Source organism: Balaenoptera borealis (genome assembly GCF_965194805.1).
Source record: "Balaenoptera borealis genome assembly, chromosome: 1".
Lineage (NCBI taxonomy): Eukaryota > Metazoa > Chordata > Mammalia > Artiodactyla > Balaenopteridae > Balaenoptera > Balaenoptera borealis.
The window spans coordinates 12,969,631-13,041,719 of NC_138860.1; the positions used below are offsets into that span (position 1 = coordinate 12,969,631).

At 34.8% G+C, this 72,089-nt stretch overlaps 2 pseudogenes across 2 annotated transcripts; both read right to left on the reverse strand.

Annotated features, from left to right (window-relative positions):
• Nucleotides 1–16,113: 16,113 nt before the first annotated feature.
• Nucleotides 16,114–31,813, reverse strand: LOC309606281 (metalloreductase STEAP2 pseudogene; annotated as a pseudogene). The gene is made up of 3 exons: nucleotides 31,716–31,813; nucleotides 29,770–30,358; nucleotides 16,114–29,522 (listed from the first exon to the last, which is right to left on the reverse strand). The product of its transcript is annotated as a metalloreductase STEAP2 pseudogene (transcript).
• Nucleotides 29,527–47,938, reverse strand: LOC309609865 (poly(A) polymerase alpha pseudogene; annotated as a pseudogene). Its single transcript has one exon. The product of its transcript is annotated as a poly(A) polymerase alpha pseudogene (transcript).
• Between the last annotated feature and the right edge of the window lie 24,151 nt (nucleotides 47,939–72,089).

Here is a 72,089-nt window from a genome sequence, read left to right on the forward strand (position 1 = left end):
TACTGTCATGATGAGATTTGCAATGAAGGTTGAATACAGTTATTCTCCATTGGACAAATCAAATCAACTCAGAAATAAATCACCAATCTAGTCTATTACTCTTCAGATGAAAAAAAATACAAAAGATTACTAAATCTAAGAAATTTTGACATTATCTAATCACATTCTAGATATCAGCAATTTGTTATAAATGTTGGAAGTATATCCCATTAGAGTTTATTATTTAAAATATATCTCCCTACATTTATGTGATATAAGAAACTATACATGTTTATACAATCACGTTATTTGTCCTTGGTTTTGGTTTTTTCTTTGCATAAAAATGAGTTTCTTTATACATTTATATAAACATTCATTCCTGTTACAATTTTGTAGCTTAATAACATTTAAATATTTGATCCAGATGGAATATATTTTAGTGTGAGTGATGAGGTTGTGTATTGCTTTTCTCTTAATTGCACTACAGGTATTAGGTAATCTATAACCCTATTGGTTTGAAATTACACTTTATTATGGGCTAAATTTCCATGTATTCCTGAATATGGTTTGAATTTCTTTTTACTATGACTTGTCATTCTATTTCTGCAAATGTACAGCATGCAGGACATTATGTGTAAATATCTGGTAGGAAAATGTCACTCTGTCACTTTGAAGTATTTGTCCAATCTCTTCTTACCTTTTCATTGTCTAGATGAATTGTGGTCATATTTTCCTCAACTTTCAAAGATCCCATAATAGTTTTTTTTTTTTTTTTTTTAATTATTAGTACCTTTAATTAATTAATTAATTATTTATTTATTTGTCTGTGTTGGGTCTTTGTTTCTGTGCGAGGGCTTCCTTTAGTTGCGGCAAGCGGGGGCCAGTCTTCATCGCGGTGCACGGGCCTCTCACTGTCGCGGCCTCTCTTGTTGCGGAGCACAGGCTCCAGACGCGCAGGCTCAGTAATTGTGGCTCACGGGCCCAGTTGCTCCGCGGCATGTGGGATCTTCCCAGACCAAGGCTCGAACCCGTGTGCCCTGCATTGGCAGGCAGATTCTCAACCACTGCGCCACCAGGGAAGCCCCCATAATAGTTTTAAGTAAAGAATTTTTGAATTTATAGGTTAATTTAGGGAGATGAAATCTTTATGAATCAGTTTTCCAATCCCAAATGATTCTGCTTTCCTTCTATTTAAGTAGTTTCAAATCTTGAAATAGAATTTTATAATTGTTCAAACACGGGTCCTGAAAATTTAGCTATTTTATATTTATTCCTAGGTTCTTCTTTTATTGTCTACAGAAACTTATTTTCTGACATGTTAGATTTTTCTGTTAAGACCTGTAATTAGAATGCTTTGGAAATGTAGTTAAATTTAGTACGGACTTGTTAGTGAAATCACTGAATCTTGAATACTGATTGTAATTTTCTTTCCTTACATTTCTCAGCCGGCATTGATGTTAACAACTTCTTCAGACCTCAGCACTCTTTCTAAGATCCCGAAAGGCTTTCTAAATTGAATTATGACTTTAAATGCTTTAAATTAAATAATGGGTTTATGGATGCTACTTTTGGAATCACTATCTTAGTGAGAGTGAATAACACCAATTTTATGACCTATTCGTAACCAAATCTTTCATTCCCTTGCCATTACCATTGACATTTTCTTATTTGTTTTCCATTTTATTACTTTTGAGCTATTTCTAGCCAGTTTCGAGAAGGGAGCAGATAATCTATGAGCTCTCAGCACTGAAGAGAAATTATATTAAAAATATTATTTGTTCTTACATAATTATTCCTGTGTTCATATACTAAGTTACTTCACAAGCTTTAATGACACTTTCAGAAATTTCGTAAAAATATTGTCTGTTGAGATCAAGATGCTGAAACTCACTGATATTGACTAAGACTAATGTTGGACTAAAACCCAACATACACGCACAAAATACTTCTTAGTTTTCCATTTGTAATATGCAGACTGATTGATTGTTGGTGTGGTAGGCTGAATAATGCTCCGACCTCCACACACCAACTGCCACAAACATGTCCATGTCCTAATCCTTGGTTTTGTGAACCTAAATGTTACCTTTCACGGCAAAAGGGACTTTTTATGTGTAATTATAGTTCTTTGGATGGGTTACCTAGAATTATCCTGGATTATCGGGGTGGGCTGATATAATCACAGCAATCTTTATAAAGAGGACTCAAGAGGAGTCAGAGCCAGAAGACAAGCTGATGTGATGACGGAACCAGAGATTAGAGTGATGTACTTTTAAGATGGAGGACGGAGCCATAAGACAATGGAATGCATGTGGCCTCTAGGAGGTGGAAAAGGCAAGGAAATACATTTTCCCTATAGAGTTCCAGGGGAAACCAACCTGCCAACACCTTGATTTTAGCCTGGTGGATGATTTCTGGCTTCTGGCTTCCGAAACTGTAAAAGAATAAATTTATGTTATTTTAAGTCACAAATTTTGTGGCAATTGTTAACTGCAGCGATAAGACACTAATATAGTTTGATAAGATGAATGTAGTTTCTAATTGTGTAAAGATGACATAAACATTGCTGAAGTCATCAAGTATTTTGGTTCTAGAAATTACAGAACCACAATTTGAGTCTAGTGTCGCCAACTATCCTATATATTTTTTGTTCTGCTTGACCACTAAACTCTCCCTTTTTTAGATACATACAGCAGTACTATTACATAATACAATTTCTTTTCCTATAGAATTTATTTTTAGGCTTCTTAAAATTTCCTTGCAATTTTGAAAGCTCTACTGTATCATTCTACCCAGCCCTTCACAAACTATCATTTAGTAACTCCCCCAAATGTGTAAATATTAGTAAGATACCATCAGGAAATCTATTCATGAACATTAAAGCAAAATAAAACAAATTTCATTTATAATAATTATTTAAACATTAAAAATAATTGAAGGTGAATAATTGTCAATTAAGTTATTTTAAAATGTACCTACCTAAAGGTCATGAAAATATTTTTCACATTTGTTTTAGCAATACTATTACTTTTCTTTTAACACTTATATTGTTTCTGAACCAAACTTGTTCATGTCAGCTTGCCTGACATGTAGCAAAGCCAATCTATTGACACCAGGTTGTAGAGAAAGAAAGCACAGAGTTTATTGCAGGGCCAAGCAAGGAGAATAAGCAGCTCATGCTCAAAAGATTCTGAATACCCTCCTGGCTTTTAAGAAAGGGTTTTTAAAGACAAAGTGAGGGAGAGGGTCATGGGGTATGTGTTTAGCTTGTGCATAATTCTGATTGGTGGGTGGTGAGGTAACCACGTGAGGTCACAGGAGTCAGCATTATTAATCTTCAGGCTCCAGCCAGTCTGGGGGTCATGTGTTAATGGTCAGCATGAGTTAAGGTCCTCCACCTGGTGGAAGTTTTAGTATCTGCAAAATAACTAGTGGATGTGGCTCAGTATATTATATATAGCCTTTGAGGAGGAACTAAAAATCCTTGACTTTGTTTTATGGCTTAACTATTATTATTTGTCTTGTTTTCCACTGTGTCTACATTTTCTCATTTCTCTAATTAAATTTGCTTTTTGGAATTCAGGGAAGGCCTAGGAGGCTAAAGCTTTTCTACAAACAAGAGATGGGGGACATGGCGGGGGAGAGAGGGGTTTGTTCGCAGGAAGGCCTGCAGGGTCCTGCTTGGTTTCAATATCAACAATCTTACTGGAATTGTTTTCTGTATGTGGTTTGAATTAGAGGACAATAATTCAACTTTTAAACATGGCTACCCATTTGATTTAGTCACACTTATTGAGAACAAAATCAATATCTTACTGTTGCACAATGCTGCAGTGTTATACTTTATCATAAAACACACAATGGGCTTTCCAGATAACCCCTTCCCAGTTTAAGAGAAGTAATATTATCACTAATTTGAAATCTCTTTGGATCTATCCCTGACTGCAACCTTTTTTTTCCTTTGCTTTTTTATAAATAATGTCTATGCTGAATTTTGCATTAATCATTTCCTTTATTTTCATTAAAGTCTATAATATATATTTATTTTCTTAAGCAGTATTATACTTTTCAGGGTTTCTAATCTAACAAATTATGAGAACAGAATCTTATGAATATTTAAAAATACATTTTTCAGTTAAAAGTTACATAAATACAAACATATTTAAGCATTCCCTTAATTATAATAGTAATACAATGATAATGTTATTCACCTATCCTTATAAAGCTTTAGATTCAGACACATATATTAATATTTCAAGATCATTAAGTGACTAATAATGACTATTTTAAAAATTAAAAAGGATGGCATAAATGTCACATAAAAAGGAAAATGACACAAATCAATAATAAGGAAATTCTTTTTGTCGTATATTGCAAATATAGCCATTAATTTCCCCTCCTCTTACTTTGTTGGTACTTTTTGAATATGACACTGTAGATCCTCATAAAAAGGGTGGAGTCTTTTTAATTAACTGCTGAATCTGCACTTGACCATGTGACTTGCTTTGACTAATGGGATAATAGTTAATATGATGGAAGGAATGGCTTAAAAATTCTTGTTCATTTGCGTTTGCTCTCTCTTGCTGATCTTGGGACCATTGATATATCACAAGAACCCCTTAGAACTTCCTGGGGGAGCCAAGGGCAAACTACTGACCCATGGAATCCTGAGATATATAAATGGCCTATTTTTTAAGTTACTAAATTAAACACGTTTTTTTACTCTGCAAAATATAGCTGACAAAATTTCCCACAAACATATAGACTATTTATCCTGCAAACCTATCTCCTACAAAATACTTAAATACTTGATAAATATAGCAATGCATATACTTTGAAATATGTAAATGGACTTGCAAGAAAGGAGGGGAAATTATGAGACCAAAAGAGTAGGATGAAGACAAATAGAGAATGCAAGTGAGCCAAAGCCAACACCTACTATGAGGGGATTTGAAGATCTCAAGGAATTCAGAGGTTTACTTTTTGTTTGTTTGTTTATGTTTGTTTTTTACAGTCTTACCTTTTGATTTTATTTACTTATTTTTATTGAAGTACAGTTGATTTACAATGTTGTGTTAGTTTCAGGTATACAGCAAAGTGATTCAGTTATATATGTATATACATATAATATATATAATGTGTATATATATATTCTTTTTCAGATTCTTTTCCCTTATAGGTTATTACAAAATATTGACTATAGTTCCCTGTGCTGTACAGTAGGTCCTTGTTGGTTATCTATTTTATATATATTAGTATGTACGTTAATCTCAAACTCCTAATTTATCCCTACCCCCCGGCTTTCCCCTTTGGTACCATAACAAACCATAAGTTTGTTTTCTATGTCTGTGGGTCTATTTCTGTTTTGTATATAAGTTCATTTGTATCAATTTTTTAGGTTCCACATATAAGTGATAACATATGATGTTTGTCTTTGTCTGGCTTACTTCACTTAGTATGATATTCTCTAGGTCTATCTATGTTGCTGCAAATGGCATTATTTCATTCTTTTTTATGGCTGAGTAATATTCCATTGTATATATATACCACATCTTTATCCATTCATTTGTCGATGTACATTTAGGTTGTTTCCATGTCTTGGCTATTGTGAATAATGCTGCAATAAACACTGCTGTGCTTGTATCTTTTTGCATTATGGTCTTCTCTGGATATATGCCCAGGAGTGGGATTGCAGGAGCACACAGTAGCTCTATTTTTAGTTTTTTAAGGAACCTCCATACTGTTCTCCACAGTGGCTCTACTAATTTACATTCCCACCAACAGTGTAGGAGGGTTCCCTTTTCTCCACACCCTCTCCAGCATTTATTGTTTTTAGACTTTTTGATGATGGCCATCCACAGGAAACAATCTACAAGCACCTGAGCATGCAATATGGAGGACGGCTTTAGTGCAGAGTGACCAAGCATAAAACTGAATTCCCAAAGATCTATACCTTCAATGAAAGATAAACTAACTTATAGTCCTCCTTTAGGAGATGTGACACTTCTGAGAATTCATAACTCCAGCTGGTTTTCACATAGGATTTGATTTGTATTACATATTATGGTGTAAGTAATTACAAACTTAGATATGACTTTAGTACCAAGTGGCTTAGTGCCTTCACGTGTCTCACAGAACCAAAAAGGGCTCTCTATCAATAAATTTAGCCTAAAAACAAATCTTATAGTAACATGTAAAATAACAGTGAATACGACTTCAGCAACTTAGTCTATGAAAAATCAAGAAGAAGGAAATATGACTGAGAGTCTGAAGATAATCAAACAACAGAATCAGACTCATGAAGAATCCCTATATTGGAACCATCAGTTATAGGATATATTTATGCTTATCATAATTAAAAAGTTAAAAAATAATGGAGGTAATAAAAAACAGAAGCAAGGCTTTAAAAGACTATTAAATATAGGCATGGATATTTGAAAAAATAAAATTTCAGAAATAAAATACTAAAGTTAAAATGAATAAAAATAAAAGTAATAAAAATTAAAATCTTGTGACCTTGTGCAGAAGGCTTTGGTTCCTCAGTAAGGAATTAAGCTGAGGACTCCTGGCCCATTTGTCAATCTTTATCTTGATTAATTTGCATAAAATCCCCAAGAGATTACAGGTCAAGGGTGTCATTGAAATCTCTGCCTCTTGGCTTTTTAAATTTCTCCAAACTTGGATAAAGTGAACAAAACTGGGAATCCTTAATGTTGGGGAATGAGTAGGAGTCCTTTTGGTAGTGCTGTAGGAAAACCTCATGTTAATCTTACCAATGTGTGTATCATACATGAACCAGTGAATGGAGTCATGAACCAAACCAGCAATGGCTGGTCCAGGCTTCCTCACATCTCATCACTCTGACACTGATTCTTCCACCTTTCTCTAGCCTTTATAAGAACCCTTGTGATAATGTTGTGCTAACCAGGAAAATCCAGGATAATCTCCCTATTTCAAAGTCATTTTTTTAGCAAACTTAATTCCATCTGAAGCCTTAATTCCCCCTCACCATGTAACATAACATAGTCACAAATTCTAGGGATTAAGACGTGAACATTTGAGGAGGGGGGGAGGCCATTATTCTGCCTACAGCATACAGGAAGGGACTAACAGTGAGTTCTAGGTAGAGAAAGGCAAGGCATTACGAGTCATTTAAACTGAAGCACCTGACATCTACTTTAGTTAACACAATAATAATACAATTTCAAAATAATAAACGAATTCACTCTTTTTGAGGTACAGAATCATGGCTCCTATTTAACTGTCTATATTTTATGCACTGTTTCTCAAAACTGCCCATCTAAATTTAAACTCTCTTGCCCCATTTTAAGGGATTAAGAAGTCATTTTAAATAGCAGATCAGTTAGTTAAAAATTTCCAGATTTCCACAGTGAGAACCTACTGTCTCTTCTAAAAATGTACATTTAATTGTCTAGCACTACCTTGAACAGAATCTTTTTTGCATCAGACAAAGAAACATAAAGTGAAAATATCCTGTAAAAGACAAAGTGAGACCCTGAGACAGGAAATGGGTTGTTGAGCTCGGTAATCACTTTTTATTTCTTCCCTCTTTTCAGATAGGTTTATCTTACAAGTGACAAGGATGTCAATTTTCAACAATTCTCCTCCTAGGTTGGTTATCTTAAGAACTATCAGCATGATCAGTGATATATTTTTAAAATTTATTTATTATTATTTTTTAACATCTTTATTGGAGTATAATTGCTCTACAATGGTGTGTTAGTTTCTGCTTTATAACAAAGTGAATCAGTTATACATATACATACATCCCCATATCTCTTCCTTCTTGTGTCACTCTCCCGCGCACCCCCCCATCCCACCCCTCTAGGTGGTCACAAAGCACCGAGCTGATCTCCCTGTGCTATGCGGCTGCTTCCCACTAGCTATCGGTTTTATATTTGGTAGTGTATATATGTCCATGCCACTCTCTCACTTTGTCCCAGCTGACCCTTCCCCCTCCCCGTGTCCTCAAGTCCATTCTCTAGTAGGTCTGTGCCTTTATTCCACTCTTGCCCCTAGGTTCTTCATGATCATTTTTTTTTTTTTTTAAGATTCCATATATATGTGTTAGCATACGGTATTTGTTTTTCTCTTTCTGACTTACTTCACTCTGTATGACAGACTCTAGGTCCATCCACCTCACTACAAATAACTCTTTTCATTCCTTTTTATGGCTGAGAAATATTCCATTGTACATGTGTGCCACATCTTCTTTATCCATTCATCTGTTGATGGACACTTAGGTTGCTTCCATGTCCTGGCTATTGTAAATAGAGTTGCAATGAACATTGTGGTACATGACTTTTTGAATTATGGTTTTCTCAGGGTATATGCCCAGTAGTGGGATTGCTGGGTCGTATGGTAGTTCTATTTTTAGTTTTTTTTTACTGTTCTCCATAGTGGCTGTATAAATTTACATTCCCACCAACAGTGCAAGAGGGTTCCCGTTTCTCCACACCCTCTCCAGCATTTATTGTTTGTAGATTTTTTGATGATGGACATTCTGACTGGTGTGAGATTATATCTCATTGTAGTTTTGATTTGCATTTCTCTAATGATTAAGGATGTTGAGCATTCTTTCATGTGTTTGTTGGCAATCTGTATATCTTCTTTGGAGAAATGTCTATTTAGATCTTCTGCCCGTTTTTGGATTGGGTTGTTTGTTTTTTTGATATTGAGCTGCATGAGGTGCTTGTAAATTCTGGAGATTAATCCTTTGTCAGTTGTTTCATTTGCAAATATTTTCTCCCATTCTGAGGGTTGTCTTTTCATCTTGTTTATGGTTTCCTTTGCTGTGCAAAAGCTTTTAAGTTTCATTAGGCTCCATTTGTTTATTTTTGTTTTTATTTCCCTTTCCCTAGGAGGTGGGTCCAAAAGGATCTTGCTGTGATTTATGTCATAGAGTGTTCTGCCTATGTTTTCCTCTAAGAGTTTGATAGTGTCTGGCCTTACATTTAGGTCTTTAATCCATTTTGAGTTTATTTTTGTGTATGGTGTTAGGGAGTGTTCTAATTTCATTCTTTTACATGTAGCTGTCTAGTTTTCCCAGCACCACTTATTGAAGAGGCTGTCTTTTCTCCATTGTATATTCTTGCCTCCTTTATCAAAGATAAGGTGACCATATGTGCATGGGTTTATCTCTGGGCCCTCTATCCTGTTCCATTGATCCATATTTCTGTTTTTGTGCCAGTACCATACTGTCTTGATTACTGTAGCTTTGTAGTATAGTCTGAAGTCCAGGAGCCTGATTCCTCCACCTCCGTTTTTCTTTCTCAAGATTGCTTTGGCTATTTGGGGTCTTTTTCGTTTCCATACAAATTGTGCAATTTTTGTTCTAGTTCTGTGAAAAATGCCAGTGGTAGTTTGATAGGGATTGCATTGAATGTGTAGATCGCTTTTGGTAGTATAGTCATTTTCACAATGTTGATTCTTCCAATCCAAGAACATGGTATAGCTCTCCATCTATTTGTATCATCTTTAACTTCTTTCATCAGTGTCTTATAATTTTCTACATGCAGGTCTTTTGTCTCCTTAGGTAGGTTTATTCCTAGGTATTTTATTCTTTTTGTTGCAATGGTAAATGGGAGCGTTTTCTTAATTTCACTTTCAGATTTTTCATCATTAGTGTATAGGAATGCAAGAGATTTCTGTGCATTTTTTATCCTGCTACTTTACCGAATTCATTGATTAGCTCTAGTAGTTTTCTGGTAGCATCTTTAGGATTCTCTATGTATAGTATCATGTCATCTGCAAACAGTGACAGCTTTACTTCTTCTTTTCCGATTTGGATTCCTTTTATTTCTTTTTCTTCTCTGATTGCTATGGCTAAAACTTCCAAAAGTATGTTGAATAATAGTGGTGAGGGTGGGCAACCTTGTCTTGTTCCTGATCTTAGTGGAAATGGTTTCAGTCTTTCACCATGATCAGCCATATTTTGTGAGCACTTACGTCAATGGTAGTTTGACACTTCATTCTGCATGTTGCTTGGACTCCTTCAGCAGTAAAAAAAAAAACATTCACTTTTTTGGGGGAAAATAATATTTAACATTTTATTCAACCATGTTGAGTCAAATTATGAGAACTCTACTGTTAAAAATAAGAAAAATGGCACACTAAAATTTGATTTGGTTCAATAATTTATTAATGTGTTCTATGAATTTCATTCAAGATAGGCCATTTGGAAATGATTTTAGTTGTTTAAACACTGGATAATTATCATTTGCAGGACCTTCAATTCCAGTGACTCTAAAGGTCTCTATGGCTTTTCTTCTTGCTAAAGAGGCTATGCTAATCACCTCTGGTGATTCAGAGCAGAACAAGCATGAATTAAAGCCCAGCTATTTTTGATATTAGTGGAAATAGTGCGATGATTCAGAAATAAATAATCCAGAGTACTTCTGGATGGAGTGATAAATAGGTTGAAATAAGAGTTCTGAATAGGAAAAAAGAAAAAACTTTAAAATGAAGGGTAGAACTTATAGGAGAAAACATCCTTTTAAATTGAACTTACGACCAAGACAGAGTAATGAATAGAAGACCGAAAAAATAAAAATATTCAAATACAAAAAGCAATTAAATCTATATCCTGAAAAAAAGAGGAAAGAATACAAACATAACGTTTAAGCATAAGATCAGACATTTTGTAAGAATCACAGATATGTGTGAAACTAACAGTCCAATTTAAATTCTTTCCTGGAAGAAAAAAATCTTTTTACTAGCAACTTTTAGTAAATGTAAAATAATGTACATATAGATTAGAACAGGTAGCTTTAATACAACATAACTTAAGTAGATTTTTAAAAAGGTAATATTAAAATCCCTCGTAAATTTAAGTTACAAAGAGATGGTGAAACGTGCAGAGTATATCCTGCAAATTTGAGAATTTATACTCAATGGATATTGTCTGACCACAAAACTTTTCAATATTACCATGGCTTGGACTCTAAGGTGGGAAGACAGTTTACTATCAGTTTCAAGGATAGTATATGATTTTCTTTTATTCTATTGTGTATCTAAATAAGTGCACTCATGTATATTACTGACTTTAATATTTCTTGGATTTTAAATTGATTAATTTACTTTTTCAAATATTCAACATATACACCATTAATTCTCTTTGTAACTCAACTTTGATACTAACATTATAAATTATGTAAGGCATAGTTTTATAGTGTAATAATTAAATAATTCTGAACAATATACACATTAACTACTTTTGATGAATGATATTCAGCTCTTGGTGACATTTATAGCTGGTGTACTGCATTTTTATATTAAAATTACATTATCCAGTCACTAATTTAAAATGTTTTATCTTGGTAATTTTTTGAATATCAGTATGACTTTTCTAATACTTTTCTCGTGAAAAAAATAATTCATAGCTTAAAATTATTATCTCATTGAAAAGTTTCTGATGTATTTATAAATGGCAGATAATATTATGAATGATACTCACTGAAACCCATTAGAGGTTTCTACTTCCATATAAACCAGCTATAACCCTGATAAGTTTTGTTGATTCAGCATATATTTTCAAGTAATATTTAATAATAAAATTTGGAGAATTTTCCCATTTTTAAAAATTAAAATTAATATGAAAATACTTACAATAAACACAAATCAATATAAACATAATTATTAGTTTAATTCACCTAAAAAACTCACATTTCCTAGTTAGTGAGAAAAGACACATTTTTTACTAGATCAAGATGTAGTGTAAAGAATTGTTTTCTTTAATAGATACAGTGATTAATTAAATGATTATGGCTTTCTGAGGTTTTGGCAAATATGTTAAAAATAATTGCCTGAGTATCAGATTCAAATATCCAAGCAGTCATATATATAGAAATAAGTAGAAAAGTTCTAATGACTTCATGGATATTGATCTGGGGATCAATTTCCCAAATATCCTGTCAGAATGCATAAAAGATGCATAATTTGAAACTCCTTTGAATCAAGGAAATGAGGAACTGTATAAAACTAAAGTCATTTATCAGAAAAGAACATGGCTTTTCAAAATGTCACCAGCCCCAAATAAAACATACTATTAATTTGTTAATTAGATATCTTTAGAAGAATAAAATTAAGGAAATAGAAAGGCTAAATGTGATGGCAATCGAGATACACACACATACACACGCATGAATGCACACACATACAAACACACACACACACACAGGATGACGCATTAAGTAAATAAGCAATTCTGGATGAGAGACTACAGTGAGTACTACTTGGTGGCTAGAAAACATTTTAAAAGGATCTGAAGTGTGAGTACTCAGAGAAAAAAGGGAGACAAAATAGAATGAAGATAGCAGTACCTTTATTCAAAAAAAGTTTTAAATTTTGCTCAAATCTCACTCTATAGTATTCATTCATTAGCTTGTGTTTAGTACATTTCAACATGTTATAATAAATGACTAAGAAATAATTAAACACATCTGGAAGGATAACTCTTCTCTATTTGAAGTTGTATTTGAGGTTGAAATGCATTATTTTTCATAGGTGAAACAAATATTTCTTTAAAAATTACTAAAATCAGTTCATAAATAGTTAGTTTGGGAATAGGATAATTCTTTCCAATAGTTGATATGGAAAACATCAAGAGGGTAATCCCATATCCTCCTTTTTTCTCTCTGTTCAATCTCTCTGACCTTGAGTGACTCAAAACAGCTGCAGGATCAGAGCCAAACATCTTCTATAAAGAGGGACCAGAATACTAGAATCCTAATGTAAGAAATTAATCTTAGAGTGAACATATTAGCTATTAATTAGAAATTAACCATTAGGGTGGGAAAATTCCTTATCACTCAAGTTCCTAAAGAGATGAATCTGATATTTGGATACATTGCAACTGTGTTTGATTTTGTAATTGATAAAGTATTTGTATTTTCCATTGGCATGATGAAAGAATGAACTTAGTTTTTGTTTTGTTTTGTTTTTGTCAATGGAATCAATCTCTTTTTTATTATTTTAACATCTTGATATTATAAAATCTATTTATATCCCTGAATCACCCACAGTTAAACAAAAACTTTATTGTTAGACATATAATATTTCTATTAGTCTAGCAAGATATCATGCAAATATCAGATGTCAATAAATGTTTTTTAATGAATGAACGGATTAATGAACAAATGAACCAAATTTCATAATAGACTTTAAGTGTTACTACACTGTTGTCTAAATATTATTTCTTAGAATACATAAAAGGAAGAAGCAGAAAAAATAAACCTATGATATCTACTTCATAAATCACTAGAAGACATAAATATCTAAAAGAGAAACGTCATAAAATAGAAAAAACAAAGTAATCCCAACAAAAATAATAATAATGAGGCAGCAGGCAAAACAAATGTTTTGACTGGGGCAACTTTGATTTTCACAAGTTGTTAAAACGTAAGTCAATTATTTAAACTGTACTAAAAACTGGTCACAAAGTATGCACAAAGATTATTTGAGAAACAATAGCCATGTCAACAAACCAAAACATACCCCCAAATTTTGGGTGGAAATATTAATGTCAGAAAAAGTAAAGACCAGAGCAAGTCAATGTTGGATCAAGATCTCTTTTGAGAAACAAGGGGTGAAATGATTGATGCAGTGCACTTAAAGCTGATTGTACTAAATTATTTCATATCCAGGTTTGACATGGATTTCCACAAGCAAAATAACAGAGACACTGGAATCATATTTGTCACTTTATTAGTACACAGTAGAAAATGGGGAATTCACTTAAATCATATCACAGCTTGTTAGCGGATCCTCATTTTCCTATTTAGCAACACTGGTGTAGATTTAAGCTTAATAATTGTAAGGTTAACAAAAGCCTTGTAATTTGCATTATGGACAAAAGGATAATAGAGGTTTACAATATAAGAATATTATTTTTTTTCACATCTTTATTGGAGTATGAATGTTTTACAATGTTGTGTTAGTTTCTGCTGTACAACAAAGTGAATCAGCTATATGTATACATATACCCCCATATCCCCTCCCTCTTGCGTCTCCCTCCCACCCTCCCTATCCCATCCCTCTAGGTGGTCACAGAGCATGGAGTTGATCTCCTTGTGCTATGCAGCAGCTTCCCACTAGCCATCCGTTTTACATTTGGTCGTGTATATATGTCAATGCTACTCTCTCTCTTCATCATATTATTTTCTTGAATGCCAAATTGTTATAAAATTTCTTTCATAAGACTTGTACATTTTTACTTTATGTTTGTATACAATGTATTTTCCACATTTTTTTTTACAATTATCATTAAAGAAACAAAACTGTAACAAAACAAAACTGTAACAATTTATATATATGTATATATACATATATAATTTACACACACACCTATATACATATAATTATATGCTTGACTTTGTGGAAATAAGATAGATTTTTAAAGGTATTTTTGATAAGTATTTGAATAGTGTATACCAAACTGACATAAGTTGTTGAAAAAATAGGATCAATACTTATTTCTACCTCTCAGCGCATTGAGTCAACTCTTTTTTGTTGCTGTTCAATGCTTTTCATTTTTGTACCTACTAAACATTAAGCAAACTCTTAAAGATTGAGACAAAAACCTAAGCGCCTTCATATTTCAGTATTTTTCTTGACAGAAGATAATTTAGCGGTACAGCAGTGTCTGCTCTGGCACATAGGCTAGTGGGACTTACACCAGAAGATTCCTAGCTTTCATAGGCTGCTTACTTCAGATCAGTGATTTTTTTTTCCTGTTACAAGTGTCCCTCAGTGATATTGTACAGGAGCATCTCACTGCTTCAAAATTACTGAGGAAAGAAACTTAACCCGATTTTAAGACTCTGGAAGAAGCCTACAGTTTTTCTTCACTTTAAGTGCAAGTCAAGAAGAGTTTTTGTATGTGAATGATTATTAAATCTGTACTTTTTCAAAGAGAAGAAGAGGATCTATTTTCTTTTCACTCTTCAGTGTAAAAGATTTGAAAAATTCTGTTATCAAAATCACTGGAGAGCAAACTTTCCAAAGTGTAAAAAATTTGATGCAAATCTCTTTTACTGCCTTCCAAATTTTACATGCTAAACACGGAAACCAATTCCTTACTGCCCAAGGGTTATTTCTAAATTGAATAACAATAAACCCCTGTGGAACTAACGAAATAATTTTATGTCACTGTTCTTTTAGACATATAGACTATCTATCTTCTTCTTTAAATAATGGAAATGCTAATACATTTTCCCTGGATTTACTTTAGCTTTGCAAGTGATCAGTTTGAGGGCCTCCCACAACTAAAATAGCTAGGTGGTTCCTTAAAAATTTTAGCATTTTCCTTAGTTTCTGAAATAATGTAGTATTTGTAATAGTTCTTCCTGAATGAGAAACGATCTAATCTCAAAATCCTTTACTAATAACGTGGTCTATGTGCTCAATCCTTTACTAGTAATGCAGTCTCTATGAACTCAAAGAGAAAATGCTATTATATATCATACTGCATAATACTTATTAAGCATAATGAATAAATTATATAGTTATGATTTATACATATTTAGTTTATTTATAAATATATTCATATCCTGTTTTTAATGTAATTACTATATTGTATTATTTTCCTGTAACAAGCTGAAGGTTGGTAAGCAATCAGATCCTGCTGGCCAGTTAGTGCAATAACATTTAAACAACAAACTTTCTCTCAGAAACATAATTTAATAGTAACAATCAACATAAATTGAAATGACAACATATTAAGATCCAAATATTATGTTTTTAAAAAACTGAAGAGTTAATTCTTTTGACAAAATTTGCCCTCTAAATTTGGCTTTTGCGGTAATAATGGCTCCAATAAAAATAACAAAAGAAGTTATAAGTAAAATATGACATAGATTGAATAAAGAATCAATCAACCAGATTTAATTTTATTTTTAAACGAAAAAATTCATGCCAAAAATGTGTCAATGAAATAGGAATCAATAAATCACATAAATGGAGTTTTGCTAGAAAGGACTTTTTCAACAAATGTATATCAATATCAAAAACCATAATTCACAAAGAGTCATGTACCACAGTGTTCACTGCAGCACTATTTACAATAGCCAGGACATGGAAGTAACGTGTTCATCGAGAGATGAACGGATAAAGAAGATGTGGCATATATATGCAATGGAATATTACTCAGTCATAAAAAGAAATGAAATTGAGTTATTTGTAGTGAGGTGGATGGACCTAGAGTCTGTCATACAGAGTGAAGTAAGTCAGAAAGAGGAAAACAAATACCATATGCTAACACATATATATGGAATCTAAAAGACAAAAAATGGTTCTGAAGAACCTAGGGTCAGGACAGGAATAAAGACGCAGAGTTGGAGAATGGACTTGAGGACACGGGGAGAGGGAAGGGTAAGCTGGGACGAAGTAAGAGAGTGGCATGGACGTATATATACTACCAAATGTAAAATAGATAGCTAGCGGGAAGCAGCTGCATAGCACAGGGAGATCAGCTCGGTGCTATGTGACCACCTAGAGGGGTGGGATAGGAAGGTGGGAGGGAGATGCAAGAAGGAGGGGATATGGGGATATATGTATACATATAGCTGATTCACTTTGTTATACAGCAGAAACTAACACACCATTGTAAAGCAATTATACTCCAATAAAGATGTTAAAAAAAAATTTCAAGGGGAATTTTCATATCCATAGCATGGATTTGACATCTTTTGACAAGACAGTGTAGTCAAGTTTTACACCATTTCAAAATGTCAAAAACAAAGAGTGGCACAGCTAGGATTTTTCCCTATGTTGCAGCAGACCAGATTTATTTTTTGTTTTTTTCAAATAATCTTCAAATAATATTAATCAAATAATCTTTCTTTAATGTGTAGAGTTCTTTTGGCCCATTTTTCTCTGTGGTAGAAGAGTGGTATTCTAATAGCAAGATTATCTCTTTTTTTTTTCTTTTTATGTAAAATAACTCTGTTTCTGAAATTACCAAATGTTTAATAAAGTATAAGACAATTGTGGTATTTGAATAAAAACATATCAATATATTAGTCTGTGCAAAATATTTGCCACAATTAACTCATTGTTATGTGAATGCTACTTTTTAAACTACCTGATCTTTATTTTTTTTTGAAAACTCTTTGTTTTTATTACACTGAATCTGTGTTATGGTTCCTTGTGTGCCATGTTCTTTAACATGACATAGCCATGAGAATGGTGTGAAGTCCTAACAGGAAGCATCACTTTCTTGGCTAAAAATGGATTAAACCAATTAAGAAAACATTTGGAGGATTTTAAATTCAATGCTAATATACCTCAAACATCTAGACTTTTAGTTATATTTATTAAAATCATTTTAGTTCAATATTCCTTTTTAAAATTGCTATTCCTACGTACTCATGTCATCCAGTATTTATTTGCTTCTGAGAACTTGAAATATGGCTAGTTCAAATTGAAATGCTATGCAAGTACAAAATGCACATCACATATTGAAGACTTTGTGAAAAAAAGTAAAATATATCGATACTATCTTAAAGATTAGTTGTTAAATGACAATTTTTTGCACCCACCAGGCTAAATTAAAGGTATCATTAAAATTATTTTACACACTCCTTTTTACTTTTTTAAAATGACTACTAGAAAATTTTAAATCACATATGTTGATTGCCTTAAGTTGTTACTAAACAGTGCTGCTGTAAACACTTTGACTTTGCCTGAAAACAAGGATTATTCATGAAAGAGAGAAAATGTTGCTATTATATTTGCATTAAATCTCTATACTTCCCTGGCATATTTGTTTGAATGAGTGAATAATCAAAGTGTTTTTGTCTCATAAAGAATAAAATGTTCATCGGCATTATTGTTTCTAACTTCTCTAAACAAAAGCTTACTTTTTTAATCAATGAGTACAGAAGTGATGGATACAACTCTAGAATTATACAGAGTAAACCACTCTGCAATTAGGGCTATAAAAGTAATATCTGTGTAATATTAAGCTATATTCCTGAAGGAGAATGTGTTGTTCTCATATTTTTAGCAAAGCAAGATATAAATCAAGAGAATAACTCAAACATTCACTTGTTGAAGGAATAGTAATTGCAAAGGGACTTGCAGGAAGAATCCTTGAGCATACTGTAAGCACCCAGTGACCTTTGTCAGATCTCTAAAGGAAAGGCAAGGTATTTGCTACACTAAAATCCTGTTAGGACTAAAATATCAGTGACAAAAACATAGTAGAAACCAAGTGAAAAAAGGAAGTTTAGCAAAGAAAAGCCTCTCATAAAAGCAAGAAAACTAAAAACTCAAGTGCGCACGCTCAAATATTGTACTTTCATTATTTATTTTTTGTTTTGCTAGTGATAGAATGGGAAGATCTATTTTCTTAGTCTATCAAAATGATTTTGATTTACCGTATGTATTAGTTTCCTATTGCTGCTGTAATAAATAGCTTACTACAAACTTAGTGACTTAAAAGTGAATGACTCAGAACAACACAAGGTGCTGCCAGGGCTGCGCTCCTTCTGTAGGCAGTAGGGGAGAATCCATTTCCCAGCTTTTCTACATCCTAATGTATCTCCCCGTTTCTATTACTCTCATCCTCCTGCTGACCTATTATAAAGAGACTTGTGATTACATTGGGCTCACCAGCATAATTCAAAATACTCTCCCCATCTTTAGGTCATTAACTTAATTATATATGCAAAGTCCCTCTGCCATGTAAGTAAACATATCCCCAGGTTTATTCTGCCTACCACCCCACCTAATCACCAGAACATAATGGACTATTCTAGCAACAGTAATTATAAATGGTGTGCCATCACAACTCATAAAAGAACATTGTATCATATAAACTGGTCGATTATGATAGCATTTTTGGTTAATGCTCAATTATCTTATATAGCTAGAAATGCTAAATGTCAATAAAAACTAATTTTAAAAAAACATGTGACACTAATGTTACTTTTGTTGCTTATGACTTTTTGTCATATCCAAAAAATCATTGTCAAGCCCAATATCATGAAGCTTTTCCCCTATATTTAACTTTTGGAGTTTTGCAATTTCAGGTCTTATGTTTAAATATTTAATCCATCTTAAGTTGACTGTTGTGTATGATGTAAGATGGTAGTTTCATTCTTTTTCATGTGAATATCCAGTTTCCTCAAAACAATTTGTTGAAAAGACTATTTTTTCTCCATTGTGTATTCTTGACAACCTTGTCAAAGATCAGTTGATCATATATGTGTGGGTTTCCTTTATTTCTAGTCTCTCTATTCTGTTCCATTGATCAAGCAACAAAAGCAAAATTTGACAGAAAGGACTACATCAAACTAAAAAGACTTCACAGCAAAGGAACCAATCAACAGAGTGAAAGGCAATCTACTGAATAAGAGAACATATTTGCAAACCATATATCTGATGAGGCATTGATATTTAATATATATAGGGAACTCTTACAACTCAATAGCAAAAAAAAAAAAAAAAACAAAACCCTCAAATAATCCAATTAAAAACCCTCAGATAATCCAATCCAATTTTGAATAGACATTGCTAAAATTTCTAAAGTTAAGGAATCTCTCTTGGGTCTTAATGCATGTGCCTGTTTGTACTATGATTTGGGTAGATTCTGAGCCTTCTGTTGGTGAGTAGGAGGGCATTCAAAATGGGATAATTTGTAACAGCATAAATTAGCATAGGAAAAATTTGTAAATGAGCAACATGTTGCCTCCAGCAATGAAAAAAGTCTCCAAAGATGTTGGGTTTGTTTTAACATTGCGCATGCTGAAATGGTCAATAGCAGTTTCTTAACAGTGTCAAAGAGAGCAGCTCTCATTTGACCATATAATGTCCAGAAATTAATTGAGGTGGCAGGGCCTTGTACTATGTGTTGGGCAATGGCTCATCTCTTAGTGAGTGTGTGCATATATGTGTGTGTGTGTAAGATCCTTTGTGAATGACTGTATATCTAGAATGAGTGTGTCAAACGAATCTCTTCTGATGAGAATGACATCAATATAATGTTATATCTGTGTTCTGAGAGAATGTTGAATGTGGTTAGGATCTTGCCTATAAAACACGTGTACAATGGCAGAATTGTTGGAAGTGGGTAGCTGGCTAAAATATATATTGTGTCTCTTTGAAAGTGAAGGCAAACTGAATGTGAAGAGAGGCTGTTGAAATACGCAAGCCATAGAACATATTAGGAAGATGCATAATAGCAAATTATTTTCTAGTCACTAATTAGATAAAGTCAATAATTTCAATAATATTGGATATAGGACCCTTAATAAGGGGTGTCATGGATTTACAGCTGTAGTAATCTATTGTTGGGAGCCATTCATCTTTTATCAGGATGGAGCAATGACCAGATTGGGTTGCTAAAGGGAAAAGCAATAAGCACAATGGCCCCTTCCTTTGGTAAGTGTCTATGATAGGACTTAATTCCTGTAGGCCTTGTTTCATTTTATATTGGATTGTATTGGCTATTTTTACTGGGTAAGAGGGAGTTCCATGTGATACCATTTTGCTAAGCCAATTCTAAGTGCCTAGGATGTAATTTTACTTCAATTTATTGTTTATTGGGCCAGAACTTCCATGTTCACTGCAGGATACTTTAGGGCAACAGATGTTACAACCATGTAGAATTTACACAAGGCAACATTTGTAATGATTAAGGCTTACCTGGTGTCCTCTGTTTTCTGCCTAGTAGCTCCTCTAAGAGTAGAGTGGTACCTTGTTTAAATTTACTGGGATCTCCGGGTATACTTGCAATCTGAGACCAAGTACCTATTAAGGCCATGGAGCTATGTTAATTGCCACATCTAAGTAGATGTTAAAGTTAATTCAGAATCTATATTGTAAAGGCTCCCTAACAAACTAGTGGTCTGAAATGTTTTACTGTATAAATGGGAAGCTGCTGCATAGCACAGGGAGATCAGCTCGGTGCTTTGTGACCACCTAGAGGGGTGGGATGGGGAGGGTGGGAGGGAGACGCAAGAGGGAGGGGATATGGGGATATATGTATATGTATAGCTGATTCACTTTGTTGTACAACAGAAACTAACACAACATTGTAAGGCAATTATACCCCAATAAAGATATTAAAAATAAATAAAATAAAATTACTGAATTTTTAATTTCTACTTGGTTAAAATTGCAGACCCTAGTTTCATTTTTTGTTTCCTCATTCCAAATAAAAGTTTCTTCCCTTTTTTCCTTTTCTTTTTCCTTTCTTTTTCTTCTCTCTCTCTCTCTCTGCCTCTCTCTCCCCGCTGGTGATTACGGGATATACTTCAGGGGTGGGTGTCCTAGCTTCCTTCTCATAATTTTCTCCCTCCAGAGATTGCCAAGTCAGTATCATCAGAGTTTGAGGCCTCTTTGATTGCAGTTGTTGCTTTATTGAGTATAATGACTCTGACCTTAAGTCAGGTTTGAATTAAACCCTTGTCATGTTGATAATCTGAGACATTTGATAAGAACCAGGTTTTGTCTGTTTTACACTTATTCAATAGGGTGATGGTGTACTCTGGCCATTAGAGTGGAGTGGGGATAAAGCATTTAGGGGACACTTTGTATAAGGGTCTGTGCTATGGGCATTTCTCCCTGTAACTCTGCGGATCAGGATCCTTTTTGGCTGCAGAGGTCTAGGCAGAAGCAGCAGTAGCAGAAGCATTTAAGGCACAGGGTCCTAGTGAATCATCTGCTTTTAGGATTAGGAGTGTGGACCTCAGCATGCCCATGGTCCATTAGCAGATATTTTCTCATGAGTAAATACCTGATGGGCCTGGATATTGCCCGGGGTATCCGTTTTTTACTTGAGCATTCTGTAAAATGCGGGGAGGGGGCAATGCCTGGTTGAGTCACAGAAAAAAATGGTCACAGTGTAAGAGTCATCCTATTAAGCGTAACATCAGTCAGACTTATACTTGAATCCAACCACACAAGTCAACCCAACACACAGGTCCAGGACAAAACACTTCAACCAGGACCGTCTTAAGATGGGCCTGATCCCATACTCTTCTCTCTAAAAGCCAATTACAAAAGCTTTCAACAACTGTTGGTTAAATCTATAGCAGGGGCTCAGTAGGGCTCAGTAAATGTGGCACAGCCCAACACAAAGCCACACAACATCATGTATTAGATAACTAGCAGGCGGCATCTCATTGCACGTTCATGATCAGACAGCACAACCAGTTAGCAAGCCCAGAGCAAAACAGAAAGATTCTGGTCAAGGTGGAGATTGTCTAAATCTAACCCTGTCCTCTGTGCCAAATGTCTTGTGGTTGCCCCATGGAAGTGAGATCAACTCCCCACTAAAATAATGGTTTAGATATCAAAACTGATTACCCCACACTCTCACCAAGAGGGCATGAAAGGTGTATTCCTTACATAATGGATAAAGTAAAGTGACCCTAAGCTAGTCAGAAAATGAGTTAGAGAGCAAGGCTGAGCAAATGACTGGGGGGTTACTGTGGTTAGGGTTCCTGGACTTTCATGGTTTGAATTTCCCATCACCACCAAAAGAGGGAGCTCTCCAGCTTTCTTATTGGCCTTCCCAGATACGGGATGAAAGGGAGAGAGGGAATGATGGGGCTAGAAAGATGTCAGCAGTAAAATATCAAAAATGGAGTCAAAAGTCTAATCATAATTTGCTCCTAGGACTGATACATTTCTTAATGTCTTTGTTTAAAAGTAAAAGGCACAACTTCTGCCATTCAAGGAGAAACGCTAACAATGAGACCAAAGTACCAGTTAATTAATAGTTCAGTCTGTGTCTTCAGGATTTCTTAGCAGCCTGGGAAATCTGCATCAGGTAATGTGGCCTCAAGGTACAACACATACACTCCTTCTCATCAATACTCAAAGGTAACATACGTTAGGAATGAGAGTGGCATGGTGCAAATAAGAGCCAAGAGACAAAGCAAGAAAATAATCTGACTCATTGGTCTTTGGCACAGATGACCAAACTGGCTGTTCCAGAAACAGAGACTGCACAGATCAACATTTGAGAGCCCACAAAGATGCAAAACATAAAAACCCAAACTATCAACCAACCAACCAAACACAAAACACATACAACTGAAAGAACCAGGCATAGATGTGTAACATCTCTTGGACTTTGTTTTATTCAAAACAACACCACAAAACATAGAACTACTCACAAAAATTCTCCTCGTTAAAGTTACCACCCCCTATCGTTTTGGGTGTAAACTACTAGTGCCCTTTCAAAATATTAGCATATGTGTTACTTTTTTAAATGAAAAGTATAATATATAGAGTCATGAGTTTCTACTTCTTATTCTGCACAAATGATTTGTTAATATGTTTTACAACATGGTTTCTATATCAATACGTATAGATCTGTCTCACAAATTGCTTTTGCAATTAATTTTATTTCCTGTTAAGGCAGACCTTCATTAGTCTTCCTAACTGATTTTTAATTAAACATTTTATTTTGGAATAATTATAGATTCACATGCAGTTGTAAGAAATAAGACACAGATATCCCTACCATTGACACAGTTTTCCCCAATGGTAACATCTTTCAAAACTATAATACAACACTACAACCAGGATACTGACATTTCTATAAAAAGGTAGAGAATATTTCCATCATGACAAGGATCCCTGTGGCTATTGTTTTATAGCCATACACACCTCACTTCCCTCCTGCCCCTACTCCCGCCTTAGGCCCTGGCAACCTGTAATCTCCCCTCCATTCTATAATTTCATCATTTCAAGAAATGTTATGGAGAAATGGAATAATACAGTATGTAATGATTTAGAATTATTATTTTTAATGCAGCATAATTCTATGGAGATTTATTAGGAGTTTTGTATGTATCAGATTGTTGAAGGTCTGCATTTACCAGTTTGTTTACCCATTCATTTGTTGAAGTGATTCCAGATTTTGGCTATTACAAATAAATGTGCTATAAATATTTATGAAATATTTTTGTGTGAATATAAGTTTTCATTTACCTGTGATAAATGTGCAATGGCCAGATCATATGACAGTTACATGTTCAGTTTTTTTAGGAAACTGTCCAATTGTCTTCCACAGTGGCTATTCCCATGTACAATATAAAAATGATCCAATTTCTCTGCATCCTGACCTGCATTTTGTATCACTTAAAAAAAAAAATTAGCCATTCTGATAAGAAAGGTGTGTAGTTATATTTAATTGTGCTTTTAATTTGTATTTCTTTGAATGGCTGATGGTGAATATCTTCCAAGTGTTTACTTGCCATGTGTATAGACTTGTGATTGTTAATTTTATGTAACAACTTGACTAAGCCATGGTACCAAGATATTTGATCAAAGACCAGTTTAGGTAACACTGAAGGTATTTTTACATGAGATTAAAATTTAAATCAGTAGACTTTGAAAAAAGCAAATTACCCTTCATAATGTGGATGGACCTCTTCCACTTCGCTGAAGTTTAAAAAAAAGTGAGGTCTCTTGAGGAAGACAGGATTCTGCCTCCAGAACGACTTTGGACCCCAGTTGTAATATCAACCTCTTCCCTGGATCTCCAGCCTGCCAGTCTGCCCCGCAGATTGTGTCTGCACTTGTCAGGCCCCAGAATCACACGACACAATTCCTTACAATAGTTCTCATTCCCTCTCTCTCTCTCTCTCCCTCTCTCTCTCTCTCCCCTCTCTCTCATATACATACTACTGTTTCTATTTCTCTGGAGAACCCTGAGTAATACAGTTCTCCTCAGTGAAATATCTGTATTCTGCCGATTTCCTAATCATTCAACTGTTGAGTTTTTAATATATCCTATAAACAATTTGCTGTAGAATTGTAGTTTGCAACATTTTTCGCAGGATGTAACTTGTCTTATCATCTGTCTAGCAGGATATTGTGCTATTTTATTGATGAAGTCCAATTTATCAAAACAACAACAACAAAACCCAAACTCTTAACCCAGAATTCCATATCTAGTAAAACTACCCTTCATATGAAGACAAAATAAAACCTTCTGTAGATAAATAAAACATGAGTAAGTTTCCAGCCATCAGAGCTGGACTGCAAATAACAGTAAATAGGTAATTTGAGATAAATTATACCAAATAGAACGTTAGGTGTAGGAAGAAATGAAGGGCATGCAAAACTGTAAATATAATCCTGTGTTGTGTTGTCTTTAATGTACATAGATGTAATATACATGAAAACTATTGCACAAAGGATGAGGGTAATTAATTGTACATATCTGTAGCAAGACTTACATTTTATGTACTAGATTAAGGGGGACTGTAATAGGTTAAGGGCACATTTTAAAAAATTTATTTCTTATATTAAAGTATTGTTGATTTAGAATATCATATTAGTTTCAGATATAATATAGTGATTCAATATTTTTTATAGATTTTACTCCATTTAAAGTTATTATTGGCTATATTCCAAGGATTAATTCTTTAATCCCTAGAGAAATCACTAAAAAGTGTAAAGAGGTATAGGTAAAAAGTCAATAGAATAAATAAGCTAGAATAATTTTTCAAAAACCAGTAGATAACTCAAGAAAGAACCCAACAGTAGGACAAAAAGGGTCAGTAGAGAGGATTGGGGAAGTAGCAAATAGTAAGACAGAACTCAGTCAAACAATTTATATTAATTTTGTTTACAATTAATGATCTAAATATTCCAAGTGAGAGGAAGTTAGGTTGAATTCAAAACAAGACCGAAGCATATGCTCTCTACAGGGTCATAATTTGAATTTAAAACACTGATAGAATAAAAGAAAATGATGGAAAGAGATTTATCAAACAACAGTAAATGTAAGAAAATGGTAGGGTTATAAAAATAGTGGAAATATTAAGTCTCAAGACAAAGACTATCACAGAAGATGATAAAAGTTTCAAATATCAGGAAGATATAAATTCCTGGTGATTTACATGATAACAGAATTTTTAAAATAAATAAATCAAAAGCTCACAGAACTTAAAGCAATAGAGTTAAATCCAAAAGCAGAGTTGGAGATTTTGACAAACACCTCTCTGGAATGGATAACTAGACAAAAAGCAGTAACGATTCAGAAGGTATAAAAACAGTCAGTCAATTACCCTGACTGGTTTTACAAAATGCTATACCTAATAATTACAGAGTATTTATTCTGCACCCAGACTTTTCATCAAAATAAGCCATATTCACCAGTCTCAATAGTTTCAAAGACAGAAATATTAGAAAGTATATTCTGAACATACTGGTCTTAAAATAATAATTAATTATAAAAGGCATTTAGAAATGTCCCATATATTTGGAAATTTTAAAAATCATTTGTAAAGAACTCATGGATTAAGAAAAAGTAATCACGGGTAATTATAAAATATTTTGAAATTAATTATATTAAAATCTCAATGTATCTAAATTTGTGGAATAGAATTCAAGCAGTGATGACAGAGAAACTTATAGATATAAATGCTCATATTTTAAAAGAGTAGAAATAAATCATCTGTCATAAAAAGTAAAAGGAAGTTGAGTAATTTAAATCTGATACAATTAGTAAGAAGGAAATAATAGTGATAAGAGCACAAATAAAAGAGAAAGTGGAACACTAATAATAGAATTCACAAAGAACAGGTACATTAACAAGATGATGTGAAAGAAAGAGAAGGAGCAAGTGAGAGGGTAAAAATTACCTACATCAGAAATGAAAGAAAGAATATCAATACTGATCATCCCACAGACCATAAAAGGTAATAAAAAGATTTTCATGTACAACCCTACGCCAAGAAATTGGACCATCTCCTTGAAAAATCACAACTTACCACACTTGTCACAGAATTGCCCTCTGCCAATTAAAGTTAAATTTGTTAGAAACATTACTACAAGGAAAACTCGAGATCCATATGCTTTCACAGTTGAGTTCCCTCAAACACGTTTGGAAGAATTGATAGCAACCATATACCATATCTTTCATAAAATAGAGAAGAAGAAAAATTCCAAACTTATGAAGGCAGAATAACACTGATATGAAAACAAGAATATTAAGGGTTGAATTTCATCCCACAAAAGGTATGCTGAAGTCCTAACTCCTAGTACCTTTGAATGTGACCTAATTTGGAAACAGGGTCTTTGCAGATGTAATCAAGTTAGTCTGAGGTTATACTGATTAGGATGGTCCTTAATCCACAGGACTTGTCTCCCTATAAGAAGAGGAGAAGACACAGACTCATGAAGAGAGAAGACCACGTGACCAGGGAGGCAGCGATGGAAGACCAGTGGAGAGTCACGAGCGCTTGAGTCGGAAATGTCAATCATTTCACTGTGAAATTTAATCTTTATTAAATACTAATGGTGATGAAGTGGCAACAGTAGAGGAGGAGAGGGTGAAAACATATAGACACAGAGTATCAATAGTGAAAGTTCTCTGAAAATGGAGGAGTCCAAGAGATGCAGGTTAGTATAATTATGATGACAATAACTAGCATGTATTGAAAACTTTATACATGCTTAACACTGTATAAACAAACAGCAAAATCATTAAAACGTTCAATGAGACCACTTTATTTTGCACAAAATTAATAAATAATTAGGTAATGAACTAATAAAACCAACAAATAGCTATTGGTTTTTGGTCATGGTGAATTCATTCAAATTCATGTACTTTCATTCCTTGAAATGTCTGGAATCAAAACATTTCTAAGGCTGTATTTGACAAAAAAAATGCATTAACTGAGATTTATTTGAGTTTGTTCAAATAGTAAAAATCGATTTAAATTTTTGGGGGGGAATCATAAGTGAAATCTATTTTCATACTATCATAAGATCCTTTAAAAGTTTTTCCCAGTGGTATCATATATGTAAAGTATAAACAGCTACAACAGGGTAAAAAGCATCCTGTATTTTAGTTTTTACAAATTCTACAGCAAGAGGCAGGAGAGTGGAAGAAGGTGTAAGTTGAAGTTACTTATATTTTTGAGTCCTTGTTTCTTCTTGAAAGTGATGCCAAAATATTATAAATTTCTCAAGAGACCATTTTATAATAAGGAATTCTTGTATTTACCTATAAAAATCCAGTGTCAGATACGTAATCCCTTGTACTGAACATCAGAGAGACGAGATCTGCTGTCAGACAGTACCTGTGATGGTGAGGATGAATGGATAAAAGTCTCTTGGGCTTTTTTTTGTCAGTTATTTCCAAGTTTTTCTTAGTTGTATCTGACAGTGTTATAAATCCATTCATCTTGTTAAAGCTTTTGTGGAAACTAACTTGTTAAAACTACCACTTAACTTTGATAAGTAAAAGGGTAGTAATGCTTTATAACAGCCTTTTATTTCAAAACATGATGCACTTTGTCAATTTTTGAATAATAATGACTTTGTGGTCTTGGATTTATGACTAATTCATCATATTCATTGACAGGTTATTGTATTTTGGAGGTGCAGAGATGCCCATGATATTCTGAGCTGTTGTAATTGATCAAAACTTAAAGGGAAAGACAAAATATTCTTTTGATAAAATGCAATGTTAAAAAATATAGTCACCCTATGGTGACTGGTCCCTTTCTCTTTTTTTTTTTTTTTTCACTCCTCTGCTTTTATTCTGCAAAGAAAGGGATAGTAGCAGCTTTTACTCTAAATGATTTTGAATTAGCCACATAATTCTTATGCAGAAACATTATTTAAAGAACAATTCTTTCCCCTCCCTAAATATACTAAAATTTCTATTACAAGGTATGTAAAATATTACACTATTTTAAATCTTATGTTTTACAAATTATACTAATCAAGTATTTTACTAGCATCAGATAAATATCAAGCACGTCCCATACTGCTGATAAGCCATGTTGAGAAACAAGTATCTCTCTGAACTTCTCATTGGTAAGCAGAGGCTGTAGGCAACATGGACTGAAGCGAAGAAAAAGCTTAGTATCCAAGCAGTTTTCTACCTGTAACCAGGCCTCCAACCAAGGTGGAAATCTCCTATACTTGGTGCCTTAATAAAGCTGATAAGCAGCTGCCAGGAGACCTGCCAGGCAGACCAGGGACAGCAAAGTAATGGCAACTATAGGCAAGGTTTTATTCACAATCTCAATAGGAAACTTGTAAAAGTCACTCTGCTGGTTTCAGGCATACGGATGAATCACACCTCTGACAAAAGAATAACGAAAGAAAAACGTGGCCAGGCTACCACCACTGGCCTTCTCCAGAGAGGAAACAGTCGCAGGGGTAAAATTTCAATCTCCTTAGCTGATGATAATGATCCCAAGTCAATGGGAATTAAATTCAACTGACCGGCAAGTTCAATAACCTGCTGTCGAGCTTGAATGTTGTTGCTGCACATATAAACCTGCCAGCTGGCATCCTTAGGTCCTAACTGAAGTGCCCAAGCTGAGACAACATTAAATCCTTTCACAATCAAGGAGTCCAGGAATAATGAAGCCAAATATTCTGCATTGGATTCTGGGTATTGGTTTATCCTCATGTTATTGCTCACATCAATCAAGGATTTTACCCATAAGCAGATGTCTCAGGTCCCACAGGGAGATGTAATGTTCTCTATGTATGGCAACATATATTATATTTACTTTTTTTTTTTTTTTTTTACCAAGCTAATACATTTATTTTTTTATTTTTATTTTTTTAACATCTTTATTGGAGTATAATTGCTTTACAATGGTGTGTTAGTTTCTGCTTTATAACAAAGTGAATCAGTTATACATATACATATGTTCCCATATCTCTTCCCTCTTGCATTTCCCTCCCTCCCACCCTCCCTATCAAGTGTCCATCATCGGATGAATGGATAAAGAAGATGTGGCACATATATACAATGGAATATTACTCAGACATATTTACTTTTATTAGAGCATCTTCACGGTCAGTGACATCTACTACACGAGGAAAAAATTCAGAAGCAAACTTAGGATTTCTGCTTCCTATGACCACATGATAGCCACATCTAAAGAGTCGAATGGTCAGGGATTTAGCAAAATCTCCACTTCCAATTACACCTACAGAGGCTTTCTTTGCACCTTTGTTACCACTTATGCCATTAGGCAAAAAAGTTTCGCTAAGGCTCTTGGGGCTTCCCATCATAGAGATCGATTCTATGAAAAGGACTCTTCCAAGATCACCACAGATATCCTGAGAATCTTGTTCAAACGCAGATTCTGATTCAGTAGGTCTGGAGAGAGGCCCGAGATTCTGCACTTCTGATAAGGTGGTGCGGAGGCTGCCTCGGGCCCCTCTTTGAACAGCAAAGCTCTCCGCGCCCTCCGCGGGGGGCAGAGGCGGGCCTCGCAGCTCCCCTCGCGCAGCGCCGACTCCCCCGGGGCCTCCCAGGGCTCTTCGGCCTAGGGACCCCGCCCCCGGCCCGCGGCTGGCAGCTTCCCCACCTCCGACTGGCCCCTTTCTGTAATGCCCCGTGTCAGTCTCTCCCTTCTTCCTGAGTCACATCAGAAAGCTAGATGACTGCATTTCAGAAGCGGTCCCCCTCAGAGGATGTGAAAAACGTACAGCCAGTAGGTTGGCTCAAGCAGTGGGAGGTAAAGGGTGCATTTTCAATGTAGTGATGAGGCAACAACAAACTTTATAGCAGATGAAATGACTACTTCATGGACATGCAATGGAAAAAAGTAATATTTAAGGGGGAAAGATAAAACAAGACAGAGAAAGCGACAGTATTAAAAGAATGGAATCAAGCACAAAGACAATTTCTGTGGCTGAAAAACTTGACAAGCAATTCAGGAAGTATCTGGAAAGTCCCATCCCTGGAAGCATTGTTCTATAGCTGTGTTCTCCTCTCTTGCTGCTGTGGTCATCAGTTTTAGAAAACAGTTCTTTGTGAATATTTTTATGTTTCTTTAAGGCCCAGGCTTTCTGACCTAAGAGCACTGGCAAGCTTGATTAAAGGTTGATTGCGGGCTTCCCTGGTGGCGCAGTGGTTAAGAATCTGCCTGCCAATGCAGGGGACATGCGTTCGAGCCCTGGTCTGGGAAGATCCCACATGCCGCGGAGCAGCTAAGCCCATGCGCCACAACTACTGAGCCCAAGAGCCACAACTACTGAAGCCAGCGTGCCTAGAGCCCGTGCTCTGCAACAAGGGAGGCCACTGCAGTGAGAGGCCCTCACACCGCAACAAGGAGTGGCCCCCACTAGCCGCAACTAGAGAGAGCCTGTGCACAGCAACAAAGACCCAACACAGCCAAAAATAAATAAATAAATAAATTTAAAAAAAAAATCTTAAAGGATGATTGCCTCAGAAGGTATATATTGGATATTGCTCCAAAGAGACTATGGGAATTAAACTCATCTGACACAGAGACATTTGCTCAAATTCCAGGACAGTAAAAATCTAGGTACCTTCCTAACACTCTCCCCAGAAAAGATTTTTTTATTCTTATTTTATTTCATTTTGTTTTTTGGCAACTCAAAGTAAAGGCCTTTCTTTCAATGAAGGGGAGGTTGGGCCCATAGACTTACTGTCCTCTATAAATTCTGAATCATGTTACATCAAGATTTTTGAGATGCAGGAACAAGTGAACATTTGGCTGACATTGTGCCCCTCCATGGGCTTCAGGGCTCCAGGAAATGGCACTAAGATTCTCTATGAGAAACAAACTGTTTTCTAGCCCAGAGATTACATGGTTTCTGTCAACACACACACACACACACACACACACAGGCACGCACACTGTCACCTGCAGAGAAGTTCTATACTTGGTTCCTCACTCTGTATTGCCTATTTCACTGTTTCCTGGATTCTGATCCTCTAGGCCTCATCACCTGGACTTAGGATTCACCCTCCTGACCCAGGTCCACTGTGACCCCCAGCTTTAAATGCCCTGTTCTTCACCATGACCAGCCTAATCCCATGGTTACACATATCAGGCCTTTTCATCCTGCTTCTATGACCCAGAGTACCCTGATTCTAAACCCTGATTTTAACCAAATGCTCAGCACTTGCAAGATCTTATTATTAATAACAGATATATTATTATTATTGTCCATATGGCCAAGAAAGACACTAAGGCTTCCTGAATCTCAAAATTGAGATGTTAACACCTGCTGTTCTGTCCACGTTATAAGGCACTTGTGAAAATCACTTAAGATTTTTTGTGTAAAAGTAAATTGTAAACTGTGACACACTAACAAATAAGGCTCTCTTATAATGATTAATATCATCAGACTAAGTCTATAAATAGTTGCTTCAACATTGACATTCCTATTTGCTAATTTTTCTCATGCTTCATGTAATTAACTCGACTCCTAATTGATAAAAATGACAATACTGTAAATCAAAAACATGGAAAAGACAAATTATAAAATGATTCCAAAGGTGTTTGAGAAAAATATAAGAACTTCTTATATAATTTTTATTAATTCCTTATTTTTCTACAAATTTTTGATTCATATACTATATTTATATAGTAAGAAATGTATATAATTGTAAATGTCTGTGATTGCTCAACACTTTTCTTTCTTAAGAGGTGTATGATCAAAAATGTTTGCAGACCACACTGACTTAAAGAACTACAAAAATCTGACAATAGATGTTTTTATATATTACTGTTACATATATATGCTGCAATCAACTGTCTTAAAATATTTGTATCAATGACCAATACCTCTCATTTTAGGGATACCTTTATGGAGATAATCAGAAATAAGCTTGAAGAACTATGATTTAAAATGTTCATTGTGATGCTATTTATAATAACACTTGGAAAATGAAATAAACTTCTCAGATATAGCCATCACATAAATATATAAAATGAAGCAAAATGTTCGACATAAAGGAAATGGATAAATAAACAATGTTATATAGGTAGGTCAATAGAGTACACAGATTATTGAACTAAAATAAAATTTTGATTTTGATTTTAATAACTATTTTAAAGAGTATTTATGAACTTATGAGACTACTTGAAAAATATATAAGTAGAAAAGCAAAAACATGACTGAAAATGATTAGATACATGCATGTATATATATATATATATATATATATATATATATATATACACACACACATGTATACACACACACACAAAATACTGAAGGAAAATGTATCAGTGATATTATCAATAATAATGTTATTAAAATGTTTAGAAAACGTATATTTACTTTCTTATTGCCTTGTTTATCAAGTCATGAAATTATGAGTTCTCTGACAATCTCTGAATATGAATTGGCAAAATATTTATGTTCAGTGATATCTCAAAATGTTATCTATTGAAGTTGATGGATAGTTTCCCGATCTTCCAGAGTTTCTCAGGAAGATCAAGCCCTAGTACCAGTACTTGCTTGATAACACAGCCCTCCCTTCCCTAACACATTATTACTTTGCTGCTGGTGTATCCTGGGTACACTTCCCAAATAAACTCTTTGTTCTCAAATCCTTGTCTCAGGCTCTGCTTCTGGAAAAATCTAAAGTAAGATAAGGGATCAAAATTATAAGACACAAATACAGATGTTATATCTAGGGATTACTCCAGATTTTACTGAGACCTACCATTTCTCTCTAATATAAATTCTTTGACAGTTTTATTCAATAATTTATCATCTACATGAGCAGCAATACTTTGATCTACCACCTGCATGGATATTTTTAAAAATCCCTATGTCCATCCCTGTTCTCTTTCTTGAAATTTAAATCCACATATTCAATTTTCAACTAGACATTCATATGTTTACATATTTTCTACATTCATCTGAAACACATTATACTCAAAGTGAAATTTTTATCTCCATTTTCTCTGTAAGATGTCTTCCTCTCTTTGAACCTACTAACTCTCCTGTAAGTAAAGTGTTACTTTTATTTAAATATGTGCTATTTTTATCTTGCCTCATGTTTTATTAATCTCTTGCCTCTGTTTGTACAGGTCACTTAGGAGACATTAAAGGAGAAGCTGTTGTTTGTTCTCCACTTCCTGAAGAGGGGACCGTTAGAAGACATGCCACAGGGGAAGGGGGACTTCAGTGGAAAATCATATGGCTGTTGGTATTCCCTGGATCTTCTTGCCCTCAGAGTGTGCTAATACCTCTGTGGCTCCATGAAGACCTACAGATCACTGTCCTGCACAAGATGCAGAGGTTCTGGGTAGAAGAGGAGGACTTCATCCAGATTTAGCTCCCTAACTGGATAGGTTAAAACACCTACCCCCAACTAATTAGTCTGATGTTTGCCCCATATGCACATGCTGCTCCCAGCTTTGTCTACACTTGTCCTTGATGCTCCTTGATGCTCTTCTCATCCTATAGAATAAAGCTCTCCATATATATCTGGTTGCTGTTCTCTGTCTGCTGTTGACCTTTCAAAAAATTCTTCCACTTTCCAGTTAACAGATGGTTTGCTTAAATGCTTGAATGTTGCTAGGTGTTTTTTAATTCATTTTTTAAAATTTCCCTTGTAATTCATATAAGATGACAGTATTAGAATACATGCCTAATCCATCAACTTAAAATCAGAAGTTTGCCATGTGCCTTATTTAACTTAATGCCATGACTAGCCAGTCACATGAGGTAGTAGACTAACAGGTATTCTAAACCAACCCTTTTTTTTTTTACCCCTTCTTAAATTCAAGCCATGAATTTCTCAATACTTGTGGAATCCATTTATCCTCTTTCATTTCTGGTATACTACTCTAATCTAATTATTCATGTCCCACCTAAATTCTTGTAGTATGTTACTAAATAGTTTCTCTCTTAAAATGTTGTTCTTCTTACAGCCATCTTTCACATTACAATTAGAGTGATCTGTCTAAATGCCATTTTCCTGTTCAAAATCATTTGATAACTGTCAACTATATTCTCCAAATTAGTTCACAAGACACTTAACTAAGAATCTTCTTGTTTGCCTGTTAAAGTTGTAAATTCCTGTCCTTCAACTCAGACTTAAAATCTTTGAGAGTAGATAATGGGAATTTATATTTTTAAATTTTTATTTATTTATTTATTTATGGCTGTGTTGGGTCTTCGTCTCTGCGAGGGCTTTCTCCAGCTGCGGCAAGCGGGGGCCACCCTTCATCGCGGTGCGCGGGCCTCTCACTATCGCGGCCTCTCTTGTTGTGGAGCACAGGCTCCAGATGTGCAGGCTCAGCAATTGTGGCTCACGGGCCTAGTTGCTCCGCGGCATGTGGGATCTTCCCAGACCAGGGCTCGAACCCGTGTCCCCTGCATTGGCCGGCAGATTCTCAACCACTGCGCCACCAGGGAAGCCCAGAATTTATATTTTTAATAGACAGCCCAGGCAATTCTTACCCATGCTAAAGTTTCAGAACCACTGATACATTCCTATATAGTATGTATGACATAAAAGCTATCCATGAATTGTTCCCTACCAACATATTCAGGCTTCCTTCTTGTTAGTTCCCACCCCCCTGGGTGACATTCTAAACTGGCCTCTGTACAAGGAGGGCAAGGAGATACCAAAGAAAGAGGCAGACCACTCCAGATTGGTAGGTGGCAATTTAATGAGCAAGGGGAACTTACATACTTGTGTTGAGCAGTTTCAGGATGAGTAGATCTCCACACCCATCTGTCAGAATCTTAAATGCTCATACAGAGGCCTTAACAGGGTTTGGTCATGTATTATACTGTCCTAATTAGGGACCTAATTAAACTTAAAAGTTTTTGCACAGCAAAGGAAACAATAAACAAAATGAAAAGACAACCTAAGAAGGGGAGAAAATATTTGCAAATGATGCTGCCAACAAGGGATTAATTTCCAAAAATATTAACAGCTCATACAGCTCAATATCAAAAAAACAAACAACCCAATCAAAAAATGGACAGAAGACCTAAATAGACATTTCTCCAAGAAGACATACAGATGGCCAAAAGGCACATGAAAAGATGCTCAACATCGATAATTATTACATAAATACAAATCAAAACTACAGTGAGGTATCACCTCACACCAGTCAAATGGCCATCATCAAAAAGTCTACAAATAATAAATGCTGGAGAGGCTGTGGAGAAAAGGGAACCCTCCTACACTGTTGGTGGGAATGTAAATTGGTTCAGCCACTATGGCAAACAATATGGAAGTTCCTTAAAAAACTAGAAATAGAATTATCATATGAACCAGCAATCCCACTCCTGGTCTTATATCCCGAAAAGATGAAAACTCTAATTTGAAAAGATACATCACCCCAATGTTCATAGCAGCACTATTTACAAGAGCCAAGATGTGAAAGCCACCTAAATATCCATCGACAAACGAATGGATAAAGAAGATGTGGTACATATATAGAATGTAATAGAATATTACTCAGCCATAAAAAGAATGAAATAATACCATTTGCAGCAATATGGATGAACCTAGAGATTATCATACTAAGTGAAGTAAGTCATACAGAGAAAGACAAATATATGATAGCACTCATATGTGGAGTCTAAAAAACATGATACAAATGAACTTACTGACAAAACAGAAATAGACTCACAGACATAGAAAACAAACTAATGGTTACCAAAGGGGAGAGGGGGGGAAATAAATTAGGAGTTTGGGATTAACATATACATACTTTATACATAAAATATATAAATGACAAGGACCTACTCTATAGCACAGGGAACTACATTCAATATCCTTTAATAACCTATAATGGAAAAGAATCTGAAAAAGAATATATATATATATATATATATATATATATATATATATATATATATATATATATATATATATATATATATTACATGGTCTAGATGATCTCAATGCCTTACTCTCTCAAGGCTGTGTCCTTGAAACAGTCCCTAGTGTGGGAATGGTGGGAAGAAGGTACACTCCAAGACAGTGGATAGATGAGGAGCCTCCTATTGCCTGGGTCCAGCTAGTGGGTCAACTGACAGTCACAGCATTTCGGTGACCTCCTCCAACAGTTGTTCACTCTTAGATCTGAAATTTATGTTACAGTATGATCTAGTAGCTTAAGGTAACCCCCGAAACCAACTTATGTCTCATTTCTATGACTGAGGTAATGCCAATCACTTTGCCTTGTGTGTGCTTCACCCATTTTCATCCAATCAACTCCCACTCAGCCTCTAGGACTCAGCCCGCCTGTCCCTCCAGAGGTCTTCTGAGGCCAGATTTCAGTGTTCTTCTTTCTGACTCCAGAACATAATATTATTTTACTAATTACACAAATTTTACTGTATACATTTGTATACATACAAATAATTATACTATATGCATTTTTTAAAGTTGCTCTTGCTTATTGAACTCCACTTCCCTACAAAACCTCCTTGTTGAATTCACAGTACTTAGCACATTTCCTAGAACAAGGTAGCATTCCATAAGTATTTGTGAATTCACCATTTAAACTAAATAGCCTATTACGAGCAATTTTATGAATGAATACACTTACTAAAATTCAAACTCAAATGATTTAATGTAGTTACATTACATTTTTTCTCTTTTCATTTTATAACAGGCAAGCAAATACACCTAATCACCATGGAGATCTCTAGTTAGATTGTGACTTCATTTCAGAGAACTGCAGTCATCACTTGAATGTGTTCAGTACACCTCTAAAAGACATATACTTGCTATTAACTTAGAAGCATTTGATCTCAGAAAATGCAAAGACTACTGTGAAAGTCATTTGTAAGAACTGTTCAAACTGCTCAAAACATATTTCAAGTATATTTGCTTTCATAAGACCTGTCAAACTCTAAATGGATTATATTTTACTTATTACAAGTATTTTTTCATAGTAGAAATATGACTGTCAAGGAGATTTTCTTGTAATTATTTTAATTTTATCTTATACACATAATGTTCTGAAGTGTCTGTGTACTTATATGTTATAGTAATAAAGCACACAATGTGATATGTACTACATATACATCTCAGGAAAAGCTATGCTTCTGAAGTAGGCCAATTATTCTATTCCCTGTGACTGAATATGACTCTGAAAACATTCTATGATTAGTTGTCCATTTCTTATTATGTGAAAATAGAAGACTAAACTTGGATCTAAGATGGAAAATACAACCCATAGGCTGAAATTTTATTATAACAAATATAAGATGCTTTAGTTTAATTGGTAATATGCCAACAAGTGTTTTCAGATAAACAACTAGGTACAAGTACTGGGGTATAAAAGTGAGTTAGATACAAAGGTGAAAATGAAAAGAAGCCCACGATTTGTGGAAAAGGTAAAGCTGAAAATGACTACAATACTATATGATTTATACTACCATTAAATTAAATGAGGGTGATACTTGCTGTAGAATGGATGAGCTAGAAAATTCTATCTTGCCTGAAATTCACTATGGGCAAGACCTGATAAAGTCATAGTCATCTCCAGATAAAGTCATATTTATTCAAGTTGTACCTTCTCTCCAAAATCAAATCCTTTTTGGCTGTATTAAGTGTTCCTATTTTTTCTAGGTTGAATTAAGTCTTCTTAATTTTTCCTAAGCTTTTCAAGTATCAGTTAGACCAAGGTATAGTAATTTTGTAATAGATTTTAGTTACAAGCCTGTCTCTTTCACCAGATAAAAGATTGGCTGGGTAATATCAGAGTATTATATATTGTGCATCCTCTATTTCCGTTACTTAGCACAGTATTAGGGTTTTTTCACAATGTTCTCAGAATAATTTCAAATCTTTAGGATTGGGAAATTAATAAAAGATTCCTAGTCTCCTAAAATTTTCTTACAATTATTGTCACAAGAAATTATAAATTACCGCAAAATCCGCAACACAGCATTGACTCTTGATTGTCTGAAGAACAAATTATACTCAGCGTTGAAACATAAGTTTTTAAAAAAATCCTACAACTAGCCAGATATCATCTATGACGAAAACTTTATAAAGGTTTCCACTGAGTTTTTCACAGAAAAATTACAAATCTCCTAGGATGTGATTAGACAAAAGTAGAAATACCACTTCCGAAACTAAACTAGTTTATACAATTAAGTTCTAAGAAAAAGTAGAAGAAATTGTTATCCTGAAAAATATTTTTCTTATTATTATGTTTCATCACATATAAATTTTTTCCTTTTTGGAAATTATTTTTTAAGGAATAAATGTAGATGTCTATTTTTCTAAAATATCACATACAATTTATTTCAATTTTTCTCTTTTTATATCTATCCAAACTTTATCCTAAATTACTAAGACATTGTGAGAGTCACATTTGTTTATCTAAATATTAATGTTTTTGTTGTTAATGAATTCTCATTACCATTCTTATAATTTTAATAATCTTCTCAAGATCATAATGCAAAACTATTCATTTTAACTTACTCAGCCTACGTATTTATTGACATTTTACTTTCATACTGAATCCTTTATTTCTATTTATCCTATATTTGTATATATAATGCTTAAATTATATATCAAAACTTTTATTTATACCTATACCTTTGAAGCATAATGCATGTGGATGAACAAGTCAGATTAAAGAAAGCACTGTAAATGTACTGTCTTGATCATGTAAGAGTTAACAATTTCATATTGTTATATGTTATTTATGATATGTGCTTATTTACAGGGCATCAAAAATAAACTTGACTACTCTCTAAAAACACAGTGGAAGGTAATAAAACATTTTCCACTAGATTCCGATTTTATCAGAATGTAAGCTATTTTAGAAAAAGGTCCTGATTAAAGCTCTTATATTAGATTGTTCAAGTATTCTTGCAAAAATTGTAATGCTGGTTTGTCACGGAGATTCTTATCTTTCAAGAGCCAAGAATGTTGATAACTGAATTCTTACTTAGAACCAAAAGCAAAAACTGGAAAACAAACTATGCAAGAAAAATTCTCTAACTATACATGGTATAAACAACCCTGAGGGATGGAAATTATCCTCTCTATATTCTAGTTGAATTATAAATAAAATTGTGTATCACAATATTTACAGTATCTTCAGCCAGATTCATTGCTTTTTTGTTTACACTACCTGAGCATTCTGTGTACGCTGTGTATATTTAAAACTGCATGTATTTGTACATATGACAGAACCCAATTTATTTGTTTAGTTCCTCAGCTGTGTTTTTGCATCATAATTACAAATAAGGTTTAATATTTAGCAAATTTGCTTAATAAATGTAAACACAAACAAAAAAAACCCTAAAGCTATACGACTGTATAGCAATTAAATTTCTGAATGTTAGCATTTGGTTTGAAAATTTCTTAAAGGAAGCATTAAAGAAATTTATAATTTACCAAATTATTTGATACATATGTTCTTATTTAGCGAAAGTTCCATATTGGTAACAGAAACATGTAGAAATGATCAATAATCATTTATGCTACAGCTCCATTTTGTCGGTTCATATTATTTTATACACTGTTGTGTTGCTAATGAGTGTGAAGGCAAGCGTTAAATGATTTAATTAAACCGAATTTTAAACTCCTACTTCTGTTTAATGCAACATCCGCCTATTTCAACTTAGAAAAAAATTTTTTCTATGATAGAGTTGTCCTTTATGTATGGATATAACATCACCATTGTAATTCTTGGTCAATACATCTTGACACTGATCTAAGACTTAGACTTCACTCCCTACACCATTCAAATACTCCTCAGGTTTCTATTTACAGTTCAAGAAAGTGACTGAGGTAACAGAAATCACTTGCTCACGTTGAAGTTTTCAAATTTTCCACTTGGAAAATCTTTGCGCACATCTTAATGTACTGTTGGAGGAAATTAATGTTCTCAATGCCTGCTAATTTATATATAAATTAACTAGTTTGGAAACTATCCTTTATGTAATGGTCTATCTCCACACCCCCTGGTCAATATTCTCCAGTTTCAGTGCACTTGGTTTACTCATCATGTCACCTCTCGTCAACTCCTTGTTACATTTTCATTCTCGTATACTCTTATCCAAAGCCCAATTTGCCAATAAGATCTTTTTTCTTTAAAAGGGAGAAAAAACTATTTTTATATCCTTATATATTCAAAATGGGTTTCAAATATAACATTGTTATGAAAGAATGCGTACAATTTGAATCTTCATTTTATTTGTCTGCAAGATCAGCTTCTATTGATGACTCCTGCCTTTCCCTAGAGCTCTCTTCCCTCGTCCCATGGCACCAGATGCCTCTGGTGTTCTTGTTAACTCTGAGATTGTCTTTCTTGGTATTCCCTATTCTTCAATCCAAGCCAAGAACGGTTTCTATTCTAACTGTTACTATTTCAAGTCATTATTATGCCACTCCTGAATTACTACAATTCTTTCATGACTATTCTCTTTGTCTCTGGCATTTTCCCTCTCTGAAATCATATCCTCTTCGCAACTTTTCTTGTAACTGTGTGTATACCTTAGCTTAGCACTTATGACACGGTATTATAATTGCCAACTCACTTGCCTTTTATACATCTAGACAGTAAATTCATCAAAAGTGGGACTATCTTCTTCAACGCTATATTACTAGTTCATTGTAAAATGTGTGAAACATATTATATTATAAGCAAAAGGTATGTTTTTCAATAAATAGCTTCCTTGATCTGCTGTTTAAGTTGCCACCTTGTGTTTGTCAATGCTTTCACCATCACATTTCTCAGAATACCATAATTACCAATTGCTTCCACTGATTAATCAACCACAAACTTTTATCATGCACCACAGATTTTTGTACCTATCATCATAATGAACTTATTCTCCCAGAAACTGTTTATGTTGTAATGTCACTAGTAACTAATTCTCTCTATATTTCATTGTTAATATGCAGAGAGCAGAATAAATGGACATCTTCCTCAAACCAATTTCAACAAGCGCTGAGGTAGTACACATATTGGGTTATATTTCCCTCTAGGCTCTTAAACATAAAGAGATTGTCATTAATTAATTAACTAATTAATTCAATATATAGTTATTGAAATCCTGCTATGGGATAAGAACTTACATAAGAACTGAGGCTAGAGAAGTGGGTAAATGTAATCCCCATTAAAACTGGATTACAGTTAGAATATATGGATATAGGTCAAATAATTGAAGAAAAATACATCTTATAAAGAGGGAAGAGCAGGATGAACTGGGGGCATAAAAAAATGAGACTTAAACCAGTTTAGAAGATGGGAGGAAAGTAGAAAATCATGAAGCTGAGGAAATTAGTGAAAAGTGAAGACAATTATTTAAAGAAGCAAGATCTGAAGCTTAGAAACCTGAATGAAAGACTGGATAAGATGCAACTACTGGTGGATGGAATAAGAGAAAAGCATAATTGTGAGGGGGAGCATTAGAGCAAAGTCTTTCATTTGGGACAGGTTGTGTTTTGAGATGCTGGTGAAATACCCAATTGGTTAGTTCTAAGAAATAGTCAACTATAAGGACATGAGGCTCAAGAATTAGATGTGGACTGCAGAAATAGATGTGTGAGACTTCAATATAAGAAGACAACAGGCTACACGGGATTAAATGCCATTGTTCGTGGAAGGTTTAAAGAGTGAAAGTTCTAAGGCCTTGATTGTAGCATTGATGTTCCCTCAACATTAACCAAAAAGCAAAGGCAAAGAAGCCTATAAAGGAATGTGATACGCAGCCAGAGACAGATGGAAAGCCAGGTGAATAAAACTTCCCAGGACCAAAGGAAAGACAGGTTTAGAGAAGGAGGTCAACAGGTCTAATACTTTGGGGGTCAAATGTGTATGAAATAAAAATTGTCCACTGGATCCCTTGGCACAGATTTAATGAAACCTGTTTTGTTTAAATAAAGAGAATAAAAGCCAGAAAGTTATAAGTTGATTACACCTGGTTGAGGAAGGGGGAAAAAAGTAAATGTGAACATTTTTTGAAGACATGTGGCTGTTAAAAGGAGAATGGGAGAGACTGGAGCTTATGGGGATGCTGAGGAAAGTGCCAATAAAGGGAAACATGTGGAACACATAATTGGGAAAGAAGATAACTGAAATGCTTAGGTCACTTAAAAGACAGACTGGAATGAGTGTTACACTAGAATCAGGAGAAGAGAATCTTATTCCACCACAACCAATAAGCAGTAGGAAAGAATAGCTTTAATTACTGCAGGTTTGCATATGTAATGGCAGAAAATTGAAAACAAACCAACAAAATAAACTTTTCATATTTTTAGAATTTTCTATGGAAATATGGCAGCTAAATTATTCGCCATATTTTTGGAAAAGAATGCAATTAAGGTGGAAGGATCTGAGAATTTGAGAGGAGAAAGCAGGAGATAGTTGATAAGTTTAATAAGACTGTTGGAATGTGTGGAGATTATAGGTAATACCGTGGCGTAAATTCATAGAAGTTGCAAAAATTTCTTAATTAGCACTGAATAGGTCAATGATGAAGGTAGTTTTAGTCATGGTTTTGTTTTGTTAGTTCTTTACAATAGTAAGCAGTGGGTAAATTGAGATAACTGTTTAGGTGAACTAATGACTGCTGTGTTGTACTGTAAATTCTAAACTGGTTATTTTCTTTTATTCCTCTAAATTCTAAAGTAATACTTTTTCATCAGGGCTAATTACTCATAACCTTGCATTTTTAATTTTTCGGTTGAAAGCTATTTTACATAGGGTAAACATGTACATATATTGATTTCCACTGTGATGAGTTTCAACATATTCATTCAATTGTGTAAACCATACTGCTATCAAAATATAGAAAATGCCTATTGGCCTTGAAAGGCCCTTCATGGAACTTCTCTTTCCATCTCCTCCACAGGAGACTTCTACTGTGTGCATTTCTATCAAAATAGATTGGTTTGGCGGTGCTCCAGTGTTTCATAAAAATGGAATCTTACAGAATGTACTCATTTGTATTTGCTTCTTTCACTCCTTATGATGACTAGGATATTCATCCACATTACTTCATTGATCAGTAGTTTGTTTATATTCCTAAGTGGTACTACATTATAGGATTATACCACAATTTGTTTATCCATTCTTCGTTAGTTGACATTAGGGTAGTTTCCAATTACTGGCTATTACATGTAAAAATGCTGCAAATATACTTGTGCCTGCCTTTGGATTTCTCTTTTCATTTTTCTTGTGTAAATACTTAGGAGTGGAACTGCTAGGTCATAAAATTATTTTTAATTAAAGAAGGTGCCGCCAAAGTTTTTTTTCCAAAGTGATTGTACTATTTTAAGCTTCTGTCAGCAATGTATGGAGAGTTCCTGTTGTTCCACATTCTTATCAGACACGTGTATTTGTTGTCACTGTTTTTACCATTTTATTGGGGTTTTTGTCTTTCTTCTATTTTTGATTTACAGGATATCTGAATATCTTCATTTATTTTGGAAAGAAGTCCTTGTGTGTATATACATATACATATATATGTATAATATATACTAATATCATAAAATAATAATAATTTATTTTGGAAAGAAACACTTGTGTATATATATATACACGCATACAATAATAGTAGTAGTAGTAATAATAATAATAATAATTATTATTATACTTCTAAGGCTTCCATAACAAAATACCACAGACTGGGTGGCTTAAACAACAGAAATTTGTCTCTCAAAATTCTGGAGGCTAGAAGGCCAAGTTCAAGGGGTCAGCAGTTTTGGTTTCTCCTTAGACCACTCTCCTTGCCCCCACCTTATCTCTACGTTCTCACATCGACTTTTCTCTAAGTACACACATCCCTCTCTCTCTCTCTTCTTATAAACATCCAGTCATATTGAATTAGGGCCTCACCCTTATATCCTTCTTTAACCTTTATTAACTCTTTAAAACCCCATCTCCAAATATATCAAATTGGGGGCTTACAGCTTCAACATATAAATTTTGGAAAGACAATCCAATATATACATAATGGCCTGATTGTGTGTGTGTGTACACACACACACACACACACATATAAATAAATAAATATATGTGTGTGTGTGTGTGTCTGTGTGTGTGTATATATATATATATATATATATATATATATATAAATATTTCCCCATCTTGGTCTGTCAATTCATTTTCTTAAAAGTATCTTTCGATGGGCAGAAGATTTTAATTTTGAAGGAATCCAATTTGTGCTTTTTAAAAAATTGTATATTTTCTGGGTTCAATGTAAGAAATATTTGTCAAAAAAAAAAAAAAAAGAAATATTTGTCCACTTGGGACTTCCCTGGTGGTGCACTGGTTAAGAATCCACCTGCCAATGCAGGGGACCGGGTTCGATCCCTGGTCCAGGAAGATCCCACATGGCACGGAGCAACTAAGCCCGTGCGCCACAGCTACTGAGCCTGCACTCTAGAGCCGGTGAGCCACAAGTACTGAGCCCGTGTGCTGCAACTACTGAAGCCTGCATGCCTAGAGCCTGTGCTCCACAACAAGAGAAGCCACTGCAATGAGAAGCCTGCGTACCACAATGAAGAGTAGCCCCCGCTCGCCACAACTAGAGAGAAAAGCCCACGTGCAGGAAGACCCAACACAGCCAAAAAACAAAAAACAAAACATACAATTGCTCAAAAAAGTAAAATAAAATAAAACTTTGTCCACTCAAAATCTGAGAAAATATTCTCCCATGTTTTCTTCTAGGAACTTTATATTTGTGTTTATATTTATCTCACTGATTCATCTCAAATTAATTTTTGATGTATGGAGAGAGATAAGTGACAAATTTCAACTTTTTTATATGTTTATAAGTTGTTCCAGCCATTTGTTTCAAAGACTTTCCATTTTCCTTTAGTTTTCTTTGAGGAGATTTTAAAAAATATTATTGACAATTTAAGTGTCTGTTCATATAAATATCTTCTGTACTTTTCTATCCTCATGTTCATACCACACTCTTTTGGTTAATGTGAAAATAGAGTAACTCACAATCAATTAGTGTATGTCTTTTTAATTGACTCTTCTTTTTAATGATCATTTGGCTATCCAATATTTTTTAAATGTAAGACATACTTTATTATTTATTTTAAAATTAATTTTATTTTAATATAATCTAAACACATACCATTTAGAAAACACCAAGGAAAATTTATGTACAGAAGTTGATGCTATTGCATTTGGATAAAGTTGACGAGTTCCTGCTACTCACTTAGCCCAGGAAATACCACCAAGGAAACCTAATATATTGGAATAGATGCTGTGGAGTTTGGCCCCCAGTTTGATAGCTCTCAGAGTTAACCTGAAGTTGTCAATGATTAGAACTAGCCAATTTCATTGGTTCCCCTGAAACTGTTTAGATTCCTTACACATATTCTATCTACTTTTTAAGCAGACTGTCATCTCCTAGGTCCAAATCTTCTGGAATAGTCTGCAGTGCTAATCTTGCAAACAAAATATCAATCCCTAAGCTATCAAAACACAGTTTGATAACTGGCACAAATGCCTCAACAGCTCCTAAATCTTTCACTTCTTCCTGTAATTTCAATTTATAGAACGAGGTGAAAAAGTCACTTCAATCAATCTCTCTTGGTGCAACACAAATCAATAATGGCAACTTTTGTATATATTCCTAATCTGTAAGATCCAAGTGTAAAAAAAGTTTCCTCCAACATTTTCAATCACAGATTGTGGAAGATTCTTGTTTTCACGGATTTCTTGTATTCACTCTTTTACCAGGTTACATTTTCCAAAGTTAAAGTCTTGCATTGTTGTTCCTGTTACTCTTCAAAAACCCCAAAGGGCTTTGGAATCTCAATTAGCTTCTGTGTAAGTTTGAAGTCAGTCTCCTTTTGGGTCCACTAAACTGATAGCACAGAATGCTGTAGTGCTTCTGTAGTGGCTGTGTTTGTTCTGATTCCTGCGTTGTTACTGGAAATGACATCACCTCCTGCGCAGGCACCACCCAGTCACTTGCCCAGTACAACAGTTGTCACCGAGGACCTGGACACGATCCACTGAGCTAAAAAGGAGGGAGGGGGTTCTGCCTCGCCCTGAGTTCAACTGCTTAAATATAAGATATATTTTAAATGCATCTTGTCAATTTCTGCAAAACGACTGCCAGACTTTGGAGGTGAATATTTTGGGAAAAAGGACATCTTACAAATTTGAGTCTTCCTATTTATGAAGATTGATCCATCTTTTCATTTGTCTTTTTTTTTTTTTCCCTTTCAGTGGTTTTGGGAGGTTTTCAACATAGAGTTCCTACAACTTTTGATACATTTAAACCCAAGTATTCTATTTCCTGATCTTGTTTTAATGGTAAATGCTTTTTTATTATTATTCTAGAACAAGAAATTTTGTAGTTATATAAAAATAAAATAGACTGTATATTCACCTCATATGCAAAAATTTTAATACAATAATTTCTCAGTTTTTGTAGGGTTTTTTTGTTTATAACTTAGAATTTTCTATAATCCTATCACTGCAAATAGAAATAGTTTTACTTTTACTTTCTAATTCTTATCAAATTCTTTATTTTTTCATTACATAAAGTCTCCAGTCTTAAGAGGTAGGAACAGACATTCTACCTTGTTCTCAGTTTTAAGTTAAAAATATAGAGTCCCTGAAAATGAGAAGTTATCTTATGTGAGGTTTTTTTTTCTTAGTTGCTGATTATCTGATTGAGGGGTTCACTTCTATTCTAATTTTTATTTTTTAGCTTAAATGTGTGTTTAATTCTGTTGAAGATTTTTTATTCAAATATTGAGATGTGTTGTTTTTCTCCTTCATTCTGTTAATGTAGTGAATTATATTAATTGACTTTTTAATATGAGACGAACTTTTCCTTCTTTTTAAAAATTAATTTATTGTAGTCTATTTCACACATATAATTTACTCATTTCATGTGTACAAATCAATGATGTTTTAGTAAATGTATCAAGTTGTGCAACCATTACCATAAATAAATTTTTAAACATTTCATCATTCTAATAAGATTCTTCACACACATTTTCTGTTAAACCTCTGCCCTATCCCAGACAATCACTAATCTACTTCTCTGTTTCTATAGATTTTTATTTCCTAAACATTTCATATAAAAAAGTAATACAGAGCCTGCTGAGCTGCCAGGCTGATCCGTGCCCCTCCAAAGCCCCCTCCAGGTAGCATGGGTCCTTGGGGGCAGAACAGGAGAGGCAGGCAGGAGGGGCCCTCCAGGAGGAGCAGGTGAGGAGTGGAGGGTGACTGCCCCGCCCACTCCAGCAATGGCAGCCCACTGAGCTCCCAGGCTGGTGCCCTGCCCTCCAAGACCCCTCCCTCCCACCCCAGCCACATTGGTCCTGGGGGCATAGGAGGGAGGACGGGGAGATCAGGAGAAGCAGGTGGGAGGAGCCCTCCCAGACGTCAGGAGGAGCAGGAGAGGAGAAGAGGGCCTTTGCTCTACCCACCCGAGCCCAGGAGACCTGCTGGGCTCCCAGGTGAGGTCCTCTGTCCTCTGAGACAAGGGGTGGGGGGCACGCCTGGGCCCCTTCTGTTCCTTGAGCCTAAGCCCCACCTCCCACAGCCCCCAGGGCTTTTCCAGACGTGTGGGTCCTGAGCATAGTCCCCGCTCACCACCGAAATCTCACACTTGCTTAGGCCCCGCCCTCCACAGCCAAGAACTTCCTCCCACTTTTTCTTTTTCTTTTTTTTTTTTCTTTTCCCTCCTCCTCTTTTTTACTATTGTGGTACTGATGTACCTTCTGGTTGTTGATTCATCTATATTTTAATTTTTATATTCTTTCTAACATGTCTGTTAGTTTCCTAGTCTAATTTTGTTTTTTACTTTGTTATTTTTCTTTTTTTTTGGCTACCCCACGCAGCTTGTGGGATTGTGGTTCATGAGCCTGGGTTTGGGCAGAAGCTCCTGCAGTGGGAACTCCAAGTCTGAACCACTGGACTAACAGAGAACTTCAAAACCCAGGGAATATTCATCGGAATGAGGTCTCACAGAGGTCCTCATTTCAGCACCAAGACCCAGCTCTACCTAATAGCCTACAAACTCCAGTGTTGGAAGCCTCAGGCCAAACAACCAGTAAAACAGGAACACAATCCCACTCCTAAAAAAGAAAAAAAATGAGATGGCAAAAAAATATGTCACAGATGAAGCAGCAAGGTAAAAACCTAAAAGACCAAATAAATGAAGAGGAAATAGGCAATCTACCTGAAAAAGAATTCAGAGTAATGACAGTAAACATGATCCTGAATCTCAGAAAAAGAATGGAAGCATGGACTGACAAATAACAAGAAATGTTTAACAAAGATCTGGAAGTACTAAAGAACACACAAATCAGATGAACAACACAATAACTGAAATGAAAAATACACTAGAAGGAATCAATAACAGAATAACTGAGGCAGAAGAACGAATAAGTGAGTTGGAAGATGAAATGGTGGAAATAACTGCCAAGGATTGAAGACAATCTCAGAGACCTCTGGGACAACACTAAACACACCAACATTCAAATTATAGGGTTCCCAGAAGAAGAACAGAAAAAGGAATGGTCTGAGAAAATATTTGAAAAGATTATAGTTGAAAACTTCCCTATCATGGGAAAGGAAATAGTCACCCAGGTCCAGGAAGCACAGAGAGTCCCATATAGGATAAACGCAAGGAGAAACACACTAAGGCACACAGTAATCAAATTGGCAAAAATTAAAGACAAAGAAAAATTATTGAAAGAAGCAAGGGAAAAATGACAAATAACATACAAGGGAACTCCCATAAGGTTAACAGCTGATTTCTCAGCAGAAACTCTACAAGCCAGAAGGGAGTGGCATGATATACTTAAAGCGATGAAAGGGAAGAACCTACAACGAAGATTACTCTATCCGGCAAGGATCTGATTCAGATTCGATGGAGAAATCAAAAGCTTTACAGACAAGCAAAAGCTAAGAGAATTCAGCACCACCAAACCAGCTCTACAACAAATGCTAAAGGAACTTCTCTAAGTGGGAAACACAAGAGAAGAAAAGGACCTACAAAAACAAACCCAAAACAATTAAGAAAATGGTCATAGGAACATACATATCAATAATTACCTTGAACGTGAATGGATTAAATGCACCAACCAAAAGACACAAGCTTGCTGAATGGATACAAAAACAAGACCCACATATATGCTGTCTACAAGAGACCCACTTCAGACCTAGGGACACATACAGACTGAAAGTGAAGATATTCCATGCAAAAGGAAATCAAAAGAAAGCTGGAGTAGCAATACTCATATCAGATAAAATAGACTTTAAAATAAAGACCGTTACAAGAGATAAGGAGGGACACTACATAATGATCAAAGGATCAATCCAAGGAGATATAACAATTATAAATGTTTATGCACCTAACATAGGAGCACCTCAATACATAAGGCAAATGCTAACAACTGCAAAAGGAGAAATCAACAGGTACACAATAATAGTAGAGGACTTTAACACCCCATTTACATTAATGGACAAATGATCCAAATAGAAAATAAATAAGGAAACACAAGCTTGAAATGACACAATAAATGAGATTGATCTAATTGATATTTATAGAACATTCCACCCAAAAGTGGCAGAATACACTTTTTTCTCAAGTGCACACGGGACATTCTCCAGGATAGGTCACATCTTGGGTCACAAATCAAGCCTCGGATAATTTAAGAAAATGGAAATCAAATCAAGCATCATTCCTGACCACAATGCTATGAGATTGGAAGTCAATTACAGCAAAAAAACTGTAAAAAATACAAATATATGGAGGCTAAACAGCGTGCTACTAAATAACCAAGAAATCACTGAAGAATTGAAGAAGAAATTAAAAAATACGTAGAAACAAATGTCAAAGAAACATGATGACCCAAAACCTATGGGATGCAGCAAAAGCAGTTCTAAGAGGGAAGTTCATAGCAATTCAATCTCACCTCAAGAAACAAGAAAAATCTCAAATAAACAATCTAACCCTACACTTAAAACAACTAGAAAAACAAAAACAAAGAAAACCCAAAGTCAGTAGAAGGAAAGAAATCATAAAGATCAGAGCAGAAATAAATGAAATAGAAACAAAGAAAACAATAGCAAAGATCAATAAAACTAAAACCTCGTTCTTTAAGAAGATGAACAAAATTGATAAACCCTTAGCCAGATTTATCAAGAAAGAAAGGTAGAGGATGCAAATCAAAAAAATTAGAAATGAAAAAGGAGAAATCACAAGTGGCATTGCAGAAATACAAAGGATTATAAGAGACTACTACAAACAACTATATGCCAATAAAATGGACAACCATGAAGAAATGGACAAATTCTTGGAAGGTACAATTTTCCAAAACTGAACCAGGAAGAATTAGAAAATATAAACAGACCTATCACAAGTAATGAAATTGAAACGGTGATGAAAAATCTTCCAACAAACAAAAGTCCAGGAGCATGTGGCTTCACAGGCAAATTCCATCAAACATTTAGATAAGGGTTAACACCAATCCTTCTCAAACTCTTCCAAAAAATTGCAGAGGGTGGAACACTCCCAAATTCATTCTACGAAGCCACCATCACCCTGATACCAACACCAGAAAAAGGTATAAAAAAAAGAAAGTTATAGGCCAATATCATTGATAAACATAGATGCAAAAATCCTATACAAAATATTAGCAAACAGAATCCAACAGCACATTAAAAGGATCATACACCATGATCAGTGGGATTCATCCCAGGGATGCAAGGATTCTTCAGTATATGCAAATCAACCAATGTGACACAACACATTAACAAATTAAGGAATAAAAACCATATGATCATCTCAATAAATGCAGAAAAAGCTTTTGACAAAATTCAACACACATTTATGATAAAAAACTGTCCAGAAATTAGGCATAGAAGGAAACTACCTCAACATAATAAAGGCCATATAAGACAAACCCACTCCAAGCATCATACTCAATGGTGAAAAACTAAACGCATTTCCAATAAGATCAGGAACAGGACAAGGATGTCAACTCTCACCACTATTTCTTTTTTTTTTAATTTTTGAATTTTATTTTATTTATTTTTTATACAACAGGTTTTTATTAGTCATCAATTTTATACACATCAGTGTATACAAGTCAATCCCAATCGCCCAATTCATCACACCACCATCCGCAGCCCCCCGCGGCTTTCCCACCTTGGTGTCCATGTGTTTGTTCTCTACATCTGTGTCTCAACTTCTGCCCTGCAAACCGGTTCACCTGTACCATTTTTCTAGGTTCCACATATATGCATAAATATACGATATTTCTTTTTCTCTTTCTGACTTACTTCACTCTGTATGACAGTCTCTAGATCCATCCACGTCTCAACAAATGACCCAATTTCGTTCCTTTTTATGGCTGAGTAATATTCCATTGTATATATGTACCACATCGTCTTTATCCATTTGTCTGTCACTGAGCATTTAGGTTGCTTCCATGACCTGGCTATTGTAAATAGTGCTGCAATGAACATTGGGGTGCATGTGTCTTTTTGAATTACGGTTTTCTCTGGGTATATGCCCAGTAGTGGGATTGCTGGATCATATAGTAATTCTATTTTTAGTTTTTTAAGGAACCTCCATACTGTTCTCCATAGTGGCTGTATCAATTTACATTCCCACCAGCAGTGCAAGAGGGTTCCCTTTTCTCCACACCCTCTCCACCATTTGTTGTTTGTAGATTTTCTGATGATGCGCATTCTAACTGGTGTGAGGTGATACCTCATTATAGTTTTGATTTGCATTTCTCTAATAATTAGTGATGTTGAGCAGCTTTTCATGTGCTTCTTGGCCATCTGTATGTCTTCTTTGGAGAAATGTCTATTTAGGTCTTCTGCCCACTTTTGGATTGGGTTGTTTGTTTTTTTAATATTGAGCTGCATGAACTGTTTATATATTTTGGAGATTAATCATTTGTCAGTTGATTCATTAGCAAATATTTTCTCCCATTCTGAGGGTTGTCTTTTCGTCTTGTTTATGGTTTCCTTTGCTGTGCAAAAGCTTTGAAGTTTCATTAGGTCCCATTTGTTTATTTTTGTTTTTATTTCCATTACTCTAGGAGGTGGATCAAAAAAGATCTTGCTGTTTTTTTATATCAAAGAGTGTTCTTCCTATGTTTTCCTTAAAAGTTTTATACTGTCCAGTCTTAAATTTAGGTCTGAAATCCATTTTGAGTTTATTTTTGTGAATGGTGTTAGGGAGTGTTCTAATTTCATTCTTTTACATGTAGCTGTCCAGTTTTCCCAGCACCACTTACTGAAGAGACTGTCTTTTCTCCATTGTATATCTTTGCCTCCTTTGTCATGGATTAGTTGACCATAGGTGCATGGGTTTATCTCTGGGCTTTTGATCTTGTTCCATTGATATATGTTTCTGTTTTTGTGCCAGCACCATATTGTCTTCATTACTGTAGCTTAGTAGTATAGTCTGAAGTAAGGGAGTCTGATTCCTCCAGCTCCGTTTATTTCCCTCAAGACTGCTTTGGCTATTCAGGGTCTTTTGTGTCTCCATACAAATTTTAAGATGATTTGTTCTAGTTCCGTAAAAAATGCCATTGGTAACTTGATAGGGATTGCATGGAATCTGTAGATTGCTTTGGGTAGTATAGTCATTTACACAGTATTGATTCTTCCAATCCAAGAACATGGTATATCTCTCCATCTGTTGGTATCATCTTTAATTTCTTTCATCAGTGTCTTATAGTTTTCTGCATACAGGTCTTTTGTCTCCCTAGGTAGGTTTATTCCTAGGTATTTTATTCTTTTTGTTGCAATGGTAAATGGGAGTGTTTCATTAATTCCTCTTTCAGATTTTTCATCATCAGTGTATAGGAATGCAAGAGATTTCGGTGCATTAATTTTGTATCCTGCAACTTTACCAAATTCATTGATTGGCTCTAGTAGTTTTCTGGTGGCATTTTTGGATTCTCTATGTATAGTATTATATCATCTGCAAACAGTGACAGTTTTACTTCTTTTTTACCTATTGGGATTCTTTTTATTTCTTTTTCTTCTCTGATTGCCATGGCTAGGACTTCCAAAACTATGTTGAATAACAGTGGTGAGAGTGGACATCCTTGTCTTGTTCCTGATCTTAGAGGAAATGCTTTCAGTTTTTCACCATTGAGATTGATGTTTGCTGTGGGTTTGTTGTATATGGCCTTTATAATGTTGAGGTAGGTTCCCTCTATGCCCACTTTCTGGAGAGTTTTTATCATAAATGGGAGTTGAATTTTGTCAAAAGCTTTTTCTGCATCTATCGAGATGATCATATGGTTTTTATTCTTCAATTTGCCCTAGTTGCAGGGCAGGAATAAAGAGGTAGACCTAGAGAATGGACTTGATGACATGGGTTGGGAGGGAGAAGCTGTGGCGAAGTGAGAGTAGTATCAACATATATACACAACTGAATGTAAAATAGTTGGCTGGTGTGAAGCAACATGATAGCACATGGAGATCAACTCGATGCTTTGCGATGACTTAAAAGGGTGGGATAGGAAGGATGGGATGGAGGCTCAAGAGGCAGGGGATATGGGGACATGTGTATGCATATGGCTGATTTGCTTTGTTGTGCAACAGAAACTAACAATGTATTGTGAAGCAATTATACTCCAATAAAGATCTAGTAAAAAAAAAATAAAGTAATACAATATACAGTCACTTATGTCTGGTTTGTTTTAGCTGAGCATAATAAGGTTCAGCCACATCATAGCATGTATCTGTAGTTAATTCCTTTTTATTGTTCAATACCATCCCATTCTATGGATACCATATTTTGTCTATCCAGTCACAAAGTGAATGTCACTTAGGTTGTTTCCAATTTTTGTTATTATGAATAATGCTGCAAAGACCATCCATACGTAAGTCTCTGTGTGGAAACACATACCATTTCTCTTGAGCATACAACCCCTGGTGTGGCTGATTGCTAGGTCATATGTTAAAAAATTACGCTTACTATTCTAAGAAACTGCAAAAATGTTTTCTAAAGTGCATCATTTCACATTACCAGCAGCAATGCATGAGCATTCTCTTTTCTTCACATACTCTTCAACATATGTAGTTATCTGTCTTTTCATTCTTTTTTACATATTGCTGGAAAGAATTTGATAGCAGTTTTGTCCAGAATTTTAATTATATTTTCATAAGAGATATTGTAATTTCCTTTTGTAATATCCTTTAATATTTTCACTTCCATGATTTTCTCACTTTGTAAAATTAACACAGAAGTGTTCTTTTTGCCCTCTATTGACTAAAAAAGATTCTGTGAGAGAAGTACTTGTGATGCCACTTGGGGGCAGGAGTTTTCTATAAGTAGAGTTTTTCTTTTTTTTTTTTTTTTTCATAGCTATAGGACTATTCAGATTTTATATTATTCCTGAGGAATATTTGGTCGTGTTTATCTTTAAAGGAATTTATCCTTTTTATTTAAGATGCCCAGTTTATTGTCATGCAACTCTTTGTGAGAGTCTCTGATACTTATTTTATTGTGTGTTATGTAGGATATCTTCTCTTTCATTCTTGATACTGATAATTTATATTTCCCCACTCTTTTCTTTGAGCACTTTAGCTAGGATTTTATTTTTGCATAACATTTTTTTCAAATAATAAAATTTGTTTCATTGATTTTTCCTGTTTCTCTTCTCTTTTCTATTCATTTGATTTCCTCTTTTACCTTTATTATGTATTAGCTTCTAAATAATTTGGGTTTAATTTGCCGTTTGTTTTCTAGCTTAAGGGGAAAACAGATAACTTATTCAAGAATTTCTTCATTTTAATGTCATTATTTAAAATTATAAATTTGCCTCTAACTCAGTTTTAACACTATCCAGCAATTTGTGACACTGTTTTTGTATTACCATTTGCTAAAAATAATATATTACTATATCATAATTTTTATTACCCATGGATATGAACTGTTTAATTTGCATATATTTGGGGTTTTCGTTCAGATATTTTTATTTATTTCTAATTTAAATGTTTTTTTTGTTTGTTTTTCAAAAATATTTATAGTATTTCAATAATTTAAAGTTTATTCAGGCTTTTTTGTGGTGGAGCATATGGTCTAAATTGGTAAATATGCCTCATGCACTTGAAACACTATACATTTTTCAGTTGTTGAAGTATAATATTGTACAGATATCAATTAAAATGGTTGTTTTTGTGGCTTTCTAAATAATTAATACCATTTTTGTTTATTTTTCAATCAATTATTGAGAGAGGACTTTAAAATCTCCATTTGAGAGTTTGTCTTTACCTTTATTTGTCACAACTTTTTTCCTTCATCTATTTTTGTGCTATTATTAAATTAATACACATCTGAATATATTAGCACTTTTCTATGTTATTAAGGTGATAAATTAACTTTTTTTTGAATTGCATGCAGTGAAGTAGCTTAAGTAGAGTGCACATTGCTTGCCATGTAAAAGGTGCTGAGTAAATCATTTTTTATTGAAGTATAAGTTGCTGTACAACTTATACAAGTTACAGGTGTACGACATAGTGATTTACAATTTTTAAAGGTTATACTCCATTCATAGTTATCATAAAATATTGATTCTATTCCCCACAATGAACAACATATTCTTGTAGTTCATCCCGCACCTAACAGTTCGTATCTCCTACTCCCTTCCCTTAACTTTTTTATTATTAAGAAAAATACATTTTTATCTCCATTAGCATTTCTTGTCTTGAGATCTGTTTTAACTAGTATCATCATAGCTTCATAACAATTTCTGCATCCATTTATTTGTGCTACTGTTGGCAGAAATTTTACTTCAACATAGGTTATAAAATTCTACAATATATATACAATGGAATATTATTCAGCTATTTAAAAGAATGAAATAACACCATTTGCAGCAACATGGATGGACCTAGAGATTGTCATACTGAGTGAAGTAAGTCAGACAGAGAAAGAAAAATATCATATTATATTGCTTTTAAGTAGAATCTAAAAATAAATGATACAAAGAACTTACAAAACAGAAACAGACTCACAGACTTAGAGAACAAACTTATGGTTACCAGGGGGGAAGGGATAGTTAGGGAGTTTGGGATTGACATGTACATACTGCTATATTTAAAATGGAAAACCAACAAGGACCTACTGTATAGCACAGGAAATTCTGTTCAATATTATGTAACAACCGAAATGGGAAAAGAATTTGAAAAAGAATAGATACATGTATATATATAATTGAATCACTTTGCTGTACACCTGAAACTATCACAACATTGTTAATCAACTATACTCCAATATAAAATAAAAAGTTAAAATAGTTTCTACAACACATTGCTATTGTTTTTTGTTTCTTTAAAGAGTCAACCATCTATTAAACTTAAAACTGGATAAAAGTATTTTACACTTATCCATTTAGTTATAATTCATATTGTTCTACATTCCTCTGTATAGATCTATGTTTCTATGTGATATAATTTGCCTTTGGTCTATAGTACTTTCTTTGTCTTCTTTCCTTCCTTCCTTCCTTCCTTCCTTCCTTCCTTCCTTCCTTCCTTCCTTCCTTTCTTTCTTCTTCCCTTTCTCCCTCTTTCTCTCTCTCGATTTTTCTTTCTTCTTTCTTTCTTTCTGCAGGCTTGCTAGTAAAAATGTTTTAAAATCGTTTATCTCAAAGTCTTTGTTTCACTTTCATTTATCAAGCATGTTTTCTCCTGATAAAGCTATACAGTCTGCCATTTTTTTTTAAAGCTTTTTTTTTTTATTTTTTTAAAGCTTTAAAGACGTCATCCTATTATCTGTAACCTTGTGTACTGTTTCTATTTAGAAATCAGTGGAATTTTTTGGTTTTTCTTTATATGTAAATTGATTTTGGGGTTTTTTTTGGCTTTGTGTTCTGATTGCCTTTTAAATTTCCTATTTACACTGGTTTTCACTGACTTAGGTATGATCTACCTAAGGTTGTTTTTCTTTTTGTTTGTCTTGCTTTGGGTTTGTTGTTTTGTTGATATATGAGTTAATATTATTTCATAAAATTTGAAAAATGTGTGCATTAGTTCTTCTAACGTTTATTTCTGCTTTGATTTTTCTCTTCTTTTTTTTTCTTTTTTTCCCCTATTCCTCTGCGCTTCAGCTTAGACAGCTTCTCTTGACCTATCTTCAAATTTTAACTAATCTTTTCTTTTGCAGTATTCAATCTGTCTTTACATTCATCTATTATGTTATATAAGATATGTTTCAGTTCTAGACTTTTTATCTATCTCTTTATATTCTTTATATTTATCAGTAGAAAATCTTCATTGGTTCCATTACATCCATTATTTACATTAAATCTTTAGACATGTTTATAATAGCATTTTCTAAGCCCTTAACTTAAAACTCCAACATAAATTTTTCTGAGTCTATATTTATTATTTATTTATTTATTTAATTCCTAGTTGTTGGTGAAATTTTATTGCTTCTTCACAACTTTTGGAACCATTTTAATTGTATTCCAGATGTTATGGATGCTGTCTTGTAAAGAATCTGAGTTTTCTTTTCTTCTCTTAAAAGTAAATTATGGTGTAAATATAATATAAATATAAATAGCTAAGAGGAATAATATACTAACAAATGACTAAAGCAAAAAAATTTTGAATGGTTAAAAATGTCATATATACAATATTTATTAATATGTAGATACTAGCAATTAAATTACTATAGAAAGAAAAATTTAAAAAGAAAAATTGTTTTAAATGTTGAATCTGAAAGAGTACAGATTTTAACCAACTATCTGAGCAATGTATATGAGTAGATATTTCTCATATTTTTAAGTGGTTTGTTTTTCTAACTTGATTTCAAGCTCTTTGAGGACTGTAATATTTGCTTAGCTGTGCTTATAAACCCAAGAATATATTCCTTAATAGTAAGTCAATATGAGTTGGTATAGATCACTAAACTATAATTATTAGAGAAATATGATAGCTATGTAAGTGAATTCTTGGAATGAGATAAACAATGATGGGATTTATTTGAGCTAAAAAAGCTCACTGCACATGAAAGTTATAATTCAGCTATCCAAGAATAAGAGTCTCAGACCCTCACTAAATTATTTAGGTTCCTTGTGTCTTGTAAAATGTCTCTTTCCTCAATATTTCATAATCATTTGATGATAACTATGTATATATTGTTGACTAGGGATATTAAGAATGTTTATGAGATTTTTTTAAAGGCAAAGCATAATGAGATAATTAGATAACTAATGGAGATATTATGAAGTTATATTTTTGACTGTATTTTGAATAAGCACTTTGAACTAAGAATCAGGACAGCTGTAGTTGGCAGTAAACTGTAGGATCCAAAAGAGGGTATCTGTCCAAGGGGTATATGTGTACATTTGTGTGTGTATTCTAATTGTATTATGTCATTTATAAAGTAAAATTCAATTGTAATGATCAAAGAATATTCAATTTAAGGATTAGTATTTAATTTATTTGAAAATTATGTGAAAAAATGATAAAAATTACAGTTGATAGTATCTTTTATATTGATTCAGTAAAAATAAATTCAATTATGAATATTTTAAAGTCTGGATATATCTACCTACATTTTCTAGTTATTGTTTAATGGCCAGGAATTGTCCTTATCGTGTTCTGTTTAGCATTTCAATTTTGGTTATCTAGCTTTCATTAGTAAAGTAAGTCCGACTTTTATTGCTTTGAAATTTCTTTTTGGAAAAAGTTACATGTGGGTATTGATTTTTCTTCATGTAAGTTCTAATTGCTTATTTCCTGCACCAGTTGATATAATTGTTTATTAATGATTTTTTGTTCCTTCTTTGTATCACTGATTAGTGATTTGTTTCTCAGATAAGTTCAAAATAACATGCCTTAAAATAAAGACCTGATTACTCAGCCATAAAAAGGAACGAAATTGGGTCATTTGTTGAGACATGGATGGATCTAGAGACTGTAATACAGAGTGAAGTAAGTCAGAAAGAGAAAAACAAATATCGTATATTAACGCATATATGTGGAACCTAGAAAAATGGTACAGATGAACTGGTTTGCAGGGCAGAAATTGAGACACAGATGTAGAGAACAAACGTATGGACACCAAGGGGGGAAACTGGTGGGGGGGTCGGGGGTGGGATGAATTGCGCGATTGGGATTGACATGTATACACAGATATGTATAAAATTTATGACTAATAAGAACCTGCTGTATAAAGAAATAAATAAAATAAAATTCAAGAATTAAAAAAAATTTAAAAAATAAATAAAAAATAAAGACGTGAAAGTAATGTTCAGTTTTACTAAGTCTGTGTTTTTTGAAAACAAGATTTAGATGTAAATAAATGGGAAAAAAACTGGCAAATTATTATTACCTATTTACATGAAAAAAAAAATCTCTCTCTCTCTCTTTTTCCAGCCCCCCTTTCCCTTTCTTCTCCTTTCTTCTACTTTAGGCCTGACAAATATCACCATGCCCTCCTATTGGGGAAGCTAGTAAAGTAGTCTTGTTCAGGCTTCAGAGGCGGCACTAGGCCTCTCTCTGATCGGATAATGACGCTAAAGCTGGCTGCATGCCAAACTGCTGAGCTACACCCAGGCCAGCAGGGGTGGCGAAAGTTCTCACTGTAAACCACTAGATAAGACAGAGAGTAAGTCGTGGGACTTCTCGCACCTTGAGGGTCTGGCCAGCCCCCGGGTATCAAGAACATTCCAAGACTTACAAGTTAAGACCTAGGCATTTATGACAGCAACCAGAGCTGCAAACTTGCACATAGGCTGATTGTTATCAGCCTGCGGCCTGGTGCTAAAAGCTGGGCTCCTTCGAGTGGCAAACGTAAATCTCACCTGTGGGATGGACGCACCCCCCGGGACCTTCCCAACTGGGACTCCAGATTGATGTTCAAGGGACTTCCCAGCACTGCTTGGATCTGGATGTAGGTGCTTCCCCAATTCGGTGATGTATAAACCTCTGTCTTTACTATTCTTTCTTAGTTAGTTATACTATTCTTTTCTTTATTAGTATACTGTAATATTTGTTAATTCAATAAACTCTCTCTAAATTCTTGTTTAACTGAGTGTAGAGTGGTTACTTTGCCAGCGAATGCTACGAACCTTGAAACTGAAAGTAAGGCTTTCGGCAAAACATCTCCACAAGGTGGAAGGCTACCGTACCCATATAGTGGAAATATTCTTACAACACGTCCTTGCTTCTCCTCCTCTGTGAATCAGAAAAGTTCTATGATCTGAGTTTACTAGATACGTAGAGAAATTCTAGATATGTAGAATTACTTTCTACATTCATTTCAAAACCTAACTTTCAAAATTATTATCTCACACCAACAAATAATAATTTGACTTTCAAAACACAACAGTAAGCTAGTAAGTCTAGTCACTAGTATACCCTTTCTTGAAGCACCAACTATTTGATACAGTGAAGGAAAGCTCCAGAACTAAATGACTTAGAGTGGATAAACACAAAAATTTGAGGAAACATTTTCAAAATAATTATAACTATTGTACACAAAGAAACATATAATCAAATTAATATATCACCATAAATACCATATAAGTGTACATTTCAATGTGATGTTTATGTATTCAAGCTATCTTCCTTTGATAATTATTGAACTGATAGGTATGGGCTAGAGTCTGCTGAAGCTCCTTTTAAATTCACTTCAGTTTAGGTATTTTTCTTTTGATGATTAAGTCCTTTAGTTGTGTTTCCTAAATGTTGACAGGTTTTTGTCTCATATTTCTAAAATAGTCCTAAAATCTACTATCAACACACATCTAGATAACATAACTTAACAAAATTGGCAAAAGACAGAAAAAACTTTCTGTGTGGTCCTAAAACCATTATTACTAACAATTTTTAAAGAATGGTATCCATATATATTTTACAGTCAATGAACATTAGTTAAATTATTATTAGGCTGAATAAAAATATTACATACTGCATGATTCCTTTTATATAGTATTACATTCTCAAAGTGACAAAACCATACTGATGGACCGTTGATCAGTGGTTGCCAGTGGTTAGTTTGGAGAGAAAGTGTGACTGTAAAGGGACAGCACAAGGGAGCTTTGTAGTGATGGGAACTGTTCTCTGTCCTGATTATGGTGTCAGTTACACAAATCTGTACATGTGTTAAGTTCTATGGAACTGTACACCATAAATATGTATCTATGATGTAGAACAATTTAAATAAATAAATAATTAGTAGAGTAAAATGTCTTTGTTACATTTACTTTCATTTAGGTCATTCGTTTTTATGTCAAGAAACAGAAACATAAAAATAATTTAAAAATCAGTGAAAGAAGAAAAATATAAAATAGGTGGAATCATAACAGAAAGATTATTGAGGCAAATATAATTATTGAAAATTTATGAAGTGTCACACAATTTGCTAGATGTTCAATATTAAGGTGCTTGTGTGTGTGTGTTGGTGTACACAGAGATCATTAAACCTAATCAATCTGTAGCTTTGGCATTTTTCAATTTAAATATAACAAGCTTGAGATGAAGAGCAGTTTTAAGTTTAGCAAATTCTGATTTGCTTAAAAGATCCATGCAAGGTTTGACTATTGGCATACATCACACCTGATTTGAGCCTGCTTTTATTTCTAGATACTGCAACTATTCCCTCTATATGTAACAAATCTGTAGCTATTGCTAGCTTATTTCAAAACCTCAAAGGAACAATCACATCTTATCCGTGGCAACAGTAACTTGGAAACACACCATTCAACAGGTAAAACACAGACGAGCAGCATCAACATCATTAGGGGATTTGTTAAAAATTCAGAACCTCAGGCCTCAGCTCAGACATGTTAAATCAGAATCTATATTTAGACAGATAGCCAGTGGTTTCTCTGCATAATAAAGTTAGAGAATATGGACCTAGGTTAACCTGTAGTTCTATAAATTTGGCAACCAAATAATAACTGATTGTCATGGCTCTACCTGCAAAATGGACTTGTTTCTCTCCATTACATGACGAAACTTTGTTTGAGAAACTGTCATCATGTCCTACTTGATCTAATTCAATTAAAACTATTTAGTGATACCATTTCCACTTACCTTCTCTTCAAACATTTCTCTGTCAAGCAGCCAGAGTGATCTTTTCTAAAAAGAAAAGGTCATGCTATTCTGATTAAAATATTTCAAAAATCCCCACACATTTCTGTTCTAGTCATCTACTTCTGCATAACAAATCATCCAACAACATAGTGGTATAAAACAACCACCATTTTATTACAAAGATTCTTGGTTCAGAAATTCAAAAAGCACATAGCATAAATACTTCTTAAATTCTTTATGATATCTGGGCTTTCATTCCGGGTGACTGAAAGAGCTACTGGTGTTCTGCATGGTTGGAAACTAGGATGACCGGGTCTGTAGCATCCATTTTTGTGGTATTTTCCTCACACACATATCTAGTGCCTGAGCAAGGATGGTGGAAGGACTGGACAGCAGGATGGTGTCAGGGTACACAAACTTCTGACACAGTAACTAAGAGCTGCAAGAGCAAATGTTCCCAGTGGCCAAGACAGATACTGCACAACTATTTATGACCTAGTTATGGAAGTCTCATAGAGTCACTTCCACTATATTGGTAAGAGGAGTCACAAGTCTGGCCATATTTAACAGGAGTGGCCGTAAATCCTACTTCAACATTAGAGGAGTGTCAAAGGACATCTATAAAGTTTTAAAACGATCACAGTACACCTTCTGGACAAAAATTTTTTATAGTCTTCCCAAATGAAAAATGCACTTGCCTTTCCCCAGACCTCAAATAGTTGTACTCCTTTTTTAAGTAATATTATCATTAAGTGAAATCCAGAATAAAAGGGAATGAAATGTATAAGCTTGCTTTCTGCAAAAAGACGCATGGAGAATTTTAATCTTACAAAATGTCTTCTTTTAGTTCAAGCTGATAAAATTCTTATAAGAATGTTTTGGGTCTCTTATGTATCGGTTAGACTCCATCAGACACACGTCACTCATACAAATCTTTTAAGATAGTCCCTTCTCCATCTTGATCTCCTTTGAAGCTTCTCTGCAACACAACCCTTAAGATTTGCTGAAGCTCTCTTGTTTAGTGAAGTGGATTTAAAAATCATGACAAGATTCATAGAAGACCTTTTGTCTATTTAAAAATATTTTTGAGACATCATCTTAAATCTTTACAAGGTCTTAAAAAGAGTTTTATTTATTGTGCATTCAATCTTTACCCTGAGAACACGTTTTCCTAATAATAACCTCGATTTTCCATTTACCCTGCGACCAATAAAACACTAAGATCTACCAGTAATATTTCTTAAATAAGCTAAAGTGGAATTTCTGATAGAAATATCATGGATAAAACTGTCTACACAGAAAACCTAAAATGTAAATTTTTGCATGATATCAAAAGCTATTTGAATATAACCTAGGCCTTATAAAATATAAGAGGCATACATAAACAACATATAATACATACGCATATAGAATTTAAAAGGTAGTAAATTTAAGAAACTACATGAGGGCTTATACTAACTTAGAAAGGGAGTCACTGCATGTATAACTTGGATATAAAGGCTGACTGAACAACATGAAATACCTGAGGAAAATTTACAATATCAACACTATGCCAAAAATTCCCTAGTGATTTCATTTCTTGTTTCAGACACAAATTGGACCCAAAATTAGCATATTCTGATTTCTCTATTTCTGTGTTTTTATTTATTTACTTTTAAAAATACCTTTATTGGAGTATAATTGCTTTACAATGGTGTGTTAGTTTCTGCTTTATAACAAAGTGAATGAGCTATAGTACACATATATCCCCATATCTCTAACCTCTTGCATCTCCCTCCCTCCCACCCTTCCACCCTCCTAATCTCACCCATCTACGTGGTCACAAAGCACTGAGCTGATCTCCAGTGCCATGCGGCTGCTTCCCACTAGCTATCTATTTTACAGTTGGTAGTGTATATATGTCCATGCCACTCTCTCACTTCATCCCAGTTTACCCTTCCCTCCCTGTGTCCTCAAGTCCATTCTCTACATCTGCATCCTTAATTCCTGTCCTGCCCATAGGTGTGTCAGAACCTTTTTTTTTTTAATTCCATATATATGTGTCAGCATATGGTATTGTTTTTCTCTTTCTGACTTACTTCACTCTGTATGACAGACTCTAGGTCCATTCACTTCACTACAAATAACTCAATTTCGTTTCTTTTTATGGCTGAGTAATATTGCCTTGTATATATGTGCCACATCTTCTTTAACCATTCACCTGTCAACGGACACTTAGGTTGCTTCCATGTCCTGGCTATTATAAATAGTGCTGCAATGAACATTGTGGTACATGATTCTTTTTGAATTATGGTTTTCTCAGGGTATATGCCCAGTACTGGGATTCCTGGGTCATATGGTAGTTCTATTTTTAGTTTTTTAAGGAACCTCCATACTGTTCTCCATAGGGACTGTATCAATTTACATTCCCACCAAAGTTCAAGAGGGTTCCCCTTTCTCCGCACCCTCTCCAGCATTTATTGTCTGTAGATTTCTTGATGATGGCCATTTCTGCCTGGTGTGAGGTGATACCTCATTGCAGTTTTGATTTGCATTACTCTAATAACTAGTGATGCTGAGCATCTTTTCATGTGTTTGTTGGCTATCTGTATATCTTCTTTGGAGAAATGTCTATTTAGGTCTTCTGCCCATTTTTGGATTGGGTTGTTTGTTTTTTTGATATTGACCTGCATGAGCTGCATGTATATTTTGGAGATTAATCCTTTGTCAGTTGCTTCGTTTGCAAATATTTTCTCCCATTCTGAGGGTTGTCTTTTCGTCTTGTTTATGGTTTCCTTTGCTGTGCAAAAGCTTTTAAGTTTCATTACATCCCATTTGTTTATTTTTGTTTTTTTTTCCATTTCTCTAGGAGGTGGGTCAGAAAGGATCTTGCTGGGATTTATGCCATAGGGTGTTCTGCCAATGTTTTCCTCTAAGAGTTTTATAGTGTCTGGCCTTACATTTAAGTCTTTAATCCATTTTGAGTTTATTTTTGTGTATGGTGTTAGGGAGTGTTCTAATTTCATTCTTTTACATGTAGCTAACTAGTTTTCCCAGCACCACTTATTGAAGACACTATCTTTTCTCCATTGTATATTCTTGCCTCCATTAGCAAAGATAAGGTGCTCATATATGCGTGAGTTTATCTCTGGCCTTTCTATCCTGTTCCATTGATCTATATTTCTGTTTTTGTGCCAGTACCATGCTGTCTTGATTACTGTAGCTTTGTAGTATAGTCTACTGAAGTATAGACCATAGTATATACTGTAGTATAGTCTCCCTGAAGTCAGGGAGCCTGATTCCTCCAGCTCCATTTTTCATTCTCAAGATTGCTTTGGCTATTCAGGGTCTTTCGTGTTTCCACACAAATTGTGAAATTTTTTGTTCTAGTTCTGTGAAAAATGCCATTGGTAGTTTCATAGGGATTGCACTGAATCTGTAGAATGCTTTAGATAGTATAGTCATTTTCACAATATTGATTTTTCCAATCGAAGAACATGGTATATCTCTCCATTTGTTGGTATCATCTTTAATTTCTTCCATCAGTGTCTTATAGTTTTCTGCAAACAGGTTTTGTCTCCTTAGGTAGGTTTGCTCCTTGGTATTTTATTATTTTTGTTGCAATGGTAATAGGGGGTGTTTCCTTAATTTCTCTTTCAGATTTTTCATCATTAGTGTATTGGAATGCATGAGATTTCTGTGCATTAATTTTGTATCCTGCTACTTTACCAGATTCATTGATTAGCTCTAATAGTTTTCTGGTAGCATCTTTAGATGCTATGTATAGTATCATGTCATCTGCCAACAGTGACAGTTTTACTTCTTCTTTTCCGCTTTGGATTTCTTTTATTTCTTTTACATCTCTGATTGGTGTGGCTAAAACTTCCAAAACTGGTGAATAATAGTGGTGAGACTGGGCAACCTTGTCTTATTCCTGATTTAAGTGGAAGTGGTTTCAGTTTTTCACCATTGAGAACGATGTTGGCTGTGGTTTGCCATCTATGGCCTTTATTATATTGAGGTAAGTTCCCTCTATGCCTACTTTGTGGACAGTTTTTATCATAAATGGGTGTTGAATTTTGTCAAAAGCTTTTTCTACATCTATTGAGATGATCATATGGTTTTTCTCCTTCAATTTGTTAATATGCTGTATCACATTGATTGATTTGCGTATATTGAAGAATCCTTGCATTCCTGGGATAAACCCCACTTGAGCATGGTGTATGATCCTTTTAATGTGCTGCAGGATTCTTTTTGCTAGTATTTTGTTGAGGATTTTTGCATCTATGTTCATCAGTGATATTGGCCTGTAGTTTTCTTTTTTTGTGACATCTTTGTCTGGTTCTGGTATCAGGGTGATGGTGGCCTCATAGCATGAGTTTGGGAGTGTTCCTCCCTCTGCTCTATTTTGGAAGAATTTGAGAAGGATACGTGTTAGCTCTTCTCAAAATGTTTGATAGAATTCACCTGTGAATCCAACTGGTCCTGAGCTTTTGTTTGTTGGAAGATTTTTAATCACAGTTTCAATTCCAGTGCCTGTGAGTGGTCTGTTTATATTTTCTATTTCTTTGTGGTTCAGTCTCGGAAGATTGTGCTTTTCTAAGAATTTGTCCATTTCTTACAGATTGTCCATTTTATTGGCATAGTTGCTTGTAGTAATCTCTCATGACCCTTTGTATTTCTGCAGTGTCAGTTGTTACTTCTCCTTTTTCATTTCTAATTCTATTGAATTGAGTTTTCCTCCTTGTTTTCTTGATGAGTCTGGCTAAGGGTTTATCAATTTTGTTTATCTTCTCAAAGAACCAGCTTTTAGTTTTATTGATCTTTGCTATTGTTTCCTTCATTTCTTTTTCATTTATTTCTGATCTGATATTTATGATTTCTTTCATTCTGCTAACTTCGGGTTTTTTTTGTTCTTCTTTCTCTAATTGCTTTAGGTGTAAGGTTAGGTTGTTTATTTGAGATTTTTCTTGTTTCTTGAGCTAGGATTGTATTGCTATAAACTTCCCTCTTAGGACTGCTTTTGCTGCATCCCATAGGTTTTCGGCCATCGTGTTTTCATTGTCATTTGTTTCTAGGTATTTTTTGATTTTCTCTTTGACTTTTTCAGTGATGTCTTGGTAATTTAGTATCGTATTGTTTAGCCGCCATGTGTTTGTATTTTTCACAGTTTTTTCCCTGTAACTGATATCTAGTCTCATAGCATTGTGGTCGGAAGAGATACTTGATATGATTTCAATTTTCTTAAGTTTACCAAGGCTTGTTTTGTGACCCAAGATATGATCTATCCTGGAGATTGTTCCATGAGCTCTTGAGAAGAATGTTTATTCTGTTGCTTTTGGATGGAATGTGCTATGAATATCAATTTAGTCCATCTTGTTTAATGTGTCATTTAAAGCTTGTGTTTCCTTATTTATTTTCATTTTGGATGACCTATCCATTGGTGGGAGTGGGGTGTTAAAGTCCCCTAGTATGACTGTGTTACTGTCAATTTCCCCTTTTATGTCTGTTAGCATTTGCCTTATGTATTGAGGTGCTCCTATGTCAGGTGCATAAATATTTATAATTGTTATATCTTCTTCTTGGATTGATCCCTTCATCATTATGTAGTGTCCTTCTTTGTCTCTTGTAATAGTCTTTGTTTTAAAGTCTATTTTGTCTGATATGAGAATTGCTACTCCAGCTTTCTTTTGATTTCCATTTGCATGGAATATCTTTTTCCATCCCCTCCTTTCAGTCTGTATGTGTCCCTAGGTCTGAAGTGCGTCTGTTGTAGACAGCATATATACGGGTCTTGTTTTTTTATCCATTCAGCTGGTCTATGTCTTTTGGTTGAAGCATTTAATCCATTTACATTTAAGGTAGTTATCAATATGTATGTTCCTTATACCATTTTCTTAATTGTTTTGGGTTTGTTATTGTAGGTCTTTTCCTTCTCTTTTTTCCCGCCTAGAGAAGTTCCATTAGCATTTGTTGTAAAGCTGGTTTGGTGGTGCTGAATTCTCTTAACTTTTGTTTGTCTGTAAAGGTTTTAATTTCTCTGTCTAATCTGAATGAGATCCTTGCTGGGTAAAGTAATCTTGGTTGTATGTTTTTCCGTTTCATCACTTGAAATATGTCCTGCCACTCCCTTCTGGCTTGCAGAGTTTCTGCTGAAAGATCAGCTGTTAATCTTATGGGGATTTCCTTGTATGTTATTTGTTGTTTTTCTCTTGTTTTAATATTTTTTCTGTGTATTTAATTTTTGATAGTTTGATTAATATTTGTCTTGGCATGTTTTTCCTTGGATTTATCATCTATTGGACTCTCTGCACTTCCTGGATATGATTGAGTATTTCCTTTCCCATATTAGGGAAGTTTTCAACTATAATCTCTTCTAATATTTTTGCAGACCCTTCCTTTTTCTCTTCTTCTTCTGGGACCCCTATTATTCGAATGTTGGTGCATTTCATGTTGTCCCAGAGGTCTCTGAGACTGTCCTCAATCCCTTTCATTGTTTTTTCTCTATTCTGCTCTGCGGTAATTATTTCCACTATTTTATCTTCCAGGTCACTTATCCGTTCTTCTGTGTCAATTATTCTGCTATTGATTCCTTCTAGAGAATTTTAAATTTCATTTATTGTGTTGTTCATCATAGTTTTTTTGCTCTTTATTTCTTCTAGGTACTTGTTAAATGTTTCTTGTATTTTCTCCATTCTATTTCCAAGATTTTGGATCATCTTTACTATCATTACTCTGAATTCTTTTTCAGGTAGACTGCCTATTTCCTCTTCATTTGTTTGGTCTGGTGGGTTTTTACATTGCTCCTTCCTCTTTTGTGTGTTTCTCTGTCTTCTCATTTTGCTTAACTTACTGTGTTTGGGGTCTCCTTTTCGCAGGCTACAGGTTCATAGTTCCCATTGTTTTTGGTCTCTGCCCCCAGTGGCTAAGGTTGGTTCAGTGGGTTGTGTAGGCTTCTTGGTGGAGGGGACTGGTGCCTGTGTTCTGGTGGATGATGCTGGGTCTTGTCTTTCTGGTGGGCAGGACCACGTCCATGGTGTGTTTTGGGGTGTCTGTGCACGTACTGTGATTTTAGGCAAACTCTCTGCTAATGGGTGGCATTGTGTTCCTGTCTTGCTAGTTGTTTGGCATGGGGTGTCCAGCACTGGAGCTTGCTCATCATTGAGTGCAGCTGGGTCTTAGCGTTGAGATGGAGATCTTTGGGAGAGCTCTAGACGATTGATATTACATGGGCTGGGAGGTCTCTGGTGGCCCAATGTCATGAACTCGGCTCTCCCACCTCAGAGGCTCAGGCCTGATACCCAGCTGAAGCACCCAGACCCTGTCAGCCACACGACTCAGAAGAAAAGGGGGGGAAAAAAGACAGAAAACTAAACTAAACTAAAATAAAGTTATTAAAATAAATAATTTTTAAAATATTATTAAAATAAAAAAATTAAAAAGTAATAAAAAGAAAACAAGAGAGCAGCCAAGCCAATAAACAAATCCACCAATGATAACAAGTGCTAAAATCTAAACTATGATAAACATATAAATCAGAAACTAGTCAGTTGCATACAGCAAACCCCAAGTCTACAGTTGCTCCCAAAGTCTACCGCCTCAATTTTGGGACGATTCGTTGTCTATTCAGGTATTACACAGATGCAGGGTACATCAGGTTGACTGTGGAGATTTAATCTGCTGCTTCTAAGGCTGCATGGAGAAATTTCCCTTTCTGTTCTTTGTTCACACAGCTCTTGGGGTTCAGCATTTGGTCCTGCCTCTGCATGTAGGTCACCCTCTGGCATCTGTTCTTCACCCAGACAGGATGGGGTTAAAGGAGCAGCTGATTAGGGGGTTCTGGCTGACTGAGGTTTGGGGGACCAAGGGGTATGGAATGCGGAATGAGCCTGTGGCGGCAGAGGCCGTTGTGACATTGCAACAGCCTGAGGTGTACCATGTGTTCTCCCGGGGGAAGTTGTCCCCAGATCAAGGGACCCTGGCAGTGGCGGGCTGCACAAACCCTCAGGAGGGGAGGTGTGGATAGTGACCTGTGCTTGCACACAGGCTTCTTGGTGGCTGCAGCAGCAGCCTTAGTGTTTCATGCTGTCTCTCGTGTCCCTTCTGATAGCCGCGGCTCACACCCATCTCTGGAGCTCATTTAGGTGGTGCTCTGAATCTCTTCTCCTCATGCACCCCAAAACAATGTTCTCTTGACTCTTAGGCAGTTCCACACTTTTTCCTGGACTCCCTCCCGGCTAGCCGTGGCGCACTAGCCCCTTCAGGCTGTGTTCACACAGCCAACCCCAGTCCTCTCCCTGGGATCTGACCTCCAAAGCCTGAGCCTCAGCTCCCAGCCCCTACCTGTCCCGGTGGGTGAGCAGACAAGCCTCTTGGGCTGGTGAGTGCTGGTCAGCACCGATCCTCTGTGTGGGAATCTCTCCGCTTTGCCCTCTGCACCCCTGTTGCTGTGCTCTCCTCCATGGCTCCAAAGCTTCCCCCACCCCCACCCCCGTCTCTGCCAGTGAAGGGACTTCCTAGTGTGTAGAAACTTTTCCTCCTTCACAGCTCCCTCCCAGAGGTGCAGGTCTCATCCCTATTATTTTGCCTCTGTTTTTTCTTTTTTTCTTTTGCCCTACCCAGGTACATGGGGCATTTTTGCCTTCTGTGAAGTCTGAGTTCTTCTGACAACGTTCAGTAGGTGTTCTGTAGGAGCTTTTCCACATGTAGATGGATTTTTGATGTATTTGTGGGGAGGAAGGTGATCTCCACGTCTTACTCCTCCACCATCTTGAAGGTCCTCTCCCATTTCTGTGTTTATAAATGAATAACTTTACCCCTCTTGGCTTCTGTTTCCCAAATCAACCTCAAACCTCATCCTACTGTTCTTGAAACAATGTGACTCTGTATTCTTTTTATTTTAAGCTATATTATACTTAAAGTTTTGATACAAAATTTGACAATTATTTCTTTGCTATATTTCTATGTGATATACTTTCATGTTTATTCCAACTTTATATAATTATACACCATGAAAACAGTTGGCAAAAGAACCGTAATGACGAATATTTCAATGCTGATCTTGATCTTAAGATCTGCAACAAATTTATCTTATAAAATTGCACTTAATTTATCTTACTATATAAGATTGAGTAATAAATTAGTAAGCAAGTAAAATACATTATTTGCATAAAACACCAATACTAATGCTATTCATGATAGAACATCTTTCTCAGCCCCACCAAGTTATAAACACTGAAACACATCCACTCAGCAGGTTAAGTGTGATATACACAGTGAGTAAATTTTGACCAATTTGACATTGTTAGGATTCTTCAATCTGCAAAAAGTCTAGAGTTGATTTTGTTGCTCTTACACTGGAAAAACTAGAGGTGTATATTTTGA